The sequence below is a fragment of the Falco cherrug genome, chromosome 1 (assembly GCF_023634085.1).
Source record: "Falco cherrug isolate bFalChe1 chromosome 1, bFalChe1.pri, whole genome shotgun sequence".
NCBI classification, from domain to species: domain Eukaryota; kingdom Metazoa; phylum Chordata; class Aves; order Falconiformes; family Falconidae; genus Falco; species Falco cherrug.
The window spans coordinates 49,703,698-49,775,786 of NC_073697.1; the positions used below are offsets into that span (position 1 = coordinate 49,703,698).

General features: G+C 42.0%; 2 protein-coding genes across 2 annotated transcripts in view; both read right to left on the minus strand.

Moving 5' to 3' along the window:
- Nucleotides 1-9,634: 9,634 nt before the first annotated feature.
- CPZ (carboxypeptidase Z) lies at nucleotides 9,635-53,022 on the minus strand. Its single transcript, XM_005433148.4, has 11 exons — nucleotides 52,735-53,022; nucleotides 40,657-40,680; nucleotides 37,928-38,302; nucleotides 36,924-37,136; nucleotides 34,602-34,798; nucleotides 33,476-33,637; nucleotides 25,619-25,777; nucleotides 21,508-21,643; nucleotides 20,298-20,437; nucleotides 17,508-17,607; nucleotides 9,635-15,726 (listed from the first exon to the last, which is right to left on the minus strand). The coding sequence occupies exons 1-11, from the start codon at nucleotides 52,820-52,822 to the stop codon at nucleotides 15,371-15,373; spliced, it is 1,950 nt and encodes a 649-aa protein (XP_005433205.1). The 5' UTR covers nucleotides 52,823-53,022; the 3' UTR covers nucleotides 9,635-15,370.
- A 16,121-nt stretch (nucleotides 53,023-69,143) lies between these two features.
- Nucleotides 69,144-72,089, minus strand: part of GPR78 (G protein-coupled receptor 78) — a 7,549-nt gene continuing 4,603 nt past the window's right edge. The window contains exon 3 of the mRNA XM_005433147.3: nucleotides 69,144-71,380. Within this exon, the coding sequence (XP_005433204.1) occupies nucleotides 71,143-71,380 (238 nt within the window). The 3' untranslated portion in view covers nucleotides 69,144-71,142. The remainder of the gene's footprint in view (nucleotides 71,381-72,089) is intronic.

The following is a 72,089-nucleotide window of genomic DNA, read 5'->3' on the forward strand; positions in this document are numbered from 1 at the left end:
TGTAAATTTACTTCTACTGAGGAAATAGTTATGGTAAAAGCCCTATTTCTTTTTGACACCATAAAACTTACATGAAAGCAAAGCCTTAGGAAAGTTCTAAATGCACAAAATGAGGCAGGGACTGGGGTAGAGCTTCCTTCTTAGGTGTCAAAGCCAACAAACTTTTAGACAAACAGCAGCAAGAAGCCAGACTTCCTCAGTTCCAATGCTCATCAACCACCTCAAGCTACTTACCAGACATGAAAGAAAAAAGAGAGGCCAAGAAGTCAGCGGAGGGAGTTACAAAATACTTGGTAGCATACAGCCTAAATTCTTTAACGACATTTTTAGTAAATGTTCTTGCTGCCAAATGCAGTTTGCTTCACCATCAGATCTGTCTCCATTAATAATGTGTAATTCCACTTCAAAACTATTCCTGTAAAGCACTTTCTTAATAGCAGACATCAGCTTTGTGCATTGCCACAGAAGTTAGTAGAACTTGCTTTTTGTGAATGTATGGAGTTCTTTATCTGAACATTTGCAATTTAAAACATCGCTAAGAACTATGAGAAGTCCCCACAGAAATCCATCCCAAGAGAGGCTAAAGTCAAATCACTCAGATGCATTTCTGTAGTCCTGACCTGGGAAGGACATTGCCCAATCTAGTCTATGATGCAAAAATACTTGAAACAAGGACAAATTTCTCATTAACCTCCTCTTCCCCCACTAAGCTCACATTCTTCACATCCACTTCATAATTTTTCATGGAACCAGAAGAAAACCACGTATTTCCCCCATATGTTTCTGCTCAAACTCTAGTTGTGTTTGCAGAGAGGTTAACTTTCCAAATAAGAAGGGGCAAGAGTATAAGGTCCACATTTGTATAAGAAATAAGAAGGGACAAGAGTATAAGAAATCAGATGCTTGCAGGAGTAGAAGGTCTGAAAAAAATGGAAAGATTTTCAAGAATGCACTTTTCACGAGATTTCTAGGAGATCTGTCAACTGCTCCCCCAATAAAGTGAAATATTTTTGCATATCTTAATTATGTGTCATTTTATATCTGTTTTCTGCTAAATTTCTGTGAAGTTTTGGAAATTAATATCTGAGAGGAAAAAAAAAACTAAAAAAAAGAGTGAGGAAAACAATAGACAAAAGGATTTGTTTCACCCACTCATTAACATCCCAGAAATGGTCTGTGAACCACATTTATTATCACTGTAGACTAATGCTAAATATTAGATATGTTAAATTAGAGTTTAAATATCATAGAATAAAACTTGGCTCCTACTGGGCATTTCAGAAGAATTTCTGTTTAAACATCAGATATTTATCTCTCTCTCTTTTTGCATCTCATTTATCTGCTAAACACTAAAACCATTAATTATGTGGTTATCATAGCATCATTATGTAAAAGGAACAAAGATGAGCACTAAACTCAATCATGTATAAAGTAAACAAACCACAACCAGGCAGATGGCACATTTGGGACCTGACTCTGCCCTGTGAAGTCATTTACTGTTTTAAAACTGAAAGAACAATGTCTGCACGGTCTTTGTCACTGGTTTAGCAAAATAATTTTAAAACTATCTTTTTGCTCAAACTGGTGCAACACTGCTTGCAATGGCCATGCTTCACAGGCTCTGTACATAAATTTATGGAGCATGGCTTTCAGATCTAAACTGATCTAACATTCAGGTAACTACTTTACCTTTAATATGTTTCCTCCCAATTCCCACCTGAAACTCTGAGGGATAAGGAAGCGCATTGCACTCATTTAATATTTCATTAATTGCATTTTAAGTCCACGGTATAACCACGCACTTCTACTGGGAGGACAAAAGGAAACGCTGTATTAAGGCAATATTGATGCGTTTAAGCAGCATAAAATGTAGAAAAGGTCAAGGTGGGGCAAAGCTGGTGCAAGCAAATACATCCCTGGCAGTTAACTGCTGTGATTCAGCTACTGACAACTGCAGGAAGGGAATGGGGAAAAGGCCCTCCAATGCTCACTAAAACGTGCCAGTTGTCTGTTCTTTGGAGTCATCAGACTGCCTCGAGTCGTGTTTTGCCCCCTAGGCAATCATCACAATTAATTGGGCATGCAATCTATCATAGACTAATTAAGTGGTTTCTACTGCATTTATCACTGCTTGTAAAGTGAAGGAGCTCATTCTGGCTTTTTATTTGTATCACTGGCAAGGCAGTTTGAAGCACAGGAGTTCATCACTTCTAGATGGGTATTAGGTACCCAGTAACAGAACACCCTTGCACCCAGGAAGGAGTGGCAGCCCACCCCAGTGGTCTGGGGCAGATGTGTTTGCACAGATTACTATTAGGCTGGTTTCCGCAGGAAAAGACCTTGAAACACTGGGGTGTGGATCTGTGCATGTGCCCCTGTATTTGTAATTATCTCTACTCTCCACTGACTTTTGGCCAATTGCAAGCAAAACTTGAGAGACGGAGAAAGATGTCAAAACAAAGAAATCCAGCTAAGGCTTCCACTGAAAATGTGACTTTACAGTGAGTTTAGCCCTGCCTGGATGTGTGGGATTTTCTTGGGAACTCTGCCTTGAGACACAAATTAATAAGACACCAGACAACCTTGGTTCTTGTGCTCATAGAGTTATGTGTACTTACCACTGCTCCTCTCTGCTGTTATAACATTCTGCTGCCACCAGAATATTTTCTTTGCTCATGCTGATCTAGGAGTCATTTTGCAGTCATTAAAGCAGCTGGCAATTTCAAAGGAAATCTCCTTTGAATCAGACTCCATATTTACAGCTATGTCACTTTTAAAGACAAGACAGATCAGTGGTACCTATATAGCCATGGTGTGGTACGGTTGCTTCTGAAAGGTGTTTTTTCACCAGAAAGCTTTTGAGCAGAAGCTGTGCTGACTTATTCCCACTTACATTGCTAGTTAAGCCAAGAACATTCACATTTGGCTGCCCTTGCTGGTGCAACACATCCTACAACACTGAGCCAGTGTAGACATCCCAGTCTCCCCACCATTGTCTAAGGAAATAAGACCTGAGCCAACTCATTGGCCCACCACTCCAAGGTCAATGTTGATGTAGCCAGTCACACACTTGAAAAGCTCCATGGAAGTGTGCATATTTTTTATTATTCCAGGGTTTAGCTTTGTGGAGTTGTCCACAGAGGATTGAATTATATAAGGTGTTGAAGGATGGAAGAATTTGGATCTAAATGATAAGAAGAAAAAAATGTTCAGCATTATTTCTGTAATTGGCATAAGAAATCAATTTATTCTCCAGCAAGATAAGGCAGTTTAGCTACTTTATTCGATTATTAGGGCATGTTAGCAAATACTTCTTTGTCCTCATAATGACTGCTCCCTTTTGCCCCAAAGGGTTGTGTGGTCTCTTCTTTTAGTCTGCACACTGCAAGGTTGACTTTACACACAGAAAATCAAGATCACAAAGGCATTCCTCAACAAAGAGACATTTCCCATTTGGTCCTCAGCTCCTCATTGTATTTCCCATCCACTTAACCACAAGGCTTATTTTTATAAACCAAACTGCCAGGAGCATGCTGCACCACCCTTTTGCATTTTTAACATGGATTAAATAGAAGGAAACCATCTTGTGTTACGCCAGTTTCAAATCTCTGCATTTACGTCCCTGTTCAAATATATTCTCAGTCATCTTTAAGGGTGGAGGATGCATTTAATGGTATAGCTCTGTTGCACACTATGTTCAGTGGTAATAAGTTACCTAAGTTACATTTAAGCCAAGTGCATGTGGGCACTGGAAATTGTCTAACCATAGCTGCATTGAGCTCTTCAAAGGTTTTTCCTCCCTCACTTTTTGACATGCCGCAAGTATCTTCCTTTTGCAGCAGAACAGGAGCTGAATGGATACTAGCAGCAGCAGGAGGAAAGCAGAAGAGTCCTTGATCTATACTCCACCTCGAGATATGTCCTTAAAGAAATATAAAACTTAAAGGTATCACACAGGCTAGTGTAGCCTGAAAAACTTTCTCACAGTCTAGGGGCCAACATGCAGTATCTGCTCCATGTCCACTCTTTGCCAAAATCCAATAGTCAATTCCTACAAAGAAAGCTTTCAAACTTACATTTGATGAGGGGCCAGTGGCCAGTTCCCACCAGAGGGATTTCTGCCTCACAGTTTCTGAAAGTTGTTCCTAATCTCGACAGTGGGGCTTAGATTTACTTAGGCAGTAAACTGCAACATCAGCTTAATAAAGCTAAGAGCATTAAAATGTCTGCAAACTATGGAAATCACTGCCTCAGAGTAGAATTGAAGCAAGGTACTTGGCAAGAGTTTAACATAATGGTTGACATTAAATAGCTCACAAAGTCATCCACGACTATATGATATGTTAAGGGGCTATTTTACAGGAGATACTGGGTTTTATACGTCAGAACTTTATGCCCTTATATAAGCTCACAGGTTAAGATTTCCACCACTATCCATTACTGCATTTCTTCCCGTAATGAGGAATTTCTGAGAAATCCCTGAGAAGACAGGTCCGAATGTAGTGTATCATGTTGCTGTTGTTTCCCATCAATGAAGCAGGCAGCGGCTGAATGAGAGGAGGGTGGAGGGAAAAGAAGCAGGGAAAGCACTGTGCAGCAGTGTGAACCTGCCTGGGAACATATATACTGCAGGGGTGGTGCTCCTGGACAGCTAAAGATGTGGCAGCTATAACGAAGACATCGGGCTATCAAAGGCTCTGCCTTCTCTAGCTGGGTTTTAAATGCAAGATGACACAGCCACTGAAGTTTTTTGGATAAACAACATGAGCACTGACTGGACCAAGCCTTTCAGGGGAGGTAGTCAGAGGAAAAGCCAATTTGTGAATCCCAGCAGAGACTGAAATAGGAACTGTACCCCTCAGCATGCCAAGACTGATGCTTTTGAGCAAGCTGACAAGTAGACATTTAATGTTAATGTTAGAAGTAATCTAATCTGCATACTTTTGGTACACAAATTACAGTAGCTGAGCAAGGACTCTGAGATTCTAAAATTCGGACTTGTCCAATTCCTATGCCTCAAAGGAAATAGCCAGAAATGGGTTTTCATATGTCTTCTAAACAAACAGGACAAATGTTTTCTTAGTGATTTCAAATGACTGCAGTGATTTATTTGCTAGAGACAGACTGGTCTGCATTCAATTTTTTAAGTAAGTTTCTTCTTTCTCCATTCCTTTCTTAACATTAGTGAAAAAATAGAAAGTTTGTAAAAAAAAATAAATTGATTTCCTGGTTACCTATTGGAGGGAAGAAGTATTGCCTTGAGCATTGTGTTAGCCACACAACAGTGTTGTTTTACTGCCATGTCTCTTTGTTTTGTTTGCTCCCTGGCAGCCCTAACCGCTAAACCTTTCTGCTGCTTTAACCTGCTCAGATCTCACGTTTGATTTCACTAGTAATTCTGTTACTGAAGGCTTGGATCTTGTGAATTCCCTAAGTTTGGTATTTTACATTAATAAAACCAGCAGAACTATCTAAATCAATTTTACTGTGTTAAATTTTGGCAGAAAGCTCACATATTTGTATTTTGGCCACATCAATACTTCATTCAATTTAGCTAATAAAAAATTAATGACGAAAAATACCTTAGGTTTAGCGACCCAGCTGCTTTTGAAGGCTTTATTATTTGCCTTGAAACAAAGCATATTTATCAAGTCTTCACAAATCAGAACCAATTTAAATAAAGGCAATATTAATTTTTTATTCCTAATGGATCAAATGTATTTTTGATAGCAATACAAAATAGTAAGTAATATGTTATGTATATATTACACAAAAATACGCCTCCTTATATGTGTGCGTGCACTTGTGTGTGTATATGTACGTGTATGTGTGCATGTGTATAAATTAAGAGACGTTCCAAATGAACGTTCTAATTTTTGGAGTTGTGGTTTGTGACATTTTCAATTTAATAAATATAAAATCCCTTTTCCAGTCTAGCTTTTCATTTAGAGGATTGTCCATGTGGGTAAGGAAAAGAGTAGAACATGTTGTGGGTTAATAGAGGCTTGTGGCATTTCTTAAAGCCCAAGGAGAACTAGCATCATGGGCACAGGGCTGCAGGGACATCTGGGGTGTGCCAGCCCCACCTGGCAGCGCAGCATGAGGCCGTCCCAGAGCTGAGCCCCTGGCAAGAGGGGTTTTTTTTTTGTTCAGTTGAGCACAGACACAACCATCTTGCTTTATTTGGTTCTCCCCAAAGTGCTGGTAACGTACCCCCTCAATTTAAGCATATTTGCTTGGGGAGTGTGGCTGAGGCTGTGTTCAGAGGCACTTTGCAGTGTTGGAACTGTGAACCAAATGCAGCCACACCACATAACGTTTGCCTGCATAACTCAGGCCATGCCTAAACTTGCTTATGTCCAGAAAAAAAACCTCCTTTAAAGGCAAAGGCTCCTTGGCCATGGCTTATCCCACCTGTCTGGGAAGGATTAGCCACCAGCCTCAGGGATCACTGCATGGAGGTGACAACTGGTGTGATCCAGACCAGCATTTCCTGCATTCCTCTCTACTGATCTGACTGTCTCAGCAGTGCATATGACTTCCACTTAGTCCAGCAAGAGTTTTCCTATGGATGCAGTCATATCAATCACAGAAATTTATTTTTAGTTCTTCTCTTAGGGAAGCAGCTCTGCTAGCCCTTGGGTTGGTTTCTTCATCCCCCAGGGGTGGTAGCTGTGCCAGCTGAAGTGCTCACCACCCTTCTGCCCTGTTCATACCACCCTGCCACCCAAAAATTCACCATGCCTCTGGTCTACTGATCACCTGCCCTGGCTTCATATGGTCAAAAAGAGGTAGCCTGGTTAACAATTCTGTGCCAACTTGATTCTTGTAAGAAAGGCTGATTAGAAGGGATGATAAACCCAGCCTTACTCATGTCTGATAATACTTACCTTTAGGTGGATTTACTTCATACTAGTTCCTGTGCAGACCAGTTTCTTAATTTCTCCTTGAAGTTTGTAGTATATTTATGATTAGACCAGGTATCACTTTCACTGGACTGTACAGGAGATAAATTCTCCAAGGCTGAATAGCATACATACCATCCAGTCCTCCAATACACAACTGTTGTTTTTAGAAGTCACCTTCTCCCTGGATTATATTCATGTGTAAAAATGTATTGCTTATATTCCTTTCTTTGTACATGTACATGATCTATCTCCCAGAGATTTACACCTTCTATAGGGTAAAGGCAGATTGATTTTTTAGTAGGTTTATGGACTATTTTATAACTACATTTGTGACTGACATTAAGGTTGACTGAGACATCCAAGGTATGACTTAACAATGTTCATTTGAATACTGGTTTATATGGTTCAAATATATATTTAGCTGAAATATTATTACAGACATAAAATTCTACTTAATGTCAGTGTGAGATAACAGTACATTGCTTTCTACAATATATTGCTGCATATTGTCTGATTTTTATCTATGAAACTTTATTTTCTGATGACAAATGTTATCTTTATTCCTGTTAAAGATGAATAAAGCAGTGAACCCTGAAGCAATTTTTTATTAATCTAACTTAGATGGGTTTCACCAGTCTACTTATTGCTGATCATGTATTATTGCTATCAGCTGCATTGGCTGTTACATGTGTAGCTTTAATAGGAATTCTCATCTTAAAATGGATCACTGCTATTGCACCTAAACTAATACCACTGTGCAGCTGAGTAGAGCAAGCTATAGGATGTACCTGAATGAGGAATAAGCACAGGGCTGTTTCAGCTAGCCTACTAGTTGTTGATAGTCAAGCAAATGTTAATGGAAATACATGGTAGAAGAGCTGCCATTGCTTTCCATGTGGTTGAAGAAGCCAGGAAGCCAAGAGAACCTGGTCCTCATTCTATCATCACCTCCATGCACAGTGTTAAACAATCCCTTAGCTTTTTCAGCCTGTTTGCTGAAAGTACTGCCAGCAACTCCTTAGGAGACACCTCAGGGCTGCTTTTGTAGCTTCACAAGCAAACTTTGTCCTCCTCATTACAACATCTTTTATTTAAGGCCCTGATGTGTAGGGGAATTCAAAACCCATGTTAAATACCTGCTCACAATACAGAGGGCATGTCCCTTAGTGCAAAATTCACGGGGACATGCAGGCACGGTGTAGTGGGTTAACCCTTGCTGGCTGCCAAATGCTCATCATGCTGCTCTCTCACTCTGCCTTCTCAGCAAGGCAGGGAAAGAAAAATAAGATTAAAAAGTTTGTGGGGGAAGAAAAGGGCACCAGTTACTGTCATAGGCAAAATGGACTTGACTTGGGAAGGTTAATTTAATTTGTTGCCAATTAAAACCAGGGTAGGATAGTGGGAAAGAAAATCTAACCTAAAAACACTTTCCCCCACCCTCCTTCCCAGGCTCAGCTTCACTCCTGACTCTTCTACATTTTTCCTCCAAGCAGCGCAGGGGGACAGGGAATAGGGGGTTATGGTCAGTCCATAGCACTTCATCTCTGGTGTTCCTCTCCTCCTGCTATTCCTTTCCTCCAGCTTGGGGTCCCTCCCATGGGATACAGTCATTCAAAAACTGCTCCCCCATGGGGTACAGCTCATTAGGAACAGACTGCTCCAGTGTGGGTCACCCATGGGCCACAGGTCCTGCCAGGAGCCTGCTCCTGCATGGGCTCTCCACTGTGTTACAGCTTCCTTCAGAACATGTCCACCTGCTTTAACGGAGAATGCTCCATGGGTGGCAGGTGGGTCCCTGCTCCCCGCGGGCTCCATGGGCTGAGGGCACAGCCGGCCTCGCCGCGGCCTTCACCGCGGGCTAGGGGGGAACCTCTGCTCCGGCGCCTGGAGCCCCTCCGGCCCCGCCTGCACCCACCGGGTGTCTGCGGGGCTGCTGCTCGCACACCTGCTCACTCCTCTCACTCACAGCTGCTGTGCATTTTTTCCCCTTTCTAATATCTTATCACAGACCCACCACCAGCATTGTTTGTTTGCAAGCAATCAGGAATTACATGAAAATTAGCAAATATAGCTGCAGATGAGAAGCAGGAGCAGGAGCACTCCCCTGCGGTGCTGAGCAACCCCTCTTCGAAGACAACAGTGTAAAGGAAGCCCCTGGGTGTGGGGCAGCCACTGCCTTGCATGGGTACACAGTGCAGAGCCTGGCTTATCTGCTTGGGCTCAGCATCAGAAGGAAGAAAGAGGCAAAACTTAATTTGGGATGTCCACACAACACAGTGTGAAAGGATCATGATGGTTGCCCTGCTACAGCGCGGGCAGTGCTGTGCGTGCCAAGAGGCAAAGCTCAAACAGCCAAGCCTTCAAAGTTAGGCAGACATTTTGAGCCTTTACTTATTGAATTTCTGGGCCAAAAGTTATAAATATATTCTTAAAGTTTCTTCTAATTTACCCCTTAAAATATTCAAGGTTTACTTTCTAATTATTGCAACGCTGCTGGTATTTTTATACATGTAGCTGTAGGATAAATGGCGGTACTCAGCATATATTGCATAGCATGTATTACATTGAATAGTCTGAGACTGCTCGGTGAATTTTTAACAAGAAATTATCAGGTTTTGCATTATGGCAGGAGAAAAAACTTTCCTTAAAACAGTAAAACAAACCAAATACTGCAATTTAACATTTTAATCTGATTATTCAAAATAACAGTTATTAATTAGGTGGAAAAGAACAAGCCTGTTTTTCAAACACTACATGACAGTTCCTAAAAGGTAAAAAGCAGATATTAGAAAGATTTTCCTCAAAATGTAATGGGGTGCAATCTATAAAATTAAGTTTCTATCCTGCAGGAAACTGATATTTCAGAATTGTGCTTCTGTTTGAATCATGAAAAGCTAAATATCCTGACTTCATAAAAAAAGAATTCTCTACTGCCTTTTTCTTGCCCATGTCATTGAATCACTATTTTTTTAAATTAAAAAAAAAAACCACCTAAAAATGCTTAATCAGATCCAGCATAGAACAATGCCAATATTCATTTCATGAAAATAAAGAATATGTACCTTGTGGCAGAAAGAAAACTGCAAGAGATGCATGTACATTGTATTACTGAGTATACAAAAACGTTTAAATTCCATTTTGAAAGAAGGAAAGTAAAAACAATATCAGCATCCACTATCACTATGCTTTTAACTCTACAGTTAGATGATATAACCCTTTAGAGAAATATTTAAGTTCTAAATCTCTTTTCCCAACATGTAAAATAAACCTTGCTAACAAAGATTAGTTACAGATGATTTTTGTTTTTATTCTTGCCTCTTTTCAAAGTTGGGACCTGTATACTGAAGTTATAGATGCACTTAAAGATATGTATATATAAATTTATAGAAATATTTTAAAATTGCTGCATCCCTTTCCGTAATCCAATTCTACACAGACACTGCAGTAGCAATCACCTGCCTAGAATTCCTGTATTTGTAAAAGTATTTATTTGCCTGCTCAGTGGTATGACAGCACCTTGCCAGCTGGCCTTATGTGCTATTAACATCCCCAAACAGGGTGGGAAAGTCATGTTATGCTTCCAAGCTCTGCCCATAAAGGCCATCTGGTTCAGTTCCAGTATTACAATGAGATGCTTCCTGATGGTGTGCTGCAGAGGAATTCAGCTCCTTCCCTTATATCACCATGGGCACAACACCACTAGTGTTTTTGTACCAGCGTGAAACTGGTGGCCCCTGGGAGCCAGGAGGAGCTGCCAAACTGGGGGGAAATCCCCTATTCATCACATACTCATTTAAGCAGCTTGGAGCCAGAAACAACACAGCCACCAAAAAGCCCCTACAAGAGAAGCCCTTCTTCCAGTGTCCCCCTGCCTGTGATGGGAGGCTGGAAGCAGCACACCTCTCCTCGCAGAGGTCTAGGTGTCCATAAGGAAGCTGATGTGAAGCCCTTTGGCAGCACGACTTGAGAGTACAGGATGTCAGAGAAGACAAATGTCAAATGGGATCTCTCCTCCGATATGCTGCAAAGACAAAGACAGCAGGGGAAGTATACTACAGCCGCCCATCCACTCCTTTTACATTGCGGGAGCTTCAAAAGATAGATCTTACGCTGTGAAGGAAGGCAGTGTGGGAGTACCTCTGACAGGAGCTTTGTAAAAAGGGGTATCAGCTTCAGCTGACATTTCCATCCAAGCCACCTGAATGGCTCCGTTCCCTGTTGTTCCTTGTCTCCTGGAGGCTGAATCTTCAGTGCTTCTCTGCTGCGGGGCAGATGCCCACCCATCACAGAGATCTCCTAGTCTGTCTGCAGGCATCACTGTGGAGACATAGTCTTGTCTCACTTCAACGGCTGCTTTTGTAAGTGCTAAAGACATCTCTGACTTGTTTTTGAATTGTAGTGCAATACTAGAGGGATGGACACAAAGAAATGGCACTGGCTTGACAAACTCTGCTCGGCAGCTGGTTCGCAGAACTTCAAACAAGACTGCAATATTGTTTTGGAGTGCTTCCCTTGAGCTGCTAAACTAGGGCATGAAAGGAAGAACTGTATAAACACTATGAAAAATGATAGCAGGAAGGGCTTCCATTAGTCAGTGATTTTGACACTTAAAGTTTTGTTTTCAGGCAGTTAGCTTAAGACATCTTTCTCTTCTTTTCTATCTTTAGGAAAATAAAGATGCTCCTTCCTATATGTGGGTGGCCCAAGACTGGTACATCATTTTGTTACAGGAGATGAAGATGTCAACAGCTGCGAACTTTTCTGTCTTTGTCTATTACTGTTCTTTTTGCTCTAAAATGTTTTTATGAATGGAACAAGCAGAATCAAATCTTCTTTGATATAATTCATGCACACAGCTTGTGATTTGTCTCCTGATATTTTCTGTATGTGTTCTTGAATTTTTTCTGCCATATGAATGAAAGAATTAGCATGTATGACTTAAGCAGACCTTTCTCTTTGCTCTTTATGCTTGTAATGTTTTTTAGTTAGATTTGCGTGCTTGAACTTGTTGGGAAGATTCATTGCTGGCAGAGCAATGAGGTCTGGACAGTTGGCAGATCAGAACGTTTATTGATGTGATTGCTTTGTGCAGAAAAAGTTTGGCTCCATGGTAGAGAAGATCCCCTCTGAAACAAATGTGGAGACTAGGAAATTAATTATTAAGGAGGATGTTACAAAAACATACATCAATACTGTTCAATATGTGGTTGGAAGGTAATTGAAAAAATTATGTAGACTCTGACTTAAAAGGAGAGGGAGTCTCATGAACACACACTATAATTCCTGACAGCACCGTCTGACTGCTGAACCTGTCATGCTCCAAAGTAGCACTGGAAAAAGGCCAAGCCCAGTCTGTAAGGCATGGTTTAAGCATGATGGAGACTGCCAGGGAACTTTGGTTGGTTTTCACTCTTTTCCTATGTTACTTGTACTTCAGCTTAGGAGGGCATGTCTCACTAAAGCATTTCAATCCCTCTTCCTATTCAAAAAGTATTTAATATGCTTCTAACTATATGTTCTGTTGAACTCTGCACATAAGTATCTTCCAGAGAGGTGCATGAGAGAGCTGATTGCTGTGTTCATTTTCATACATTAATTACAGAGCTGCCTACAGTTGCTTGAACTTCACCACCACTTACAATCCTTCTAACTATATTACAGTTGTAGGATGGGTTGTTTAGTTGGGTTTTTTAAAGCAAAACTATCTATTAAACACACATTTCTTGATTTAAATAAATATTGAAGATTTATGTAACCTAATCCAGGATATAAATTCAAGCCAATACTTTCTCTCCCAGATAAATGGAGAACTGAATCTATATTAATCCCAAATAAAAATGGAAAGATGATGCTAAGTTTGGCTGCATTGTTATTTGGCTGTTTTTGACCAATCCTTCCTTCCTTCCTTTTTCCTTTCGTTCCCTCCCTTTCTTCCCTTCCTTCCCTTTTTTCCCTTTCTTCCTTTTCTTTCTTTCTTACCTCAAGGCACCAATAAAGATGTCCTAAATCTAATTTAAACCAAAATGGATTTTTGAGAGCCACCCAGGGAGTTCTGGCAGTCTTTCCCACTTCCAAGGACCTGAAAACAGAAGATTTTATCTTGGGGAGGAAAAAAAAAAGTAATTCCAAAAGACTAAGGCATACCTATTCCCAAGACCCTCATAGTTGTTTCAATGCATTTTAATACATCCCATCCATACAGGTGGTTGTGTGTGAATTAGCAGAAGTTTGATCTTAACTTTCTACTGGACACCTCTTTTTGCAGATGTGGTAGAAAGGCACAGGGAGGCTACTCTTGCTCTATCATACTGATTTCACATTAGTGGTATAGTAGTGTAGAATACTAGTTTTTCAAACTCTCTCAAACATAACACAGCTTTACAATTTTCCCTGCAAATCTTTCCCAAGTCTTGAATGCCATCTGCTATTTCAACTTGGGAATCCAGGAAAGAAATGGATTTCCTGTGCAGTCATCCTGTTTTGCATTTCAGTGGGCTTGGTTTTACTGTGATTACTTGCAAAAACTCTAAATAGCCCTGTAAGAATCTAGGAAATACTTACAGAAAACATCTTTCTAAGTGTGCAATACGTTATGTGCATAAAAAGAGTAGCCAATAGCCAGCAACTTGGGATATTGTTCTTTTTTTGTTAGTTTTACCACTGTTTTCACAGGATGGTGGCTTTGAAAATAATGACCACAGAAAACAGTAGTAATACCTATTACTGGAAATAAAGACTGGAGGTGTATCTCTTGCTCACTTTAGCATATTTAGGATTCAGAGTTTCTTTAAGTTGGCAAGCCTGGGCAAGGAACACTTGTCCATGTGCATGCAGTGCATTCACTCCCATATAATTACTTTTTGTTAATACTGTGAAACTGTTTTCTTTCATTTTTACAGTCCTGCAGAGACTCAAACTTATGAATAACAGATTCCTAACTTCAATCAGATTACAAATGGGAATAAGGTCCTTAGGCATGTGTAGCATCTGGTTGCAGAATTAAGATCATTCATCTCTTGGGTCTCCTTAGGTGATTATAGCATGAGAGATGTGCACATGGACTATATAGGATTCATGCAATGTCGATTTCTTTACCTAAGATGAGCAAAAAAGTTTTTGAAATCAAAGGGCAATCCTGAAAGCTAATCCAGCAGCTCCTGCAGTAAGTACATCAGCTCCAAACCATCACCATATTCACACACTGTGGCATTTAAATGAGGAAACACTATTGGTTTATAGAGTTCATTATCCAGTTCAAGCTAAAAGGAAGTGTGGGCCTACGTGTTTGATCAAAATTAAGGATATTTTTTTGAGTCACCCTAAAAAATCATTACATCTGATGTCTGAGAAAGGACAGCATCTTGCAAGAACGCTATTCACCTAGCTTTACCCAACTGTCTTGAAAAGAAGTTTGTGATTTCTTTGGTGTCTATGTTTCATTAACAAGTATGTAGACTCAAAACAGTGTATGGCACTAACAATCTTAGTGTAATATGTCGTATTGTAACCTGAACTCTCAAATTATCTCATGTACTTTTCTATATCATAGGATGTGTGTACTTCCAGCAGTAAGAGTACTTTTCAGTATTTTGCTGAATTAGATGAAAAATCTACTTGCTTAACAGATTACAAACTGTTCAAATTATATTAATATTTAAACAACATAAAATTGGATATTCAAAGTCCTTGGAACAGAATTTGCTTTCCAAGAATTTTTCTTCATTTGATGGGCCTAGTCACGGTGCAAAAGATTTCAAAGGAGGAAGGCTGTAAAGATTTAACACTTTTAATACATATGTCTTCAAAGGATAACTTCTGAAAATTTACTTAGGAAAATGTGTTATTATTGATACTGACCTGCCTATGAGCAGCCCATTCTACTGAACATGTTACTTATTTAGATGCATATTTATTTTCAGATTCCTAATATTTTTCTTTTTCTGTCCAAAATCAATGCTAAATCACATCATGGATTAAAAAATAATAATAATTGTGAGCTGTATTGCAAGAGTTACTGAACTGAACTTAGTATGCTAAAATAATGCAAAAGGAGGAAAGAAAAGAGTTTTCTAAATGTTTCTGAAAGTTGTTTTTAGTATATAGTCATTAATGTGCTAAGACATGTACAAAAATGCATTAAAGGATCAGGAATATTTTCCTGCAGGTACTTAGAATCTAATAAATAATGAATGTGATGATTAACTACATGGGCAGAGCACAGAACATTACCAAGAAAAAAATGCTTAAAACCTGGCCTTTGAATGGATGTGCACCATTGTTTTTAATATATAAAACCACTTGAATATACTCAGTTGTGTATGAAGAGAAAATAAAAGAAGCGCGCTCAAATTAACATTATATTTTCAAATGAAACAGATTTAAATATTGCCAAAAGCAGCGAGGGTGCCTGGAGTTGGGTGGAAGGGCAGCAGAGTGAGGTGAGCAGAGGACCGTAATGCTCTTCAATGCTGCTTGAGCAGCCACAGAGGTTTGTGCAGGTCTAGAGAACTGAAGTAAGACCACCACCAGGGCTTCTCCCCGCCTGGCGGTGATGCACCTCGAGCCTCGGGCTGCCCATGTTGGGCGTGGGGGTCAAAAAGTTCCAGTGGGTCGTATGGATCATACAGGTCTTCCATTGAGCGGCGAAGGAGCTTGTTGGGCCAAGCCTCAACGGGTCGCAATACAAAGTCGACTCGCCCAGCCCGTTTCATCTTGGCAGGAAGGGTGACCCTCTTCATCACCCGGCTGTATCCTGCCGCTTGGGCGCTGATTATGTATGTCCCTGGCGGCAGGAGTCGCCAGTAGTCTCCATCAGCAGCTTAGGGAAGGTAAAGGTACAACCAAACAAAGCTTAGTTTTTAGTTTTGCATCCTTTATAGTTACACCCTCACATACATGTGCATGCACAGGTAGAGCAAGCATTTAGGGGGCAGGTTTTGAAAGGATCTCAGATTTTGATTCAGATTTTGAAAAAAGCTCAGATGCAAACTCTTGAATGACAAAAAGGCTCTGGCTGTGGAAATCTGGGCTTTGGGAGCTAAGAGAGTAGAATTTACATGACATACACGAATGCCAATAACTGCTGTGCCTGTATCAGAGGGAAAGGAAGCTTTCCTTCATGCTAGTTTCCCAAGGGTGCAAGGAATAACTCCAAAGAAATCAAATGAATCCAAAACTATGTGAAATTTAAGAAAGTGAAAGCACAATCCAGGCTGCAATATAGCATGTCTAAGGAGCTAAGAAATCCTTCCTTTTATTATATTACATTATATTACATTCAATTACTTTGCAGACATTATAGCACATAAGACTATGGAGTTGGAGCTGCAGCTGGTATAAATTGCTATTAGTGTAAAATGGGTGTAAATTTCCTCCAGCTGAAGGTTACAGCCTGCAGGCAAAAGCAGGGAGTTTTAAAACAATATTAGTCTTCATTTTATATTTCCTTTATTTTGAATGGTAAGTTTCTTAGCTCAGTTAATGTTGCATTAATGCTATTTTCTGCTGGAATTTCTCAGTCTTTTTTAACACTGACATTAAAAAGACTTATTAATCATATGACATTCTTAACCCCACCTAACTCAAAACAAATACTCCTTTTTCCTTCAATGTAAACACATTTTTTATTTAATTCTTAGTTCTTTAAATGTCCACTGCCAATGGAAAGCCATTGTCTGGGAAGAAGTTTGGAAAAGACCCTAATTCATGCCAGTCTTCCACCAGCCTCAAGAATCTTCATCATCTGCACCATTGTATCCCCTTTAATATAAGTTTTTTGAAAGCTGGAAAGCATCTATTACATTATAAACCATTCTGGCTTTCTCAGTTGATTCAACAATCATCGTTAGAGCAAAATGTTACCATTCACGTCTTCTTTTTTGCACTCCTATGGCCTACCTTGTTCTCACTGAAATCAATAATAAAATAAAAGCACTGATTTCAGTGGGAGCCTAAAAGCTCAGAACTTTATGACTGTGAAAATTAACAGTTGCAAATGCCTCAGTACGTGTTTACCGGCTGGTGACAGGTATAAAATGGACATAATTAAATGTTCTAGTTTTTTGTGTTTGATATAACTATTGTCCAAAAAAGCATATATTTATGCCTTTCTACATGAACAAAAAAAGTTGCAGGCCCTTTTTCAATCACTGAAGTTATTCCAATTGTTAAAGTTAGTGTGGATCCTATTCTAATGTCTACACTTCATGCTCACAAAACTTCAACTAATTTATTCTACCAGGGCTCTGCACCTCTGCATGCTGAGCTAAAGCCCCTGCACAGGGCTGTTGCTGTATTCCCCCAAACATGAAACATAAAGGTGGATTTCTGAATCTCTATGAAGGCACATTGGTTTTGAGGGACAGCAAACAATTCCAGGTGGAAGTTTTAATGCCAAGGACCATGTTATCTCAGAGACACGACAGACTCAACAGCCAGTTTGACATGTGTTCTCTCATGTTATTCTAGAAACAAACCTACATCTGAGTCTCCAGCTCTCCATTAAGGTGCCATTTCTATCAAACACAACAAGACATCTGCAGGTTAAGCTCTTAGTGCTTTCACTCTGCCCCAGGAAACAGCTCAAACTAAAAATATTACCTGTGGTGACATCATGCTGGATGCCCCTGACTGAAATACGAGCATTTTTTATTGGGTTGCCAAACTTATCAGACACAATTCCTTTTATTCCCCGATGAACCTGGCAAAGCAAGCAAAGTTAGATGGAAGTCATTTATTACAGTACCACCTTCTCATCTTCTGCAAGAAAACCCCTGTAGAGAGGAAACAGCTGTCAAGAGGTTCAACCCATTATAGAGGCTCTTGGGTGCTATTGCCTGTTCACATGACATCCTCTATTTTGGGAGCTCCAAGAGGGCTGAGGGAAATGTATTTTGGGCCAGGTATGTGGCTCTGTATTGAGAGACCCTTCTCTGCATAGATCACTAGCACCTCATGATTGGAGCACAGTATTTAAAGACAGTTTCTAAATGTCTGCCCTACACCCAGAAGCACAAAGAAATGAAAAGTTAAGGCTTAAAAACCCCAATCTGATGCCCTACACACAACAAGAAGGCATTGCTTTAGCTACTTTGGACTCATCATCGCTCTGCTGCCTACACTTCACTACATGTCAGAATGTCATGGTAGCGGTGTGTATAATAACCCTTTTCCCTTCTCTACAAGCACAGAACTGAGGTGCTTGAGCTGATGAGAAATGTGCTTGCTGACAAGCTAAAGAGCAATGTGAATTCTGTCATACAAAGAGGTGCACAAACAGCTCACTCTATTTGAAGTTCAATAAAACAGAACAAAAGAGGAAAAAATCTAAGTATTTAAACATTAAACCTCTTCAGGTTCTTTTTATTGCAATCTTCCAAAATGAAAACATTTTCTATTGGAAACTCTATATGACCTTTTTAAATGAAAAGTAATTCCATTTTGATTTTTCTCTTGAACTGCTATGATCAACTTGAGCTGTTCTTTACTTCACTTCCACCCTTCTTTCTTTCTTTTCCTGTCATTTTCCCCTCCCCATTATGCTTTGTCACAAAAGAAGGATAAAAAAAAGAACAAATCATCAAAGCAAGGGAAAAAGATATTTGCTTTTCTGTTGGAATATAGAAATGTTTAAAAAAGAAATATTTAACAATAAACAAATAAACATTAAAATATTCAACAGTAATTCTTAATACAAAGCTGGAAAAAAATTCTAGTCTAGTGACAGCAGTTTTTATTTAAGGTGAGCTTTTTTTGTCACTGCTTTTCTTAAACAGCAGTTCTGTACTGAGGGGAGCTATTCACTGGAAGGTTTAGGAACAACTCAGGATAAGGGCTTGAAGACTGTCCCTTAAAAACTGTTATGATGAAGCACTGCAATTTGTTTTTCAGCATGGACTTGAGGATTTATCATATGGATAGCGGGTAAATCTGGTCAGAAGAGTCATCTCAGACCCAAATTTAATTTACAGTATAGACATACTCAAAGTAGTATGACCTCATCCAACTTCAATAATAATTTTGCAATTATAACATGATGGAATAAAAATGAAAAAATTGAAGTTTCTTTAACAATGTTGATTCGTTTTGATTTAGTAAATATACTATTTTTCATATTGCCTCAAGTCTGTGCCATGTAAGTTTGGGAGAGTGCTTTGGTATCACTTCTGACGAGGAGAAGAGATCAGCATTTATGGAAATGAATTCTACTTCTGCATGTTAAGCCAAGTAGGTTTGTAAACACACCAAACAGCCTGGTATATATCAGAATAAGAAAAGTTTGAATTGGTTATGGCAGACTTAATCCTTATCAGGAGTAATTCAGTCATCCTTATCTAAAAAGTTGTTTGCTTACTGTCCTGCGTTTACTCAAAAAGCTTTTCCGGCATAGACTTCTACAGTATCTCACACTATAAAAATCTTTACATCTTGAAGACTTCAATTGCAATATATATGGATTTAACCCAGCTCCATTTGGATTCACTAAAACTCATTTTCATCAGACAGCTGTAAAAAGAAATGAGTTTGGTGGTCTGTACTGTAGACTTTATTGAATGATAATACTTACCACAAGGAGCAAGAGGTTGCTTAGAAGGGCCATAAAAACACTCCTAACAATTTTAAATTACTGCGTACTCTATCAAAATAAAGCATGACAGAAAGCTAATCTACTAATGGCTGAGAGAAAGATGAGCAACTTCTGTTTCTGTGTTCACTTACTTATTGTCAGTGAGGTATTTGTTTTTGCTGAGCTTAAACTTATTATTAAAAATGACTTTTAAATGGCATGTTTTAATGCTTACAGATATTGTTGCTTTAGAAGACCAGGGTTCAGATCTTTTTTAGCTACTTTCACGAAGAAATCAAGCTGAAAAGTGTGGAAATGGCATTTCTAGCAAGATACTTCGAACCTCCCCATTTTAGCTGAACCTAAATCTCCTGTTGCTGAGGAGTAGGGTTTGGGCCAAAGACATGGAATATGGAAAGGGAAAAGTTCCAGGAAGCTCTCTGAAAAGTAGATCTTGTTGATCTATTCTTCAAGAGAAAGACTGGTTCATATTTTTCTGAATATGTGGGTTTTGTCTAGCATTACATTTTGGAGAGCTGATTTGTAATGTTGCACAACCTATTTAAAGACAATTCCCTTTTTCACTGTTTTCAAGGCCTTTAGAGTCCTCAAACTCCATCCTTTCTGTATGCAAACTTATATATGCAAACTATTATTTGTGTTTCCTGCTGGACACACTGAGGCACCAGGGCCCCTGGAGGACTATGATGATCGATTCAGTGCTATCTCGATAACTAACCAGGGAAACAGTAAAGAAATTAATTTTGACAAAGAATGGAGAAGAAAAGCCATAAGCACAAAGGTCTGTGAAAGCAGAGCCGTACCATTTCCATGTAATTGAGAAGGGCATCTCTGTTTTCATGCCAGATTGTAAACAGTTCTTCCTCTAAAGGAAACTTCTCACATCCTACCTCCACGGTGACTTCAAAGCAATTTGTGTGAAGGTAATTAAAATCTGCCATACCTATAGGTTTAAAAAGAAAAAAAAGAGATCATGAACAAGCCATGTAACCCTTAACTGGAGCTTTGCTGTCACAGTCAGCTGAATGCAGTCCCTGTGGGTGTGTATTAATGTACCGTAAAGAATGTGCATGGCCAATACATAAGAAGTATTCAACAAATTCAGAATTCTACAGCTCATTTCAACTACAAGTTAATTAATGACAATGACACTTCTTTCAGGCAAAAAATCATAATTTTAAATTATTATTCACCTGATCAAGAAGTAGCAATAGAAATATAAGGATTGGTTAATCATGGTAATTACATAATCGGCTGTATCAGAGGTGATTGCCAAGGGTCACCTCTAAAGAGATGACATTTTGCCATTATAATGTTCAAAACTGTTTCTGTACAAAAGGCATTGGATATAGTTTCCAGAAGAATGTAGGCCAAAGACATTTAAACCTAATTCTCACTCATGCCTCAAAGCTTTCCAAACGCCTAGTTTCAACATAATTATTTGGGGATCCAGCTGACTCCTATTTGAAAACACAACTGAAGCACCGCTGAAAATTTATGAACACTAATATTTCATCCATGCCAGTATTTCAGGAATCCTGACTAAAACTAAATACTATTACTGGGGAAATCAAATTAGCAACCTAAGCACAAATGAATGGGATGTTTGTCTCTGTAGCAGTTTCCCTGGAAAAGAGTTTATTTAAACAGACTGAAAAAGCAGCGCTTGCGTAGTCTGCAAGATGGATTCAAACTCATGCCACTAAGGAATGAGAGCATAGCACTGGCATTTATTTCTACATTTCAGATTTGAAAACTAGAACGGTATATGCAATAACAAATGTGACCCTTGTATAAATTGTTAACTTTCCTCAGGGAAATACATTCCATGGTATATGAACATAAATGTTACCAACATACATTTTACTACTTAAATCCCTTACAAGTTACGTTTTGCAGGGGTCTGACCTAAAGCAAGCTGGAATGAATAAAACTATTTCTTTCAAACCCTTGTGTCTCATAAAGGTCATATAGAGGTTTTACCTCACTTGATATGATGGTAAAGTGGTTTACCTCCAGTGAAGCTGTACCACTCAGCACCATTTATAATACCTCCGCGTCTTACAAAATTTCCACCGCAACGAAGTTCGGATCGGTCTGAGATGACTGGGTGTGCATCTGCATAGGCTTTAGCCAGCATTTTAAACATCTGTAACAAAAGAGTTTGGAATATATTTGCTTTTACAAATTGCAAACACTGTCATTGCTACTAGCAACTATTGCTGTTGCAAGCCCAGACAATGAGCCACCCTGTGTCCTTGAGGCTGATGGAGGGGGTGAACTTCCATGCAAGGATATTCTGCCAGGAAGTTTTCACTTGTCTTCTTCTCCAAGGTCCTTCTCTGCAATCCAATACATTTAGCCAAGACAACATTAAATACCAGTGGGTTTTGTGATACTTGGCTTCAACCTATCACCTAGGGCAGGAGTCGAGGGCTTGTTTGGTTGTACTTCAAGTCCCAGATTTTAAAGCTGAAATTAGCTCTCCCCGTTATGTTTTAGGTCTTGCTGTTTTTACCCTTTCAAAAATACCTACACCAGCTTCAGCCCAACCACGCTGGATGCTGCTGTTTAAAATAGACAGTATCAATTTGCTTTGTACTTATCACTCACACAGGACAACCTGCCAGTTTGATCTCAATGACAGTTGCTTCTTTGTGGGGCAGAAATAATTTCTAAAAAAGCAAAGGATAGGATGTGGTGATGGAGGATGTCACCACTGATTTCCTAAGAGTGTTGATACTGATGAAGAGCAGAGGAGTCATCACCCAGAAAGGAAAAGTGACAGGTACATGTAGTGAAGACAGAAGAAACAGCAGTGATCTGCAGAAACCATTTATTTGAATCAGGTTCCTGCCATTTTTCTCCAATGTTTATTCCAACTTTGTACAGAAATCCCCCCCCCTCCTTTTCATTTTTTGAACCTCATCTACAAAAGCTATAATTGCAGATTTCAACATTGAAATTACAGCAATTATCAGAAGTTACTAGATCCTACTACTCATCATCATGAGTGCCATTGTATATTGCTTGACACTGTGTGCAAGAAGTTGGGTGGGTAAAATCCTATTTTTAGAAGTGATCCTAGAACTTTATCCTTGATGTTGTCATCAAGGATAAAGGTGAAAATAACCAAGCACACAACTTTGATCTAATATTTATAAATGTTTCTAATAATCACAAAACTGAGCCAATTAAGGGATTTCCACTGTAAGTGTAAATTTACCAAAATAATTTTGATGACCACAGTCTAAAAATCCTGACTTAATATAGAATGCTTTTGCATCTCCCTTGAGCTTCTGTGTGTCTAAGTACGGCTCAGTCCAGAAAATTAAGGGCTGAGTACGACAAAGTTCTGCTGGAAAGAAATGGATGTTAATTAAATTCATTAAGAACTCTTACTGCCAATAATTTGTGGACAGGCCCAATATCTTGAATTTCTACAGGAATCTGGGTCCCAGTTCCGAGTTTTCTGTGGAAGATCTTTGCTAAAAGTTTAGAAGGTGCCTATGTGACTTAGGAGTATATTCCTCAACTTTCCCAGACACCTGCAGATGTTTTATTTCCAGTGAGAAATCTTTCTTCTCTTGTTTCACACCAACTGGCATAAGGCTTTGCCTGGCCACTAATGCAAGTGAACGAAGATGGATGGTAGAGAGGAGGAGAAATCCAAAATCAAGTTAACTTGATGTAAAAAAAAATGTTAAACTTTTTAAAAAACCAAGTTAAAATGGTCTCAAATAGCAATATATTTACTATTACTTAGCAGCTAACGTATGACTAGTCATGGACCTCAGAAAACCAGACATTTAGGTGTAACACAGTGGAACAAAAAGGGAAAAAAAATCACAGAGGCATCCTTGTGACTTCAGAATCGTAATGTTTCATTTGGCAAAATGAGGTCACCGCTGTTACCTTGGCCAGCACCCTCACCCTACCGACTGTCATAGGCTGGATTTTATAGGGGGAAGGAAAGGAGTGTTTCTCTTCACCAAAGGGAGGGAACTTGGTGTGCACCTTTCTGCTCTGGTGAGCACATGCATCAATGCAGCCTTCTGTGTAACACAAAACAAGATCCTGCTAAAAACATACACCTCTACAAAAGCCAAAAAATGGGAAATTTCTGGATTGGGTGGCCTGAACGAGGTGCAAGAATGTGAGTGTAAGGACATGGTCCAGCTTTGAGACACTTTGGTCTCAGTAGGTACCAGCCCAGGCTGTCATGCTGGCTAAAGAGGCTTGAAATCTGCAGTGTCTTGGAGCAGGTGCCAGGAAGATCCTCATGCTACTGCACATACACCATGAGGGGACACAGGGAGGTGGCAGCACCTACATGCGTTTTCAAACAGGGCAACCTGGTTTGAATATACTTTGTAGAATTTGACTTTTTAATTTCTGACCATTACCTGCACCACAGTATTTCACCCTGGGCTGCAGCCTCATTTCCCCTTGCACGGCAAATTCAACAGGTCAGGGATCAGAACAAGGGCTATGGCTAACGTATGGCAGCTAGGTCCTGACATAATGTCAAGGTGCTATATTTCAGGATGCAGGTTCCCCAGCAGCAGCAGTTGCAGATGACATTACTAAAATGCAGGTCACTTCACAGGTACAGGTTTTATAACTTTCGGAAAAAAATTTAAAGTGATAATGTTAGTGGTGTTAAGGTTTCTGTGTTGACTCATTTGAAACACTGGTTTTAATTGAGGATACCTCCAGTCCTGCCCTATATGTTTTAAACTTCGAAGTTTATAGTTAACTTCCCAGGGTTTGCAGCCACTGACTATGCAGCAGTCACTGGTGTGAGGTCCTCTTACACTGTTGCAAACCAGGAATGCCATTTGGGTTTGCCCAACTATGCACTGCATTGGGATGGAGCTCTTTGTCCAAGTGACTGCATTCTTTCACTGAAAACACACATACTGTCCCTGACTGAAGATGATGGAGAGACTCCTGTCCTTCCATCCCGCAGGTGGACTGCTTGACAAGGCACACATGGCCACATTCCTCCACCACCTATGTGTAAATCAGGATACCCCTAGCCTAAGTGATGGAATATAAGTGCACAGGTTTATGATTTCCCCTAGTCTTCACCAAGAGCTTCTGTAGCTTTCATTACCACCCAGCAGGTATTTGTTACATGAGCTTTTTACTGTGCCTGGTTTATTTCACTGCTAAATCATTGTCATACAGACATAGTCAGTAGGTATCATACAGCTCAGAAGAAATGAATTGTTACAGAAAATGTTTAATAGTCATAAATATTTAAATATTTAATATGTGCTGGTGAGAACTGTTACTTTAGAAGAAGTCATCCCAGAGATATGCTCAAACAACAGATGCTTCAAGTCAAAGATCAACTTCTGAGTATTTTCAAATGTTTGTTATATAAAGAACTATCTTAACAGGACAGGGACATTTTTATCATATGCTAGAAGGCTGAAAAAATAGCTGTTCTCCTAGTGGGCATGTCGGCAATGAATACTAGATTGAGGAAGCCAAAGGGAAACAGGGAAGATGGCAAAAAATTTCACAGAAGATTTACAGTGAGTCCCAATTGGGGAACTTTCCAGGGATGAGGGGTAAACCATTCCTGTTCATCTGACCTGGAATAAATGTTACAAGGCTGCCACCATATGGCAGTCAGCCTTTTTTTTTTTTTTTTTTTTCCTAAAGAAGTCAACAGAAAATAATACTGCTGGTCAGGCTTGTTCCATTTCTTCTGGAAATCAGTAGTAAAAATGTCACAGCCTACAACCATTAAATAGTAAAAGCTTGTCTTTTCCTCACCTGTGCCTTGTGAAATCATGTTTGGCCTCACAAATATATGGGTAAATATTTACAGATCAGGCTGATAGTGTGTAAATGACCCTATATTTTAAGCCAAGTTAAATAAGTGTATAAATAATACTATATATATATATATATATATATATACACAGACATATGCATTTATATATATAAACGTGTGATTTATTACATATTTAATACATACATGCATACATATACACACATATATACAATCTAAATAAATCAGGGTTTTTTACTTGTTTAAACAAAATACTTGCATAGTTCCACATGTGGAAACCGTACTGATATGCTCACCCTGCAAAAACTATATTACCTTCTCATCAGGTGTAGGGGAGAACATTTTTTCTTCCATAGGATGCCTTGAATAGTCATAAGGATAGGTCACAACCAGCTCACCCCCATGGAGGCTGGCAGAGAGCACGAACGGGATAGACCTCAACCACTTCATGACTGCTTTTGTCTCAGGAGCCACCTGAAATCCAGGAGAAAATGAAAAGCTGTAAACAGTCATGCAGCTCCGAAGGGATTTGATCCTGGGCAGGATGAAGCTCAGTGGAGAAGAGAGTGTGTCAGAAAAAAGAATGCTGAAGCTCTTTGGCTCTTCCATCCCAAAGGTTAGTGGAGGAAGAGTGTCAGTTTGCTCCAGGGAACAAATGAGACACACTGTTCACTATGGAAAAACTGAAAGAAAAAAACAAACAACAACTTTGACAGAAGAATAACTTTATTACAGTGACATTTCAGCAGTTCAAAGTGATGATGTTAGTATTTTAGGCTTGAAAAATTGTGGCATTTTACCACTACTCACAAACCAAACTCTTTATCTAATTTCATTTCTGAATCAGCAGAATTGACTTTGGATAGATAAGCTGGAATACGGGGATCAATTTGAAATTCTCAGCACTGGCTGGAAATACACTGTCTCATTTGCTATCCTTTGGTCTAGGTTTATATGCAAATAAATGAAAACTAATATATATAAAACACAATGACTGCAGTTTACCTGCACTGAACGGTTGCAGTAAGTCATAGAATTTGCCTTTCTGACAATCAGCGCTCAGTAACAGTGGCCAAAGGAGTAGGCACCGGACTCCCGAGGATGCTCAGGCACCCATCTCCCCCTGCAATGCAGGAGGCTCCTTCATCCCCTTTGCTAAGGAGTAATTTCACGGACCTGTTCAGGAGTTAGTCAATTCTTAGTGGTAAGAGTGTCATCTGGTGGCCGCTCCCTGCAAGCCCAGACGCACGCCAGTGCCCTTGGAGGAGGTGAAGGTCTTTTGCTTGTAGTTTGTGAAGCTTCCAGAGGAAACGTGGGTGAGGGCAGAGGCTGCTAACCTGCGCTTTGCTTTGCATGGGTGCAGATCTACAGTTTTTTAAAAATGAGCCAGATCTGTTATGATGGACTTAGTCCAGCATCTATATAGGGCTGCTAAATTGCATATCACCCTTTGCTTTAATTCCATCAGCCATTAGCAAATCAGCCAGCCAGGATCCCAGAGTGGCTAAGGACTAGTAACACTGAATCAAGTCAGCAATGTGCAGGGAAAAAAAAAAAAACAACCAAACCCACGAAAAATGTCAAACACAAAAACCCCAATCAAACAAAAAAATGAACAAACAAAAACTCTAGAGACCTATACATTAGAGTTGCAATAATAGTAATTCCTGTTTTCTTTGGATCAGTCCCTGTTCTGCTATTGGTAAATCCTAGCTTTGGGGATGAGTGGGTAACACAAACATAGGTATGGAACAGAGAAAAACGCTGTGAAGCAAAGGTGCATCATGGATGTGTTACAGCTCCCAGCAATGAGGTAGAAAGCAAAGTGTCTCAGGAAAAAGCCATGTCTAAATACAGTTTTACCTGGAATGATTTAAGAAGGTATCACCCTGCCCATCCCTGACCTAGGCAGAAGGCTAAAGTTCTTCATATGCCATAGTTATTAACTGAGTCCTCCTAGTTTTCAGGTTTCCTTAAATTGCCATTCTATAGCTGTTGAGCCTCCAGCCACTGCCACTGTGCTATTTGAAAAGGCTGTACCTTGTACTTGGGAAGAAATAGAAACCTGAGTTTCCCACTGCTGTAAGGTGAGTCATTAAATCAGTAGTTTGTGGTGAGCATATAGACACAAGTCAGATCGTGCCACTTGTCCTCAGAAGAAACAGGCTAGGTCCATTTTATATGTCAGCCTAGTGGCAGCCTCCGAATCTTTGTGTCACAAACCATTCAACCTTGGTACTATAAAACGGCAACTTAAGTGTAGGATGAGATGTAACAGGTAAAGTCTGACCAGCCCAGGAACACACAGAATGCACTTTGTGCACCAAAAACCTAACCAAGGTTTTTTGTGTAATTTGGAAAATAGTGCAGATTAGACACAAAGTTTCCAAGAAGGGCATGACCTGAAAATAATTTTTAACAAGGCAGATAAAGGGCACTCCAAAGGGAAAGGACAAATGCTCTGCACTCTCACATACCCACTCACCCAACACAGAGGTGGGAGAAGAAAACAGCCCACCAAGCTTCACGACAAAGAATCTGACAGTGTCCAAAGAATGGTACCAGCAGCAGTCAGTATTTGCTTTTCTGTCTTTGTGCAGTGCCCTGGGATGGTCTGATAAATATCTTTATCCCAAGAGAATTTGGGACTGAATCAGCCACTCTCACCTGAACGCTGAGAGTGCTTTGTTCATCCTTCGAGCCCACCTCTTCTGAAGAGAAGACCCCTGGTGGCTTATAAGGGGCTGCAAGTGGCACTGTCTGCCCCATGAATCCCCGTTTGGGGGTTCACGGGATGGCTGAGGACCTGTCACCAAGCCTGCACCTCCCAAGCCCCATAACACCAGCACTCGCCAGGAGGATGCTGTCCCAAAATTTCAGCAGCTCCCTGCCCCACCTGCAGCTGCCCCAGCTTGTACTGCCCAGCCAGAGAGGGCATCCCTGATGCCAGAATCAGCCCTGCTGTCAAACAGCAGTTTTGGCCTTGATAAGATCTTTATGCTGCTTCTGCAATTCAGTGGGCAAGGGTCAAATGCACAGTTTTATTTAGAGAGCTCCTAAATCCAGTCCTCCCCCCTGATTAGGCAGCTTGCTTACTAGATACCTGCAGAAGCCACAAGACACTGCTGTGTCACAGAGCCGATGTCTTATTGAAGCGAATGTTGTGGAAAATCAGGAGTTTCAATGTCACTATTTTTAACCTAATAGCATTTCAGTGACAACATTACAGTGATTAAGGCTTTGAAATGTGTACATCCTGGTTCAGCTCCACTGGATGATAACAGATGCTATCTGTGTCACACTGGTCTTTGACTATTCATAGACTTTTCCTTTAATGTGGGTTTTGATTTATTTATTTTTTTTACCAGGGCTCTTGCTTTTTAGTCAGAGATCAATTTTAAAGTATCCACCTCACAGGAACAATTTGGGGCACAATCAGAAAACAGCTGAAATATTTTTGCGTAAGTACAGGAACGGTCACAACCCTTGTAAACCTGAGTCTCATTTCTGTCAATTACACTGCAATTAGTCACTGTCTCCATGGCTTTCAAAGACTTCTTTTTATCCTTTTAGAAGCAACCAGACTCATTTTCCTAAAGACTATGCCAGCCTCCACTGGCACAGACTTCTAAATTCTGTTTGAATCAAGCCAATTTGACTTCAGTTCAGATGAAACCTGAGGTCTCTCAGCCTGAGCCCTCAGACCACTTATTACAATAATTCAAAACAGTGGGGAAGAAAATGCACTGTACAGCAAGGGTTACAGGGAGACAGGAGCTCTCCTGAGTTTATGGGATTGGCTGGGATCTCACTTTTCCTTTTTTGATCTTTATATAATGCCCTGCAATAGTCAGATGATTACTTTAATAAGGCAGGTCGTACACATCATTAAGTAAATGAAAGCCGAGGGGCTGGTGTTGAAACATCCAATCTAATGTTTTTGCATGCACAAAGCCAACTACTGTAAAAGCCATGGGTTCATCTGCCTGACAAAATTGAAGCTCATTATGGGATAGCTGATTTGGCTGTCCTATGATACCACTGGCAGAGGAGAGGGATGCGAGGCTTGAGACCACATACTGCCAGGTTTCTGAACCATGTGAAACTGCAGTCAGCAAGGAGATTTTGTGGTGTCATCCAGGTCAGAGGCAAATTGGTTCTCTCATTTGTTCTATAAAGCATATGGATTTGGAGATGCTTGGGGTGTTGCTTAGGTCAGGACCCACTTGGGTGTCAGGAGAGCATCCAGAGGTTCCCTGAGGTTTGGTGCTCTGAGGAATGAATCGTTGGGTCACTGCCTTATTTCGTCTTCGAAAACAAGAAAACACTTGAAGGAGAAGAGATTTATTTATAACCCCAGGTCTGCACCCGCTGAGGCAGAGCTCAGACAGAGGGTGGTTGTGTGCCAATACTTCCTGGTCCCTTGTCTGTGGTGACAGACACCCTGGAGTGACCCTGCAGCTGGGGCAGTGGTGGCCACAGCAGTGGGGATAACTGTGGGACAAATGTTAGGCTGACTCCATCCAGCCCTCTACAAACCACTATGATGTTACACACCCAAGAAAGCCGAATACATTGTTGTAAAAATGACACCTGCAAGTGGCTGCCTACCACTGACCATCCCAAAGACCATCAGAAAGACCATGGCAGAAGCAGGGCTGGGGGAGGGAGTGGGGAGGTTAAAGCCAGAAAATCCAGAGGATTGCAGGCACTCTGGGCTGCATGGCTTGCACCAGGCACTGGCACAAAGAGGGGTTGAAGCCATGTTTGTCCTTCCTCAGTGGTGCCTGAGCCTTCAGCCTTCAACCCTGCACCTCTGGATGGAGAGTAAGAGTGAGCACATGGCTGGGAGGAGATCTCCATCCTTTCCTTTATACCCCAAAGCCTGCTGCACAGCCACTACATACAGTCCGAAAGGTCAAAAGCAGCTTTCCTGGATACCTCCATGGAAAACCAAAGGCATTTTTGATGACTTTTAGGTGTACCAGCAATCCTGTAGCCTGTCTACACATAGCTCAGGGAATGATACAGCCCATGAAAGAGCTCCCAGGAGACTGCCATCCTCACTACTGATTTTGCAAAGGGCCAGGAAAGGAAGGACTCTGCCTGGTAAGTGAGATGTTGCAGACACAATTTGACTCATCAGCTGTATCTTTGTGGACACGCTGGTGGCAGTGCTTGGTGGCTGGGCTATACAGCCTTGGTAAGAACTGAAGTAAGCGTCTGTGAGTTCATGTTCCTAAGACAGGGAACATCTCCCTGTAAGCATTTCCCCAAGGAAAGCACATACATTGATGAGGGTCAAAAAGCCTGACAGGTAACAGACCTGCAGTTGCGTGGAATGACCAGCCTTGACAAAACTGAGAGCAGGACAGCACTTGCTCTCAAATCAGGAACCCAGTGAGAAGCTGTGACCAAGAGAGATGGGCTCTGCAAGAGCATCTGAAATAGCACCTGAGAGGCTACCGGTAAGATAGAAACGTACATGTATGTTTGTAATGACTGTCGCTTTATTATATATTTTTGATTCAGCATGTTCTTCTAAGTAAACATCATGTTACAAAAGCTGGCAGGTTCCTGACTAACTGAATAATCTTGTTTTGCCCTGTGTGAACAGGATGACAGATACTTAACTAAAGTGAGCCATCTTTAGAGAACTGCTGTGAAAGTCCGGGCTTTAGATGATGAGGAAGAGGGTTTCCTAAAATCAGAACAGGGATGGCTCCAAGCCTTAGTCCTACATGGGAAAGCAAACATGCTGGGAGACCAGGTAAGATTGTAGTGCCTCCAGCTGGGAGCTCACACCTGCAGTACTCAGTCCTCTGCACAAACAATGCGGTTTCACGCCAGATAACTGGAAGGCTAGGCCTAATCCCCCTCCCAAGCCTCTTCATATTTGTTCATATACCATTCATTTGTTGAAGAAAAATTTCGGTTTGATATCTATAAATGGTTGTTAGAGGTACTGCTATGAACACTGCTGTACACAAGCGGGGTTGTACAGGGTTTGCATGGAAAGGTCTTGGTAGTGGGGGGCTACCAAGGATGGCTGCTGTGAGGAGCTGCCAGAAGCTCCCCCCATGCCCGATGGAGCCAACACCAGCCGGCTCCAGGATGGACCCGCCGCTGGGCAAGGCCGAGCCCATCAGTGATGGTGGTAGCAGCAGGGGGACCAAGTATTTCAGAAGGGGAAAAAGTTGCTGTGCAACAGCAATGTCACCCAGAGAGAGGAGTGAGCAGGTGTGCGAGCAGCAGCCCCGCAGACACCCGGTGGGTGCAGGCAGGGCCGGAGGGGCTCCAGGCGCCGGAGCAGAGGTTCCCCCCCAGCCCGCGGTGAAGGCCGCGGCGCGGCCGGCTGTGCCCTCAGCCCATGGAGCCCGCGGGGAGCAGGGACCCACCGGCCGCCCAGGGAGGGCCCCAGGCCGGGGCAGGGGGTGCCCAAGGAGGCTGCGCCCCCGGGGGGGGCCAGGCTGGGGCAGGGGCAGCGTGTGGGGACCCTCCCCCTGGGGGGAAGGGGCGGCAGGGGCAGCTGTGAGGGACTGACCCCAGCCCCATTCCCGGTCCCCTGTGCCGCTCGGGGGGAGCAGGGAGAGACATCGGGAGTGAGGCTGAGCCCGGGAACACGAGAAGGGGGGGGGAAGGTGGTTAAAGATTTGGGTTTTATTTTCTCATTATCCTACTCTGATTTTGATAGGTAATGAATTAAACTAATTTCCCCAGGTCGGGTCGGTTTTGCCCCTGTCGGTACTGGCTGAGTGACCCCCCTGCCCTTATCTCGACCCACGGGCCTTTCGTTACATTTCCTCCCCCCTGCCCAGCTGAGGAGGGCCCTGACACAGCCGCTCTGGTGGGCACCTGGCGCCCAGCCACAGTCAACCCACCACAGGGGTGAATCAAAACTATTATCTCTCTAGGCTTTTCTCCTAAAATCTTTTTTTTTTTTTTTGCCTCAGCTGTTTTCATTTAACCTCAGGCTCTGCTCCACACACCCTCAACCCTTCTTTCCCATCTGAGGCTCTGTACTCTACTTGCATTTACCAGCTCACAGTTGTCTGTCGTTATTCAGTCAGAAAATGGAAACTGTTAAGTTTATGACCTTATACTCAGGTAGATATCTAGCAGAATGAGCTGGGATCTGTACGATTATATCCATAAACCAGAAAAAAAACTTCTTGAGCTTAGTTATGTCAAAATCCAAGTGTTTAATACAGCCTGCATTACTGAGCTTCCTGCAGCCTTGCATCTTCAGAGGTACATTATCCTGAGGAAGTGAGGGGCTTCTATTCAGATTTCCCTACTTTGAATTTGGGTACCAAAACACTGGGGCAGCATCAGAGATACCTTTGGGGTTTAGACCTAGCCTCATAATAGATCACCTGCAGCAGAGTAGAGAACTGAAATATGGTTTCTCAAATCTGCTAATACACCAGCTGCTGAAATGACTGTTGCTAGCAATAAAATTTGAATTAGGATAAAGTGAGTTTAAAAGCAGAGCTCCCAGTATCAGAACAACTGATTTGCTTCCTGTGTTTCTTCTTTCAAGGGGAACTAAGTTCCATCATGAGTTGCTAGTGTCGGGCTTCTGGGCTGCCAGTGACACAGGTAGAACTGAGCTTTGCATTCCTGTACATCACATAACATGCAGCTTAGTGATGATGAGTGTGAGGCCCTGCAGTGCTGCCTCCATCCTGCTGCCCGTGACTGGAAGCAGCAGCAACTCTCCCTTCCAGCACCACTGCAGCTTGACAGGCTGTTTCTATTGCTCCAACTGGTTACAGTCATTTATCAACATCCTTTTTGTGGAAGCTGATGCCACACAACTTCACATGAAGCCTTTGTATGTTTTCCAAGGCAGTGCAATGAGAGCCAAATTCATAAAGTCTTTAACTAATGATGAACCATTACACACTTGTGACCCCCTCCTAACAGTCATTATTCTTTATCTAAAATAGCAAAATACAAATTATCCACAAATTTTCCCAATGATCTGTGACACCTGCCTCTTTGGCCAGACCTACACCATCATTTTTCATGCCAATTCTGAGCCTGTCCAGTTTAGTCCTACTTGCAAAATCTGATTACCAGAGAATAACTTCAGAACAAGCAATCTCAGCTTCTTAAATTCCTGAGTTGCTATGTAGTACATGTGATTATAAAATCTGTAATTCATACCTTACCCCACCAGTAGGATTGTGGAATGGGGATGTGGTCAAGGCGGGCCCCACGAATCCCAGCTCTTCTGTAAGCCTCAGATGTCAAATCAGGGAAATTTCTGTTCAGGTCCAAGTTCTGAGCTGTCTGTCGTCCTATGACCCATCCATTGTAACCAGCTCCCTAATTTGTAACACAGAAGCCAGCCTCAGAATAACTTTCTGTTTCAAAATATCACTTTGTGGAAATGATTTAAAATGCCATTTTAATCAAAGAGAAGTTTTAGAATAAGTAAATTGAAAATGTCTATACTGTTAAAGAACCACACTTACTAATCATTTTATATTCCCATGAACACTAACACACTAACCAGCATGCAGGAAGCATTTCATTCACCAGTGATGTGACTCATGAGAGGAACGCAGCAGCTTCTTACTCAGCATGGAGCAGGATGCAGAGTGGGTTAGAGGAGGAGAAAAAGAAAATACAGCTGACATTCCCAGACAGGATCAGGCAGATTGCAATAACGCCAGACTCATACAACTCATACAACAGAGAGAACTCACCGCATGAGCAATGCAGAAAAAGAAAGGTCCTATTTTCATGCTAATGGTGCTATCGGTAAAAGTGAGGAAGAAGAATGTCAGGTAAAATATAATAGAAGTTTTGCTTTCACAAATCTCCTTCAGACACCAGCTGATCTCTGAAAACTGCTATAGATTAGGAAAGGGTGACAGTACAGAAAAAACATTTTATTATACCTGCTCTTCTAAAAGGAGAAGAACATCTATTCCACAGTATTAAACCACATTTCCTTATAAAATAATTTAACAGTCATTACAGTGATTCAGTGGGCATTTTGTTCTAGAACTGATAGCAGAGAGTGCTAAATGTGTGAAAAAGTAACACAGTCATTCCCTCGTCATTGCATGCAGGCAGCAAAAATGACAAACGTGGCTCTGATTTCCTCTTGGCTCTGTCCACATCATCTTTGGAAAGCAACCTACCACCAAAACAGCCTGGGATTCTGGCTGCTGATTATTAATACTCCCTCCCATATGTGACATTCCCCTCCCAGTTTGTCCTTTAGCTTGGGGGTTTTTAGAAACATGAAGCCCTGAACATTTCCTTATAAAAAGTCTTTTACCTCTTCTGCAGCCAGTTCATACCCATCAGGGTTGAGTGAAGGTAGGAGATGAATTCTGGTATTATTAATCAAGGTCTGGATGCGAGGGTTCCCAAGAAGATACTCCGAACACAGATACTGTGCGAGGTATATTAGCAGCTCTTTCCCCACAACTTCATTTCCATGCATATTGCCAATGTACTTAAATTCTGGCTTAACTGCGAAATGTGAAGTAATGAGATGCTTTAATTTGATTATACTTGGATGGCTTCCAAAAGCAGCATAACCCAAATACCTTACTGATGAGTCAGAAAGTTTTATTTACACTAATTTAATGCATATGTTCCTGTAAATAGCACACCAATTCCAGATTAATTTCCCTCCCTTACAAGTCAGTTCAGCATCAATTTAAATAGTGCAAAATAAAGTATGTCCATACTCTCAGGATCCCACACCATAAGAAGCAATCATTGCTCTGATTTTGGGGGACTTATTAATTGTGAACAAAGACTGCTGTGAACAAAAGTGTCAGGCCACGGCAAGGAAGGAATAAAATACATCCCTGGCAATCTCACTTACCTTGGGTGGCTTCAATGCTTTATGTTGTCACAGATCCTAGAAACGACCTGCAGATGTGCAATATATTGTCTCTCTATTTGGAACAGAAATTAGGTCGTGCATAAAAAATGGCTTTCAGGCTAAATAGCCTTGGAATAAGACTATTAGAAACGTAAAACTTCACAATTCCCCACAGTTATTCTCCCAGTTTCCACCCTTTCTTAGAGACTAATGGAAAGTAGAAAAAAGATGCACTTTGGAGACACCCTTTCCTGTCTATCATTTCATCTTCCTCTTCGAACCTGGCCAGCCTCGAGCACTAAATGCTGGAGGAGGGCTGGCACAGACCTATTATGCAGTTTGCTCAAGCAGGCAAAATCTCCACCTCTAGAGCTATTTCCACTTTCTTTTGTGCTGTCCGGAGCAGCACGAAGCAACAGATTTAGAAGGAAATGCTAGGTAATATGTTAAACTACCATCTTTATCATGCCATATCACAGTTTTAATTTAAAAGCCTGATTTGTAGGCTTTGTGTTTTCCTGGCAAATGGAACTATCAGCTTAAAAAGACACCTGCAAGTTCTTTTCTTTACACAAGAAAGGAAGGATAATAGGACAGGAAATAGTAATGTAGGTCTTTGCTCTGTTCAAGACATCTCCTGTGACCTTGAGCATGTTTAAAGGCACCTCAAAATACCTCTACATCATGCAAGGCAGCGCGGCTGAGAGTTAAGCAAAGCTAACACCAGTCTTCACTGTCTTCTCTGTCTCCCATGCAGCATATCACACAGAAGACACAGTAGCTTGACCTGAGATAATAATCTCATTGAAGTATTAAATCAGATGTAGTTCAGTTCTGCTGCACTGCTGAGGCTGTTCTGATGCTGGAACTAGTCTGATGAGAAGCAGCCTGAGGTTCTGGGTATGCAGCAGTGGCCATAGCAGTCCACCTGAGTTAGTCAGGTACTGTATTTGAGCTGGGAGCTGGTAACTGGAAAATAACACCTAATCCTCCCCAGGGAAATGATCTGGATTTTGAAGAATGTACAACATTTAAAAATCTGGCCCTTGCTGTCTCAGTGATGAATCTACAAAATAGAGATCAGCACTGTTCCCCTTTGCAGAACAGTTGTGAGGATTCATATCCTAAAGGTATTCAGGCATTCTGATACCACAAATTCCTGGTATCATTCACCTGTTATACTGACAGGTATTACACTGGCCTGAAACTCTGTTCAGTATTGTTTTCTGTGCTGCATTGCCTATTTTTGATGTCAATGTCCTTCTGTATCCGAGGCCTTCTCACATGTACATATTGTAGGATGTGAAAGACTATGTTTAGTCTAGGGACAGGCATTACTTGTAGGAAGTGTGTAGCACTTGATAAATAAAGCTTTTTATTAGTAATAAATAAAAGGAGACCGAGGAAGTGGTAGATGATGGAGAGGACAGGTCAGTAACAGAAAACTATCCCAACTTCTCTGTACACTGGACACATATAAATAATAGCCATATCACTGCAACCAAACACATGGTCATACATCTAGGAACAAGGAATGTCAACCATGGTCATAAGTGGAGGTCATAAAGGTAGAAAATTGCAATTGGACTATAATTGCTACAGTGAACCATCGGCTATTGCTGTAATTCAGGAACACAAAGGAGGAGAAATGGTTTTGAATCAACGCTTTTTACAGTTTAAGTGATATCCCATTAAAAGGACCTGCTTTCACTTGGATAATCTGGACTTCCCTCAAGCAACTTGATCAACACTGATATAACTCACGCAGTTCATGGTGTCCAGGCTTGGTTGAAAACTCAATCACAAAAAGATCCTTTCCTTCAAAACTGCGACCTATGCTGTAAGTTGTTGCAATATGGGAGCACTTAGAAGCAGTCTTCTTTAATGTGCTCACCATTTGGGAATAAGAATGGTGTTTGAACTGAATAAAAGTTGCTGGCAAATCTGAAGGCAAATCTTCCTCCACATCTACTTCCCCTGCAAAGAAAAATTGTAACAGTGTTTAAAACCATGATGCTCAGAGGATTGTATGAACGCCTGCACTTTTCTGCAAAATAACTTTTTCAGTAGTAGAATTATAGAAAATACAGCTGCAATCAAAATTTAAAACTATGTAGTACATCCTACACTGTTTATTGTGGCATATTTTGTTTGCAAAATCATACTAATGCTTAGGCACAGTGACAAATATTTTTTTGCAGCCTCCAGTTATAATCTGGCCTTTGGAATACTTAGCACATTATAGTCACAAAATGTACAGATCTTTCCCTTTGAATCTGGTGGAGCAAATTCATTTTTTAAGAGGTTCAGTTGTCTTCAGCTATCTGGATCTTCTTCATCCAAACAAAAATCTGTGACAACCATTAATGAGATTATTTTAATGAGGTGTTAAGCTTGTCAAGCAGTCATGAATTTATGATTGCATTACTATTTCAGTTTTTAAATAAAATATTTGAAATATACAGACAGCTATTACACAGAGCAGGGCTTATCTAAACGCACTTTGGCAGTCTAAACATCTAGCTCTGAGCTGCCTGTCTTGATGCTCTTTGTATATGAGAGAGAGAAACAGATGCTTTTTGAGCACAGTTTAATTAAGTGTTTAAAATAGGTGGAACAAGATGAATCACAGCTTACAGGTGTCTAAAAAGATGACAAGCTGAGATGACAAGCAGAGAGGTTTTGTGCCATAGACTTGTCAAGCTGAGTGAGGTGAGACCCTTCCCATCTAGACAAGTAAGCTGCATCAGCAGGGCTTCCTTCCTTACCTCGCAGCTTTGCCAGCGGGTCAAAACATCCCTCTTCTTCCCCAGCAAAAAAGCGGTCACAGTCTAAGAAGTACGGCCAAGCCATGTCTATTGCATCAAAGGCAGGGAGGCAATTTTTTTTCAGATTTTCACAGACATGCCTGCAGGGCTTTATAACTTTGTCCTTTTCGCACTGTGGGGCCAGCACTGAGCAGCCCAAGAGCCTCAGGTCCGGATTGCATTCTCCCTGGAGCAAGTTGTGCAGCACACTGATGAGGATGTACTCAGAGCTGTACTCAATCACTTCTCGAGACTTCTGATCCAGAAAATTAGGATACATCATTTGAGTATAGGCAACATCAGTACAAGAACTTAAAGCAATGTCCACACATTTTGCTATGAAAAGAAGATAAACATATGAAAAATAACTTGCTTCACTGACACTCTGAATAGTTGAAAGACAACATAACAAAGAACACATTAGATGAACTTAGGTTTTTGTTCACAGATAGACTAGAGGCAGTTTGCAATACTCTTAAATGAATTTGATGTCTAAAACCACTTATAGAAAGATAATGGAAAGTATGCTTGGTCTGGAGATTGACTGCAAACAGTTTGATGCAAGTAGATGACATTCAGAATTCAAATGGTATATAACAATTTGATGGAGCATCAGAAGTTACCTGATTAATAAGCATTGTTCCTAAAACAAGATTTATTTTGTTAATTCAATACCTGAACAGCAATGAAAGGACACATCCCTGCTCAGAAAACACTGGAGTATTGGGCCCATATGTGAGTTCATTAACAAATATCTTGGAAACCACCAATATTAATAAAATCTGGTTTCCAAAGGAAAGGCTGTCTCATACTTATAAAATCATAGAATGGTTTGGATTGGCAGGGACCTTCAATATCATCTAGTTCAAACCTCCCTGCCATGGGCAGGGACACCTTCCACTAGACCAAGTTGCTCTAAGCCGCATCCAGCCTGGCCTTGAACACTTCCAGGGATGGGGCATCCACAGCTTCTCTGAGCAACCTCTTCCAGTGTCTCACCAGCCTCAGGGAAGAGTGTCTTCCTTATATTTGATCTAAATCTACCCTCTTTCAGCTTAAAGCCATTCCCCCCTGTCCTATCACTACATGCCCTTGTAGTCCTTCTCCAGTTTTCTTATGTGCCTCCTTTAGGTATGGAAAGGCTGCTGTAAGATCTGCCCAGAGTTCTCCAGGCTGAACAACCTTTCACAGCCTGTATTCATAGGAGAGGTGCTCCAGCCCTCTGATCATCTTTGTGGCCTTCCTCTGGGCTCACTCAAACAGATCCGTGTCTTTTTATGTTGGGGGCCCCAAGGCTGAACGCACTACTACAAGTAGGGTCTCATGAGGGTGGGGTAGAGGGGGAGAATTACCTCCTTTGACCTGCTGGATACACTTCTTTTGCTGCAGCCCAGGATATGGTTGGTTTTCTGGGCTGCAAGCGCATGTTTCTGGGCCATGTTGAGCTTTTCGTCAACCAACACCCCCAAGTACTTCTCCTTGGGGCTGTTCTCAATCCATTCTCCACCCAGCCTGTATTTGTGTTTGGGATTACCCCGACCCATATGTAGGACCTTGCACTTGGCCTTGCTGGACTTCATGAGGTTTGCATGGGCCCACCTCTCAAGCCTGTCAAGGTCCCCCTGGATGGCATGCCTTCCTTCCAGCATGTTGAATGCACCACATGGCTTGGTGTCGTCAGCAGACTCGCTGAGGGTGCACTCAATCCCACTGTCCATGTCACTGACAAAGATGTTGAACAGCACTAGTCCCAGTACAGACCCCTGAGAAATGCCACTCGTCACTGGTCTTCACGTGGACATTGAGCCGTTGTTGACCGTAATTCTTTGAGTGCAACCATACCGATCGGCAACGAGGCCAATGCCTTATCCACTGAGCTGTCCATCTGTCAAATCCATGTCTCCAGCTTAATCTCCAAATAAATCTTATCTGATTTAAATTAACATTACAGTTTGATCTTATTAAACACCAGAGAATCCATAAGAGAGAAAAAAACCTTGAGGTGTGAATTTGCTGGTGTCTAACATAGGAAAAACTCAGATTCTGAATAAAGTGTGGTTTTGATATCATTATCTTCCCTGTCCTTACCTTTTGTTATGGATTCACTGATGAGGTGAGAGATCATACAGATCTCTATTTTCTGTAATGGGGAAGGCATTAGTAAGGTATCTTTCTTCTTTGCTTGGCCCCATAAAATTTATAAGACTTAATATGTCTGAATGCAGCTCCTCTGTGAAGTTTGGTTGAAATTGCCCAAAGAGATCAAAAGTTATTCTGGGACTTGACTCTCAGGCAAGCAGGCCCATAAATGTCCTTACATGTATATTCTCACAAACCTAATACCTTTTAAAAAATGAGGTTAAGAGGTCTTACGAAGGATAAATGTTGGTAATACCTTCAACCCACTCGGAGGTGAAGAGTAGTAATAGATTAATAGAGAGATGTCTTTTCATAAAATTACCAGCTATTACAGTAATGGGCCTATGTTTGAGCCTCCTTCTCTTGCTAATATCTCTGGCTGGCAGCAAATAGCATTGTCACAGCAGCAAAATGCTACCTTGTGTGAGAGATCATCTCTCGAGGAATAAGACCTAGTATAGCATCAACACTAGAAAACTTAATAGGAAATAGTAAAGGAATACTTAAGGTTTCAAGACTCTCCAAGGACAGTGAGCAAAGTCACATCATACCTTTCTGTACGGTTTGGCATTGACCTGCAAATAAAGAGGAAAAAAAAAAAAAAAGCATTATGGCGGTATCTGTGGTACCTTCCTCATGTTAGGAATTGTCCAGTTTGGTAGCCCCACAAAGGCTGCTGCAGCTCTATGTCCTGAGGTCCACAGGGGACACGCATTTATTCCCAACAGTCACATATTACATATATTTACTCAACGAGAAAACACAGTACAGGCAAACCAACCAGCACCAAAAGCATCATCCCATTCCCCTTTCTGGCTAATCAGGATGAAAGACCACTGGTGGAACAGAAGTACAGGTGGATTCCTCCAGTAGCTCAGCTTAGACATACTCAAACCCCAATAGCCAGGCTCAGTTTACCCAGCAGGTGGTACCTGGATCCACTGATCTCCCAGTTGTCTCATGCACTGACACATATGCTGGTCTCACTGGTAGCTGGCCCATACCTAGAGCACGGTATGCTTGGTAGCCAAGCCCCAGGCACCATGGTCTTCCCAATAGCTGGCTTGGACCTCCTGGTTCCTCTAGTAGCCATGTCTGAGACCCTCCTGACTCTTCACTCTCCAGCCCAGGATCACAGCTGCTCAAATACCCAGCTCCCAATCTTTTGTCCTGTCCAGTGTGGTGTTTGCTAGCAACTGCACACACTGACATACAGGCACAAGGCACATGTACTCTGGTCCCTCTGGGTTTTGCACCCCAGACACAGAAACCCCTCTAACCCATGGTCTTACACCAGACCATATGGGGCTCTTGTGGAGCCCCATACACCCCCACCCACACACACACAAAAAAAAAGAGACCCTCACCCTAGCAAACAGTCAGAAATGGAGTTTAAGAAGAAGACAGGACAGACTTCAAGGATCCTGTGCAGGGCATGGCCAGACAAGCATATTGACCAGCCAGTTTTTGATCCAGTTTAAAAAGGGAGGAGGTCTTGATAATATATCTGAAGTGTGGTTGTGTAAGAAACCAGGCTTATCTTTGAAAAAAACATGGAGCTCCCCAGCCCTGACAACCTGACAATATTTCTAGGCATGCTTAAAAACTGTAAGTTAGGTGCCTAGGAAATTTCACTAATGAAAATGTAGGTCTTTAATAATCTGGTTTAGTCCAAAAGTCCATGTGAGTCCTTCTGAACATAACCAAGATGCCTCATGGATCTTCCCCTAACAAATCTGTGTCCCACATAATGGTGTGCCTACCTTCCTTGTAAAGCAATTAAAATTTTGATGGATGTGAAGGGATGTATTTCTCCCCCATCCTACTTCGTTCTATCCCTAGCAACTGCATTTTATAATCCTTTTAATAAAAACTTAAAACTAATTATTTCCCTCCCCAGCTACTCTCATGGGAAAGCTTTTCCAAAAGTTCACTCCTTTAATGGCTAGAAATTGCCTTTTAATTTCCTCCCTAAAAGTATTCGTGGCCAGTTGATATCCGTGCATTGTTGTGCCAGCATTGTCCTTTAGCTTAAATAGCAATCTGCACTTTCTGGTGCATGCCTTCACCGTGTGTTTGCAGAGAGCAATCAGATCCCCTCAGCTTTCTGTTTACTAGGTCAAACAAAGAAGCTCTCTTGGCTTTGAAAGAACATGGTTTGATCACCCAGGAGGGGCCTCTTTTGGTCCTGTAGCCAATGATTCTATATTGCCCTTCTCCGATACTGGCAAGTAAAGAAAAATATTGCTATCAAGGTATCAGAGCTGTTTCACCAGTACCTCATAGCAGCTAAGCCACTATGTGCATGCTTTTTGAACACCAACAGGTCTGCTTTCCTTGTGATGTATTGGGGATCTAGCTATGTTGCTATTTCTTCTAACTCTCGCTGTGGGGACAGGCATCTAGCTTCTTGCTTAGCGAATTGAGTATTTGTCCTCGTAAGAACAAATTCATTATGTTTTCTTTTTCCTACTAAAGAAAGTTTAAAGTTCTATTCCCAGCCTATTTGTTTAAATGAAATCATCTGCACATCTGTTGCTAACGAGTTGATCATTCTTTAGCCAAAATAAAATCATTATAATGAGAAAAAAAAAATAACCCAGGAATTTTATCTTGGAGGGAGACATTTAATTGGAAATTAGTCTGGTTCTGTATTATGGATTGTCATTGATCCACATTACCTGATAAAATAAATGAGGGATCAGAGCTAGCAGAAAGAGTCCATCTCCAACACCAGCAAGTTCTGGTAAGCAGCAAGCTGGAAAAAAAATCATATCCATACAAACTCCTTTCCTGGCTTGGTACATTATGCTGGTAGCAATAAACAATACCTGGTTCATCAACAGTGTCTTCTGTTACAGGATTTCAGTGTTTCCCTTCGCTAGGTACAATCCCCTCAGTTAGTTAGTTATTAAGGTCAAGGTATTTCTAAAAAAGCTTCATCTCAGCCAGATACTGTGTGAAGTTTTACATCTGGGCATAATCAAGGAATAACGTTTTGTACAATACTAGCTGGGAAAGAGAAAGGAGTGATCTCTTCTTAGTAAGAGCTCTAGTAATTAATCCTGTTAATAAAATTGGATGTCACTACCTCCCTGAATCTGGATAGTCTTATATCATAATGCTATCACACCCACAACAACTTGTGAGGCTATCCATGGACAGAAGTCTATAGAGCGAGCCAATTGTTCCATACAGGGAGGAAAACTTTATGTGGATGGGACTGCCTTGAGTCCAGCCACATCCCAATGAGCAGAGTGACACTATCTCTGGTTATCACCAGGGTCATTAGCAATGAATCCCCTTCAGTACCTTGAAGGGTGGATAAGAAATATTTGACTTTTTTTTTTTTTTTCTTCTCAGCAGAAAATGACTGTATTGTAGCTATTATTTTAGACTAGAGGGTTGTGTGTGCTGCGTGCAGTTCTTCATGGGTTCATTTGTGGATGGTCTTTCTACAACTGCTCACATATCCTCAAAGGTAAGAGGCATTTCCCCTCTGCTGACGAGCTACTAACATCCTTTTCGTGTGTCTCTGACATGCACTGCTCAAATAACGAAGCTGAGGCACACACAGTCTCCCCAGACCACTATTACTGTGCAGGAGTGCTAGAGCCATCAGTCAGTTTGATACGTGGCGCAAATTTGTTCTCAACGGTGTCTCAGTATTCTGCTTATTCAGCTGGAGCAAAAAGGTATTCTGGCAACTTGCTGAAACAAGCAGACAAAACCAAAGGGAAAATGTAGCAGGCGCGGTCTGGGCTTGAGGCTGCTGCTTCCCCCTGCTCTGGCTCTCCAAGCAGCAGCAGTTTTGCTGCACTTAGCAGAACCCTCTTTTGGCCCAGCTGGCCAGAAGGAGTCAGGAAGAAATGGATAGCTGATGGAACAGACATGCAAAATTTTGCTAAGTCATATGCTGTAGCTGGGCTCACAAGAGGGCTGGATCATTTTGTGAGCAGGAGTAAATGCTAGCACTGGAGAGGTAAAGGCAGTTCTGGTTTCAGATGGTCTGCTACCTGGCTTTTACATTTTGTTATTTTTACCATACTTACAGGAAGGGGCAATCTATTAAGGGACATGACTATTACTCATTAACAAAGATGCTGACTGAAGAGGATAGATTCATTTTTTAGGTGAGTAACCCAAACCCAGGTAAGCCTTTCCCACGGCAACTGAAGCTGTTCATCTCAGTATGTGATAAGCAGGGATAATTTTTCAACACAGGATAAAGCTTTTCTACTACTTTTGGTGCAGGATGCCCCTCACAAATGCAGTTACCAAGACTCACTCATTGGCTCGCAGCAAAACAAACTCCTTCCTCCTGGGTCCTAAACCTAGTTCTAAGCCTAAACATAGAACTAAGCCTCACATTTTTGCAGCATACTGTACTGTTTTCTCTCTGTCTCTCTCTGCCAAAGACATCTGTGCAATTTCTTCTGCTGTCAGAGGCCAGCTCTGCCCAAACTGTAACACTTCTCCCCACCACAGCCCCGTGCAAACTGCCATATGATCCATACATCAGCCACAGCTCTTCTTGTGAACAAGCAAGAGTGAAACAGCTTGAGCTTTCATGTTATCAGGAGTTAATATACGTAAAAGCAAGAGAGAAAAGGTCTGCTTTTCTTGCTTTATAGTGAGTCTTAAATGTGTATGTGTGCAGATGTGGTGTTTGGACTTTTCCTATGTTTTGTAATGCCAATGCCTGCATATGTTTTGAAGGGTGCGGCTCTACGAGGGCCAAAGATAATTCTCCAGTATGTGTACTTATATAAGTAAGTGTGGATGCACGTAGCTGGGCCAGAGCCTGCCTGCCTGGAGAGCAGGCAGCAGGCAACCCTCTGAGGCCAGATCCCAAGCTGCAGCTGCACTCTCCGTTCCTGGAGCCCTGCACTCACGGGTCTGGGTCTCTGCACACAGAAATAACTGGCAAATCCCTGTCCCCACCCATCATAGCCTGCTTTGTCAAAGCTCTGGCAATGCTAGAAGAGTTCAGCCACTCCCTTTCTCTTTTTCAGAAAAGAAATGACAGGGAGTTTCTCAGGTCTCCAAATTAACTTGGCAGGCTTCAGTTGCTGCTTCTTCTGTGCTTGAAAGAGCCCAGACCTCTTCCATTTTTTGAGAAGAGGCTTCCCTGGGCTCAGAGGAAGACAGTGCCACCTCCTCTCACAGTCCCATCTGTGGACAGGTTGGTACAGAGAGACCTTTTTCTTCCTGACACAGAACAACCTTTTTTATGTTTATTTTTGTACTCTAGCTATTCCACCAAAGCTACAAAAGTCCTTTCAGTAGCACAGCTTCTATTTAAGATCATGGATAAAATAACTTATTGAAGAGGAGAAAAGCCATTTCAAGCTTTCTGAGCGCTCTCTATAATACACGCTTCTGGTTTTAATTTGCAAAGGCAAGCTTGAAAATCTACAATGCAGCACATACATATTTTACTGCCAAGCTTACATTCCCCCCCCCCCCCCCCCCCCCCCCCCCCCCCCCCCCCGATGATTCAGCACTGAAAGAGGCAAGCTGCTGTGATTAACCCTAACCCGGACAATACGGACAATAGAGCTCAACAGCTACTTCCAGTGCCACGACTTGGCTGCTTGCCTTTTTGAGAACAAAGCCAATAGGAGACTTATGTGCTTGAGGATATGGAATAAGCCCAAGGGCCAGTCTTACATTCAAAATATCTAAATCATTCAGTAAGGCTTACACAATCCCATTGTTATGACTGACAGATCGAACAAGATTAGATAATTTATCTTGTACAGACCAGCACACCCCCTGCCAGCTTTCAGGGTTTCTTACAACACAATTTTAAATTGGAAGACATATGTATTCATTTTAGACTGTTTATAGTCAAGACCTCCACTTCTCCAAACAAAACATTTCAGTTTCTGATCAAATTAGTGTTACTCTCCTTGCAGTTCTACACAGTTCATCAAGTCAAGTCTTTGCAACTATAACCTGCCTTGTAACACTAAAGAGACAAAACTTAATATCAGCAGTAATACAAAACACTGCTGGGATGCACCATTCTACAAAACATTGCAACAGCACCTGCAAATGGCAAAGCACAGCCTGCCTCCAGAGCAAGCTCTAGCTACAGCATGAGGACAAGAGCAGGACAAGATCTGTTACAGAATACTGTAATGGATCAGAACCTCCAGGAGGAGTGAAGTAAGGGGACTAGTGGCAAAGGAATGAGGCACCCGGGTAGCTTGGCTAGGGGGAAAATGGTCAAGCAGAAAGTCCAGGAGAGAAGACAGCTACATGTCTAAGGCACACATGCAGGAGCAGAATTGGAGAAGATTCCCCAGCCACAGAGAAGGAATTCCAGGAAAACTGGAGGAGAGAGGAGCGATTGCCAAAAGCAACTCACGTGGTTAACTCCTTTTTCTGGGTACATCAAAGCTTTTGTGAGTAGAGGACTGAATTCCTGTTACTAATCTTCCACTCCAGCAACTGCTGTAACTGCCCCAGGGCAGCAATGTGTTTGCAAGGGGGCAGAAGCAGTACGCAGCAGCCTGACGTGCAGGCAGTGAGACAAGACCTGTTTTAGCCCTGCTCCCTCACATGAAGAAGCCTGAAAGCACCTGAAAGAGATTAATGCCTAATCTGCCTTCACTTTGCAAGCAAGATCACAGCAGGAAGACACAAGCCAGTGTTCATTATTAATCACCCTTCTTTCTAACCCACCTGCTGCCTGGCATTCGGTTGAACACCCATTTTTACTGAATTACTGAATGTATTCCCACAGCAATGACACTGCAGTTGGCTCTTTCAGGACTGTTTCTCTCACAGAACTGGTCTGGGGCCTGCAAGAAGGTGCTGAAGCTTTCCCATGGGTGATGGGTGTTCATGCAACCTGTGGATCACAGGTCAAAATCTGTGCGGGTACACACCAGGACCTGTGACTCAGCAACAGCTCAAAGCCAGCCTCAGTGGTTACCAGTAATTCTCCCTTGTTTCTAATTGTCCAGATGAAACCTGAACAAGGCTGCAGTTGTAGGAACCTGAAAGAACTGATGAAGAGCATTTCTGTCTGCCTGTCTGTCCCCACTGCCTGTCTCTGTGCCTCTAGTGACAGGATCCCTGGTGTCACCCCAGCTGTGTCTCTGGCCAACAGGTGCTGATCCAGGGAGTCCTCCCACCTGAAAATCCTGAACAGAAGCATAATTCCCAAAACAAACACTAAATGTCCTTTCTTTACCTCAGCTGAGATCTTTTCCAAGTTGTGAGGGAAAAATTACGATTTGGGAAAACAAAACACAACAAAGACAATGACAACAAAATGGCCCAGGAGTTGCCAAATTGGCTGAAGACTTGCTGGGCTGCATGTGTGCCTGGGCTGATGCCGAACATGTGTTCGCTGTGCACCAAGATGATCTGGAGACATATAGAGACCATCTCTTAGCGTCTGGTCAGTGAAGAGAAATCAGTTCAGATCTGGGGGATGCTGGTGTTAACACAACAGCTGGGGTGAGAAGGTGGAATAGGTCAGGAAATCTCTATAACTATTGTCTAAAGGATCCATTTTTTTATCAGGATGACTGCAGAAGGGTGAAAAAACTTAATAAACTGGTAATCTGGAACTGTGATGCCTCCATAGCTTTATTTTGTGACCTTATACTCTCTACAGCTCAGTTCTCACGGTCTAAGGATGTAGCACTCTCTAACTGCTTTGGCCAACAGCTTACCACAGAGTCAGAAGCTTTAAGTAAGTTCAACTCTGTTGAATGGCATAGGACAGAGGAGCATGTCTGAAAAACTGAGGTTTTTTCTCTTTGGTGTTACAAGACTTTCAAAACTTTTGCCAAAATATGATCCCATCCTTGTTAAACACAGTCTGTGCAGCCCCCTAGCATAACTGTCTTTTCATTAGTATAGATGTATGAGAACTTATGTAATTAATTTCACATCTGGTTCTTCTGTAGGTAGTTGAGTTTTAGCCAAATATGGTATTTTTATGTTACAAAAGATTGACAGTTAATTCAATGGCCTTAGCTTAAATCCATGGCTTAATCTCATAACGTCTCTTGGATAAGGGTGTCCTGTTATAACCCTGTAAAAACTGACATAGTGCCAAGTAAATCAATGGAGTTACAACAGGATAAACAAAGGGATTGAATTTTCAGTTTTATTTCTGCAATGGGCAGAAAACCCCCAAGTCCTTAAACTCCATTGATCTGTGACAGCTGCGTCCGACTTGAAGGTGATCTTGTCCAAACCAAGATTCAGCAGCCACAAAAGCCCAGCAAAGAGACCAGGGTGTGGCCCACCAGCCTCAAACACCATGTTCACAACATAATGGGTGACTTTCTGCATGGTACCTCCATGCCCAGCCCCCCTCAAACAATGGCACCTGTGGCATTCATCCAACATTTGGTCCAGGCTTGAGGGGGGGATGGCTCTCATGTGGCCTGGGCAGCCCCAATGGGACCACGGTAGCTATCAGCCAGCCAGCACCCCCAACCAGCTACTGAGTGTGTGAAGGGAAAGGCAATATCTAGAAATGTTAGAAGAGGATCAACCATTAGTATTACTAACTCTTGCTAAAAGCCTTGCTGTGCCTTAGGGCAGTGGGGGTTTTGATCAGGTTTTGACTTCTATGTTTTTACACACCCACACCTTAAAAATGTCTGAACAAGTATTCAGAAGAAAACTTTGCCTTCAGATTAAAGTAATACACAACATATTTCAGCAGTAAAAGGATATACCTGTGTATTGTATTTTCAATATAAATTTATTTTCCCCAGATAAGTGGCTGCGTTTGATCCCATTTCCCGTGTTAGAAGTAGCTGAACAAAAGTATTGTTAAAATAGTAATTGTGTAAAAATACTAGAGTCGGTGGAGGGAATCCAGAGGAGCTCTCATGACTCGGTGATGACAACTGAGTTTACGAGAGCTGGAGTTTCTCATCTTGTGGGAGTGCATGGAGCAGACACGAGCTCTGCATTTTTTTGTTTTGACAAGACTTGGGCACATCCATCTTGGGTGCAGCAGGCGAGGTTCCTACAGCCTGGGCTTTCCCACACGAGGCAGCACAGCACTGCGGCTGTGCTCCATGTCCGCGCCTGCCCGTGCCAGCCCCAGTGGGTTGAGGGGCCCAGCTGCAGCACTAGCCCTGGGGGAGAGGAGCAGACCCCAGCCCACCGCCAGCTCACTCAGCGCAGTCACACGCATGAGAGCAGCAGTAACTGCAGAGCTCTGCCTGTGTGTGTGCATGCAGACATGGGTTTCACTGGGAAACAAGCAGAAATGTCCACAGCAGGTGAACCAATATGCTCAGGTCCCACAAAGCTGAGGTCAGCTCGTGGAAGGAAGAGCTCGGCAAAACCCATGGCACACAACAGAGTTGGGGATGGCAGAAAAGGAGAGGGAAAAGGTATGGCGTCTATATGTGAAGCCACTTTTTCTGTCAGTCTGACTTTCCAGAAGACAGTCTTACTCAATGCTATAGCTCAGAGAGGAGCCAGTGCCACCAAACCTGCGCTGGGCTCCGGAAGAAAGACATTACCTGTCTCCTCCCTCCCCAGCTCTCTTTCTTGTACCTCCCCGCTCCCTCCCGTCTCCAGTGGCTAAGCTCGGAGACCCTCAGGATGGGGCAACGCCTGGCTCGGAGCAGAGCGACCCGGGATAACGGGAAACACCCAGGTGCTTGGGAGAGAGGCGGCCTGCAGGTGACGAGTGCCAGCCAGTGCCAAGCCGGGCGCAGCGCGCCAGCTGCTCCCCACCTCCACAGCTCCGGATCAAACCTCGCCCCGCAGCCGTGACACCTGGCAGGCTATGCCGTGAGCCCGAAACATCCTTCGGTGCTTGGGCAGGGAGTCGGGGGTCCTAAAGGCCCTGCCCCCCCTCCTTGCGCCGCAGCCCCGGGCCGGCCGCGCTCGCCGGGAGCCCACACGGTGGCACCACAGACGGCGGCGCCGCTCCCGGCGCATCGCGGCAGCGCCCGGGGCCGGCGCTCCGGTGTTCCCCCCGCCAGCTCACCCTGTCAGCCCCGGGGGTTCGCACACCCACCTGAGCCCTGGCGTACCCCTGCCCCAGAAGTCCCCAAGAAAGCCCTGTCTGAACATGAGTGGTGGGGAAGGGGTTTATCGCTGCTATTTTGCAGCCGCAGTCTGACCCCTGGTAGCACCCCAGTGGTAGACCTGGCCCCAGTTGCAAGGGAAGTCAGCTGCTTTCAGTATTTCAAGGCATGTGACTTCAGCCTGCTTCTACTTTGTTTTTATTTTGGTTGTCAGTGATGGTAAAGTGCTGCCTTTAACTAATTACTGCTGGAATACATCAGTCAGCAGCAAAGACATGCACAACAGATAAAACAGGGACCACCTGTGCTATTAGCTCTGAAAGCTGGCTACCTTTCAGGTGAAAAGTGCTAAGCTGTACTTTTCTCACCCGAACTAGAGGCTGAGGCCAGTAAAACTCACCAGGGTCTGGAAGTGCTGCCTCACAACAGGGCAATGTAGCATCTTATCACTGGGGCTTAGTGTGTGGCTTAGTGGCCCCTGCAGGGATGCAGGACACAGTTGGGGAAAAGGGTTCTGCCCTCTCAGTGCCATGGTTCCCAACTGCTGCTCAGAAAGCTCTTCACACAGTGTGTGATGCCTGTGCCATATTGTGGGGCTGGATGACACTAATCATTTCCTTATTTTTCTAAACAGAAGAGCACAAAGCATTTTTTAAGGATCTTGGTGTTGTAAACCATGTTTCAATTTGGTTTCTTATTAAAAAAAACAACAAAATGAGTCACAGTAGAGCAAATATCACCGAGAAGACCAGGCAGCCTGCAAAAAACAGCTCCAGCCTTGCTGGGAGTCAATGGCACTGGACCCTGCTGCCCTTCTCTCCCGGAGGAGCAGCTCCAGGCTGGTCTCCTTCTGCAGGACATGGCAGGTCTGGCCACTGAGACCCGCCAGGATCTGCCCAAGGGACCCCAAAATAGGGGAGAAATTCCTGTTGCTACAGCTGAAGACATAAGCTACTGCCCTGGATGTTGAGAGGAGACCCCTGCAAGGTCTGTTGGTGAACACTTGCAGCACCGCAACCCCATTTCTTTTCATGTGGCTGACATGACTTTTTCTCCCCTTTAGAAAAGAAAGACCCTTGAGAAATCTGGCAGGTGTCTCAGTGGCAAAGCTGCTACTTTATTCCCCCATCCAACATCCCTCCAGTATGAAATGTGCCCCTTCCTCACATTGCACACCATGCAGCGAGGTTTCCCTACCACTAGCCATCCCTCTAGGGCCACAATTGGCAGTCCAGTCCCACCACATGCAAGGTGTATTTCCATCACCTGCCTTTCCCTGAAGCCCTTCCCTAGAGACAGCACAGTTGCCAACACACACAAAACATTCTGCCACAGCAAAGTTACCCCTCCATGATCCATACATTTGTGGTCGTTGGGATTAATACCCCATGGCAAAACTTTGATCAGCTGAAACTGGAGCAGAAACATACCTCACTCAAGAAAAGTCATGCTGCAAACCCCACAGCCTCTTCCTGTAATTGGCTGCAAATAGTCTACAACACTTCTCTTTGTGCAGCTTTATCCAAAAATAAAATCCCTTTTGGCTGCGGTAGACCTCACTTTGATGTTTGTGGGAACAGTACTCTCAAATTATATGCAGTACACAGCACATGGGCTGAATTGTGTAGTCATTCAATGCCAGTGACAGTCTATGGTTTATATTTAAGCACTGAAATATAGCTGAATTTCCTTGGGTAACATTAAGGTCATTTTCAAGTTAACTTATCTCTTTCTGTATTCCCATAAAATAAGTATTTTTCTGAATCATTTTGAGTTTGAACCCTATGAAAATATTTTTCTTGGAATAGAACTTGTCACTACAATGGCATTCATCTCTCCACTGTCCTCACATAAATGAAATTTGAATTAAGGCCACTTGAGAAAAAACACCAGGTATTTTGAAAATATACTCTTAATATTTTTTGTTAATCAACTGGTTATTGAACCAAAAGCTTTAATTTTACGTGTTCCTAGCTAAACTTTATCCTAAAGGGTAAATCTGCTTTTCCAGCCAATCAACTCATACAAATTCCATATTGCTTATAGCAAGCTAAAACACACCCTACAGCTGTCAGATCCTAATAAATCTTCTCATATGTTGGACTTGAAATAAGTGACCTAAAGCTAAATGTAGGGAGAGGAGTTTTTTCTTAGCAGAAAAGCATACAGAAGGTCGAAAGTTCATCTTCTTGCAATCCGACTACCACATTCCTAGAAGACAAGGCCAGAGATGGGGCAAATCCTCTGCATTCCCCACAACAGCGAGGGGGATCCTACTGACTGGGAAATCCATAAATTGACAGAAAGACGCATCTACACATGGCCTTAAAAGACAGTGATGGGGAAACATTACATCCCTTACATTACAGGCTTGTTTTTCTGTTGCAGAACTACACCACCTCCTGCCTTCCCATCCACACTTCCCAAGCACAACCCCAGTGTCATCACTGGCAGCCTGCAGATTTCCAAAGAGCTGATCCCCTTGTCTCCAGGGGAGAGTGACAGCTCCTGCCTCCTTCGCCTTGAAGCCGGAGCCCTATACTCTGCTCATCTCCAGGGGAAGGAAGGAGAGAAGGGGACTTTTGGGGTGGTTAGCCTTACCTAGGGTTTCTTGGCCAGTTTCACAGCGGGGTGTCGGCTCGGTAGCCCTAAGCAGCCCGCCGAGGAGGAGCAGGAGCCTCAGGACCATGCTGGAGCCCCTTGCGCAGGCCGTGCAGTGATGTGGCACTCGCTGCCTGATGGAGCCGAGCCTCAGCGCGGCTCTGGCTCTCCAAGCTGCAGAGGAAATCAGTGCACTGCAAGGGCATGCCCACGTCTCACAGTATGTGCAGTCCAGGCGTCAGATTTCAGCTAGCATTTGAGCTTGGAAAGCAAAAGGCTTTGAGACAGGGAGGAGGAATGAGCTCCCCCTCCCCTCTGCCTCCGGACAGTCTCACTCTTCCAGCCTGGTTTACAATTTCATAAACAGTTTGAGTGAAGGGGGGTCCCTGCAGGGATGCGCCTGCCTTATCCTGCGCCATGGGTCCGATGCCTTTGGTCTTCATGCAGCAGATTTCCTAAGGGACACGGGAGCTTTGTTAAGGCGTATCTCACTGAAGCCAAGAGCAACTGCCTGGAGAGAGCAGGGGGAAGAGAGACAGAGAAAAGCAAACAATCGAAAGCCACTTTCCTCCCAGAGAATGGTATTTCATAACCCACTTAACTGCAAGTTTAAAACATAACATGACAGCAAAGGAACTCTAAGCTGTAAGCTGTATCCCCTCCAACACAGTGAGAATGGGAACCCATAAAATAGCCAGCAGTATCCCCCTCCATATTCTCCTTCTGAGCATTTTACTTAAGATCCAGTTTACAGAAGCAAACTTGGAGGGGTACCAGTCTTTTCTGTCTAGTCTTTAAAAAAATAACTTCACAAAAATGTAGATAAGATGCCAGAACTACAATACAGGCTTTAACTGGATAGTAAATCTATATTGAGTTTATCTTAAATTGACTTTTAAAGGGTTTTTTTGTTTGCTTGTTTGTTTTGTTTTGTCTTTTTTTTTTCCCGGAGAAATATGCATTGTATGTTTTTATCCCTCTGTAACAGGTATGGTGGAGAAGCTTGCCTTAGGTAGGATGTGAATACCTAATTTCTTACGTACACATCAAAAAAACATCCTGTATCACAGGAAAAGGAATTTTCCTTCAAAAACCTAGACCAAAACAGACCAATCTTTCCAGGCAGTGCATATTCCTTTGAGGACAGATACCCACTTACACATGAGAGCAGAGAATCTGTCCTTGCAGTCAGAGCACACTGGCTCCTGCTGATCACTATCAGAGAGATCAGTAGGGAGTTATGATGCTATATGATAATGTAATCAAATAAACCCCCCTATAGGGAAACACACTAAAGAGGCTGACAGAGCAGGAGAAAACTATATGCATCTCGGAAAGCATTTGATATCATATTTAGAAGAGATTATACTGCTAGATGGATTGGGAAGCTCAGCAATAAAGTACATCCTTGGTTACCAGGCTCTGCAAGGGAGGGCAACTTTTCTTGCCTCCAGGATTTCCTGCTAGATCCGGAGACTGCAGAGTCTGCCCTGGGAGTAAACAATACCAAAACCCATCAGACTTCAAAGAACAAACTTCTAAGGAGAAGCATGCTATTTAGCTGCCTTTTTTCTGCCCTGATCACAGAGCAGCATGTCTGGACCCTTGGGAAAAAAAAAAAAAAAAAAAAGAAGAAGAATCAAAAAAAAGCTAGTACCAACAGAGCTCTGAAAGCGTGGTCTCCAAGGGCAGGAGTACTTCACCTTCTGCCCAGCATCCCGGCAGCCTGAGGTCAGCTCTGAATACCAGTGTGCCACATTGGTACCTGCTGTGCTCAGGTACAGCTGGTGGTGTGTCTGAGCCGCAGGCCTGCTTCGTGCTGGGGGCTGCATTTTGTGTTAAAGGGAAAGAATGTGGCTGCTAACTTCAGTGATATGGCTAAATTCCTCACATCAAAAAAGGCTGCAGAGATTATACTCACCAACAGAATTTGTAATTTTCTGCAGCCCTCAAGAGTACAGAGTGACATCTCACCCACACATCCCAATGCTTTTTGCGGTGAGCTCTGCTGTGGAACTAAGCCTTCAGTAGCTGTAATCCCACCAGTTTTCCCTTTTTCTGTCTTTTTCTTGTTGGCATTTTTTTGTTTCTGCCTGTGATTTCTCACTTAATATCCCATGCTTCAGCCTAGGCACTATATCCTTGTGTCTCCTCCCCTCCACTGCACTTCAAGCCACCAGCTCCAGTTTAGATGCCACATACTTTAGGACCACATATTTCAAACCACCAGCAAACATACATCTACTTTACCAGGATCCCACAAAACATTTCGACACCTGCTTTCACCAACACTATTAGTCCTACTGTGATACTCCACATTCATACAGCACTGTATACTTCATCTTAAATACTAACGAGACAAAGTCCCATCACACTGAGAATACTGATTTTGTGTAATTTGGGAATGTCCATTCATTATTTCTGTGAACTAAATGATTGTGGTACACAATATATAATCTCTTGTTCTCAAGATTATTGTATCCATCCAGTATTATTTGTAGCTTGTCTATGCATTCATTTCCACACACCATCTCCAGTTCAACCAGCCTTTGGGCCATTAAACTGTATTCATCAGAATCAAACAGAGACAGCGTTTTCTTTGCCTTCATAAGGCAGTACAACCTAGTGACTAATGTGGATGAGCTCTGGAACAAAAAGAACATTGTGTCTCATCATCATAGCAATATGCTCAGCCTAATTAGCCTTGCCAAGGGTCACTACTCCTTGGCCTCAGTGTAAGCTTTCCAGGACCAGAGCTACCGCCCTTACATATGGTTGCAGCGTGGTACCCTCACTCCTGCAGGTCACCTTGGCTTTCTTTATGACATTGTCTCGAGCTACAGAGTAGCTTGAAGGGACTGCCATCTCAGATGACAGGAACAGAGCTCTACGCATTCTTTGTGTTTTCAAGGTTATATCCTGTCCCACACCAGAATTGTGTGCACTGGGCTGCCTAGGAGAGCCCTTTAAAGCTCTTGTCTTTCCATTTTGATTTTTCTTGACTTCCTTAAAAGATCGAGAGGAAGTATTGGGCAGGAGGAGAGACAGAGGCCTTCAGCATTGCTGTCGGGGATTACCCACACCCAAGGTTTGCACACCCAGGTTTACCTCAAACATGAAAATGGGAGAATTGGCCTGCCTGAGGGTTAGCTCATTCACTGCAGCCCTGGGCTGTGGCATACTCTGTGGCTCCTATACACACCAATATACTGCAGAGCAAGCTCTGCATGGGTATGCACAATAAGGGAGCATTTGGTTCAGTAACTTACCTGGTGCATACACCCAGAGACTATTCAGTATAACAGAATGAACAAGTAACAAGAAAAGTGATAAATTAAATCCATAGACACTCAAGAATTAACAAGCAGGTGATAGAGACATGAACAGGGACCAAAACATATTGGTCACTTACTGATGAGCTGTTAAAGCAATGATTTGGGCACAGCCTTGAAGCAGGTCAGCCTGAACTTCATCACTGATAAGAAACATTACATGTGATTATCATCAATATTATGAGATATTAGAAGTGACTTCAGGGACCGTGCAACTTATTATGGCTTGCTTAGGGGAAGGAGCAAAGGGAAAGACCAGAGTGGATCAGGGAGGCACAACAGTAGGAAAATCAGAAAGGAGGGGGTTAAAGGGAACAGCTGCATGCAGGCTGCTGGGCAGTATGCTCATCTGACTGAGTCCTGTGCCTGGTCCCTGCGATCTAGTCTATCTTCATATTAAATCCTTTAACTTTTTTTACCCCCTGTGTAATTTCCCTCTCTGACCTAGGTGTGAGTGCTGAAAGGTGAGTGTGCCAGCAACTGGAGAGACCAAGGTGCAAGCTTGCAAGGTCTAAGTATCGGCGACTGGAGAGACCTGGATGTATTTGTATTTCCCAAATGAACATAATCTTATGTCTATGTTTGTGTATGTGTAGTTTTCTAGTAAACTTCAGTCTGGATTAGCAGACAAGTAGGAGAAGACTTGCATCTGGAAAGACTCAAGGTCTGAAAAAGTGGCTGGGTCAGGGGCCCAGGGCACAGACATGGCCTGAGAGCTTGCACTGATATTTGAGGGATCTGAGAATGTGATCATACACGTAAACCCAGAGAGGGGGAGCATATGTGTTTTCACTAGTGAACCTCAATTCTGAACCAGCCAGAGAGGGGAAACAGGACTGGGCATTTTGTATTTGCATTTGTGAGAGTGCTGTGGTAAAGGCAGGGCTCTTCTGGCACCAAACACATGTAACACGTGGGTGTGTGTACCACTGTGGGAGTCCTCACTGCTGGCTGAACCTGCAATTGGGAACAGCAGTAGCTGCACCCGCAGGTCTGGGACAGAGAGATTCCTGGGCATTGGAGCACACTCACGAAGAGGGAATCCCCAGGTCCTGATTACCTGTACCTGGCACCCATAAACATCACATCCCTAACAGGCTCCAATACACCAACTAAACAAACCCCTCAATAGCTGGCATCCAGAAAGCTCCAAATTTCTTTGCTTCTCAGCTTCCACAAACCTTTTACATTCAAGGAGGATGTCTATTTGGTACCAAGAAAAAAATTACAACATAAGTAGGGGAGATGGGGACCTAAGATTATCAGTAAGATAGTTAGCAATAAAGGTAAATTTATCAGTTTGTCACCACCACCTAGCAATATTCCCATGCTTGCATGCCATAAGGCATGAAGAACAGAAAGTCTGGAAGGGTTATTTCATTACTCTTACCTTAAACTGGCTGTTCTTTTCCTCCTTTCGAAGGGGTTTGACCCCAGGCTTTGCAGTGTGTCTTTCTGCGAAGCTTTGTCTGTTCCCCTGCGCATGGTTGCTGCCTCTGGGCTCCCCTGTAGATCTGCACCTTTCTGAGGGGGACAGAAGTTCAGCTACTGCTCCTCTCACCCATGCAATATTGGCAGCCATCCAGCATTTCTACCTTGTTTGGCTGTTTTTCAGCCCATTATTAGTACTTTGTATATATCACTTGTTCTCTCGTATGTTTGTTGTGTGTTGTACCAAATGGGACTAACAAGCAGGTATTGCACAGGTGCATGGCTAAAACCTAAAAGCATTAAAAGCAGCTAGGGAAGGGATGGTCAGGAACAAATGGATTTACCCACCTCTGTCTTTTCATTTCTGGGTTTTAGTAAATCTTGTAGGCTTTCCCGGGAGTTGACATCATATTTAATCCTAAACCAGAACTTTATATATTTACCCCAATTCTAAAAGAATCTTAAAAATGGACAAACAAATCCCAGAGTGATGAGCAGATGTAGCAGCATCAGCTGGGTGCAATCATTTGCATTTGAATCACAACAATAAAGTTAAATAATTTTACTAGCTCTTATTGCTGACTACCTCTTTCTTGATCAGAACTTTCTGTTAGCCTACAGTCCACAGTCCCCTAGCAATCCAGAAATCCTCAGACAGGATAAATACCTAAACTGGTTTATGTCTTTGGCAAGTATTCAAAGTAGGATTAAATACAGTACATTTAACTTGCTTGCATTCTCATGATTCTTACTATTGTCAGGGAAATTTAACAGAGGGACGTATCAGACTCAGACTGGTTTTCATTACCTGGTTCTTTTTGACTTTGCTGATAGGAGGTTGAACAATAAACAGAAGCAGTGCTGCCTAGATAACTTTTCTGAAGGACAAACAGACAGAGAGCAGATCAAAATGCTACTTCATGACTTGTTATTCTCTCCCTCACTAGGTGCTAGGGAAGCTGGCAGAACAGTGTAATGCAGCACATACCATTTGCTCCAGTACAGAGTCAGCAGGCGTAGTTTTAGGACTTTTCGGTAGTTCAATCCAGAAGATACTTTCATTTGCACAGCAGAAAGCAATACCCATCCTGCTTCCCCCCCGCCATTCAGTTTCTGCAGAACAGGGCAGAGAAGAGGAGCTGCTCTCAGAACAGATGGGGAGTGGATTAGTAACTTCCTGCAAAGCAAGAGCGACTTTTAAAAAAACCCAAACACCTCTACCTTTGCAAGACTTTGCCCCCTGTGCCCTGATTGTGCTCCATGTAACAGCAGAGATCTGAGAAAGGTCCCATGAGGGCTTTTCTTTCAGCTTCTAGGTGCTAAATTGAGAAAAACACATTTATTCTCTAAACAAATATTTCTAATTCAAATTAACATGCATATGGATAAGAGAAATAGCTATTTTACTGTAAAGATACACAGACTGTTCTGAGCTCGGCACTTGTTAAAAGGAACAGATATTTTGGGATGTATTTCTGTGCCTTCTGGGACCAGTTACATAGCTTTTAACTTTCTCACTGAGAATTTTTTCAGCAGTTCCTTTTATCTCAACTTTCAATTTGTTCCCCTTATGACCCACAAGATTAAATGAAACAAGCACAAATACTGAGTGCCACAAATTTGATGGACAGGCTGAGAGTAGAGAAAAAGATCACACAAGTAAGAGTTTTCTTGTTTTCCTACACGGTACCCTGAGAGTTTAACCTAGAATGGATCATGGGCTGCAACTTTCTACATGTCTCAGATACTTCAGAAATTCCCTGTAACTTCTGGCAGGTTTTTTTTTTGATCATTATTGACCAAATACCTATTTGTACCGGCTCACTAAGGGAGGGGGAGTAATGTGCTGGTAGATCTCTGCAGAGCAGATCAGTCTAGTCATTACTCAAAAATTAAATTTCTTGCAATGGCTTAAAAATTTGACTTTAATTATTTTCTCTTTATTTTTGATATTTTGGCATGTTTTGCCAATTTCTTTCCTGTTTTCTCTCATACGCCGGAAACAAAAGCAGGCAATGAGTGAGAGGGGGGTGTCCCCCTCCCCATCTGTCCACCTTAATATTAATTGCAGATATTTCTTTCCTCCCTGGTTAAATATAAAAAATGTAAAAAAAAAATAATATTGCAGCTCTTGAAAAATATTGAAATAATTTAAATTCAGTACAAGTACTGCCAGTGATAATTAAATTCCGTTTTCATCTTCTGACTTGTCACAGATTAACTAAGTCAATGACCCACAAAATTAGTTCCTTATACCACTTCCAGGTGATCCACTGAACTGATCCTATCATAATGCAGAGGAAAGCAATTAAAGCAGGAGAAGGTCTTAACATCCCAGAAAGATTCAGCTGAATGCATGCCTTTCTTTTAGCATACCCTTCATGTGATTTCTGTGCTTGCTTGGGCTAATCAGTAAGAAATGAAGCCACTCAAAGTTTCTTTTGATGACAGGAGAAAATGATGTCTAGTTAAAATTCAGCCATGATCAAAGGCACAAGTGATACAAAAAACTGGAAGGGAACCTGGTACCAGATGGTAGAATGGGACCATAAAGGAACAACAGTAATAAATATGACTACATACAGGAGAACATGTGTAAAATGACATGCACCAATCACCAAACTCTGCTATAAGCACACAACATTATTTAAACTTAGTCATTAAAAAGATAGAACTGACATGAGGACCTTGTTATCTTCTCAAAGGCTGCCTCTTATTACTCCCCCACGTAATGCAAAGCAGGATTCCTACTCAGGGGTTACTGGTAATGCATTTTGCAGTTTTAGTTCAAGATGAGACCCAAAGGTGAGTCTGCCTGACTCCCACAAAGCAAAGAAAATAATATAAATAAGTTGGTGAATCACAGAGCTGAATATATAACGGCTACAAGGAAAAATAAGTGTGCTCAAAAAAAGATCTGTGCTTAGAACTGAAGGTCTTTCTTTTCTTCTGATCACAGATGGAGTATTAAAAATTAATGTAAGCTCTACCAGAAAAGAACTTGACAGTCCTATTTTGAGACTCATTTCACTTCATCTCTTCTCCCTGTCTTGCGGAACATTAATGCCAAAACATTCAAAAGAAGTCCTCTAGGGCTTGCTTTGCACATTTGCAGAGGTGCTGGGAAACATTTTGAAAAAGTGACTTTGAGTGCTTTAGTTTGTAGATACCCAACTGGGGAAACACTTAGCAGATCCCGATTCTTTGAAGGCAGATCCTAAGCACTTTTCAGAAAAATCAGGCCCTCCAAGGCTGATGCTTTCCAGAACACAGTGTTAGACAGCAAGGACCAGTAGCCATTTGGAATGATCTTGGCATAAGAGCTCCGAGGATTTCAACCTCACTTCCACAAACAAGCTTCTGAGTCAGATCAAGACCCCAGCCTCACTGAAAGCCAGGAAAAACAGGCTGCTAAACTTGTTAAAACTGGATGTTTTCAAAGGTGTTTAGGCACTTTAAAATTATGTATCAGTATACCGAGGGTCTACGTTCAACTAAATGTCTGCGTTGACATCATTTTTAAGTGTCTTAAGATTTGGTTTCAGATCAAGGTTCCAAGCCTTTAGTGTGGCATAGCCCAAATTGCCCCTAAATAGTGTCTTTTAACAGATAAGGAATTTAAATTCAGTATTTATTTTCTTCTTTCATTCAAAGAATTTACAAGCCACCAGTGGAAGTTACAAAGACCAAACATAAAACAATAGTAAGGTGCATTTCTTTCCAGACAATCTTTGGAAGACATTATCTCTAGCCTGTGGTATTCAGGCAAGCTCCACTTGCCATGCTCACATTGAAGATGTGCTGAATTGCCCACAAAGGACAAAGAGGTGCTGGATAGGGATAGCAAAGATGGAGAGACAAGTCTGGAGGTCAATCTTAGGATCACACAGGATCCCACACAGCCAGCATATTCAGCAGCGGGATACCCAGCCCCACAAAGACATCACAAACATCCTGTTTGCTCTACAAAGAGCAAGCTGACCTCAAAGCTGTTCTCCCAGCTTTATCAAAGTCTGTATGAGCATAACTCATGCCAGACCTATATGCAGCATCTCAGCTCCCCGAGTCATTTATAAGAAAGTCATTAGTTCCTAGATATAGATATCTATTTCAAATGTAGTTTGCAACAATATCTGCAGGGGGGTCACTGGTATGGAGTTGCCTCATGTGACGTGTTTCAGGGTTCAGCAGGAGAGCTAGAGTCCCACATATGTGGGGACTCTACATAGTCCCTGCTATGAGCCACCTTCTGTCACGGTATTGTGCATCCAATGACATCAAAAGCATGAGGGTTTTCATCTCAGGAAAAGCATTAACAAACTGGAAGAGATTTGAAGAGAAGTAACAAATAGGATGGGGGCTTAAGCATTGACTCATCATGAGAAATAGTTTGAGCTGCTGAATATGTTTTTTTTTCTTGGCCAAGTCTGAAAACATAACTGTGGCCAAGTCACAGTTATGAATGGTCAAGAGAACAAGAACAAGGCAGTCAGGGAGAGTAAAAGAAAGGCTATAGTCTCTTAATTACTAGCCACAGGCTAAACTCTGGGAACAATACCAGTCATGGGCTAAACTCTGGGATCAGCTCCATCAGTTATTGCTACTGATATCAAGATGTTACTCTAGTTAAAGATCTGATCCAGAACTGCAAAGTTTTTTTACAGATATGAGAAATGCCTTATCATCCACATATGACACTAATACCTATGGGAGAGTTTTCTTCAGCTTACAAGGACAAGACCCTTAGCAGCTCAAAATCTGCTGTCTGTCATCCTAGCCACGCTAGTAGCTCCTTGAGCTACTGCAACAAGGGATTTGTATTTTTCCAATTTCCCTCAACCATTGATTTTACTGAGTTATCCTCTGCTATTTTACTATGATTAGGGAACAAGAAAGAACCAGTAGCTCATCAAAAAGATTAATTGTATTTGTCAAAATTTTGATTAGTCAGGGCTATCCTTTAAACCACTGCTAAGCAGGACACATTTGGAACACAATTATCCAGAGAAATTCCTGCAGAGGCTGATTTTTTCCATTCTCCTACAGATTACTGTGCTAGACACAGCTCTCAGTAGCTCCTTCTTTCTCCTTGAAGTAAACTACGTTGCACTAGGAGACAAATCCAGCCTCCAGCTTTCCTCTGTGAGGAAGTCAGGATGTCAAGAAACCTTGCTAGCTCAGAGCAAGTCATTTACATACTCCACCTCATGTTGGACCTGTTTAGCTTCAAGTTGCCAAGCAACAGCTACCCTCAAGACTCATCAAATCAATGCAGCAGCAGTAGGGGAAATTGCAAGGCAAAAGGTCCTGGGATCCATTTATCTGTTTTTTTGCAGGTTCGTATCATGTACAATTGAAAGGCAAAAGGTGACTGACACTCTAAGGGCTAAACCTGAGATCATCAGCATTGGAAGAAGAGGCTATGAGCTGCCAGCGCAATACCAGATATTTAGTTATTGCAGAACAAGCCCAGAGAAATGCACTATGCATCCACATTGGGTAGGCTGCATTTCCATCCAATCTTCCCTGCATGAAGCTTATTGGGACAGTAGGTGGAAAGTTTTCTTGAAGCTCCAAAAATAAGAATTATATTTTAATGAGGAATTCATGCTGAACACCTTGATTCAGCCATAAATGGATATCTGGTAATTTTATCTGAAATGGAAAATGTGACAGTAGTCATATTACTGCTCTCTGTCTGCCATTGACTGCAGAAATCGGTAAGCTGTAATTCCAAGGGACAAAACAGATTCAGTAAAATTCTTGGTTTGATTCCTTTGGCTGTTTTCTTTGTTGAGCACAAAAAAAGCAAGGAGCATAGCTTTCTTTCTATTTTATTTAATCTGCATTTTACAATCCTGCTCAGCTGCACAAAATTAAAACCTGAAAAGGCTGTCAGTGAAAAATAATTAAAAACTACAACAAAAAACACCCAAAACCACAAAAACAAAAAAACCCACAGAAAAGCAAAACCAGAGGAAAAAAAAGATATGTTCAGGTAGAGGCTTTAAAAGGTGATGAAGGTGGAGGAAGCATCGGGACTGACTGAGCTTTCAGCAGTTGCAAAGGGAGCACAGGCCAGCAGAGATGCAAAGAACAAATGATGCTGCTCCTGTGCCTACTGAGCTCTAAGCACAGAGATGAAAATAACTGAATAGATGGGAATTTACAAATAATAAGAATAAACAGGATTTTTAAGAAGGAAGGAACAAACCCTGGGTTTGAATCACTTTTCGGGGCCACTGTTAGAGTGCTCCTCTGGGTGTGGAAGAAAGGAGTTTATAAGTGTTAAATTCTGTTGGCTGGAGTGGCTGTGGTTGCTCAGCAAGCCACAGATATCCATCAGGGAGAGGACAGCAATGGTATACACAGAGGGACATGAGAAAGTTTAAGAAAAAACAGGACTCATAAGTGTAAGCAACAAGTGTAAGAAGTGTAAGGACTGGAGTGCATCTTCTTCTACAGCCACACCATCTGCATTTTCAGTCTGCTTAATATCCTTATGTTATCATTTGAAGAAAAACTTAACACCTCTTAGATTACATTTCCATTCAGTGCTGTTAATGTGTTTTGCTAAGGATATACAAGAATCCAAGGAGATATATATATATATGAATTTTAAATGTGACTAATTCAGTGAATAGATGTCTTAACTGAGCTGTTCTTCAGTGGTCTTTTGGAAAGATTTCTGCAAATTCAGACTTGGACTCAACTGATGAAAACTTTCAGGTAAAATCTTGGCTTACTTCCACCTGAAGTCAGTGAAGCCAGGCTCTTACCCCTACCATACGTTCCCCTTCAGTTTTGCCTCTGCCTACTAACAAAACGAGTGGGATGTAACACACAGTTCCGATATAAGCAGCTCTCAGGAGAGGAGCTTCCTCCCCCTTTGTCATGAGTGCCCTCCCTACCCACTAAACTTTGCTGTCATGTACACAGAGTCCACGGTATCTCAAATTCTTGTTTGTACAGAGGGAGAGCAGGACACCTTCCCTACCTAGCTTCCAGCCTGGCCAAGGCAATATTCTCCAAGGAGAAGACAGATCCCAGCCTGAGCTCTCACACCCAGAGAAGACCATTGAAGCTCCATCTAGAAAAGCATAAAAGGGAGCTGTGGCTTCAAAACATGCAGCTGTGTTTTGTGAACAAGGGTTGTCTGCCACTGTTTTTTACATGGTGCTGGTGTGGCAAGCTCCTCAGGATGGAAGGAGGAACACCTTGTTCTTGTTTTCTAAATAGCTTTCTTCCAGAAATTCAGCTCTGCTGTCAACTCTAAGGCATCCCCAGATATCATGAGAAACACATTTTTAAATGCCTCAGAAACTTTAAGCAAAAGATCAACAGATAGATTCAAGATAAAAGTGTTTGCCTCCCATTCCTAGGTATCTCCTAAACCTTGTTTCTCGCATTTTGTTCCTTGCTTGGCTGTGTGGTCTTTCACGTGTCTGTACCTCAGGGCTCCTGAGAAAAGCAGTACTGGTACTTCCCTGGCTTCCAGCAAGGTAGTAAGAATAAAAATATAATGAAGTATTCAGGCTACTGTGTGGGGAGCCCGAAACATATTATAAATGCCTCAAGCATGTTTCATCAGCAACGACAACAATAAGAGTCTGATTAGCTGAAAAGCCAGATTTCAAGCTGAAAGCCTGCTTGAGCTATGCCCCTGTAAGAAGTGCTCAGCAGTCATTTGTGAAAAAAAAGGTCACATATCACCAATCGACATTTTGTTTTACTGTGAATAAGGGCAAATATGAAACAGAATACTTAAAACTCATCTCGCGAAGATGCATACATGAACCCAATCTCCAGTTCCATCCATGGAGCGAGGGCACTGAGCAATTTATTGGGTTTCGATAAAACATTCTGAAAACCTGCGTCAGGGTTGACAGCTGCAAGCCAAGAGAACAGAGTGGCTGGATATGTAAAGGCAGGAATTATAAAACTGAAAAGAAGGTGGTAATGAGTCTGCTACTTAATGTCAGGCTTCACTGAAATACAATTAGAGTACTAAACCTTCAGCTGGGAAAAAAAATATTCGAACAGAGAGTGAGTTAAATAAAGGTACTCTAGGGTTAGGCATGAGGAGCAGAGGTTTTCTGGGAAGCATTTCAAGACGTCAATCCATTTGGTTCAGGAAAGGAAACTTGCAAACTTAAACATATGCTGGGTAATTTGCTGGCTACTAACCTGCATATGCCATGTACAAACAGCAGGATGCAGTGAAATGGTGAAATACACACAACAAATATGTCCCAAAGGGGATGGTTTTGATTTTTCTTTGGAGAGTCTTTATCCCCAACTCATCAACTTGCACACTTGTGATAGTGGAATGGACTCTGGTTAAAAAGGTGGTGCAAGTGGACTGGAATGGCCTGTAGTTTTCAACACTCGAAAATAACTTTAACCATACAGACCCTATGACATCTAACATACATGCTTTACAATTAGTTTCTTTTGCATAGAGAATGTGTGAATAGCCTGGCTGGGAGCAACTCATGGCTCATGCACTGCCCACTTACAGAAAAGAGCAGGAGCACCTAGTTTGCATCATGCACTCATGTCCTGGCAAGGAAAACCTGCTGTTAAAGGGAGAAAAAACAGGGACATGCAGAAATGTGACCGTCCATTTGGCCTGTGTCACGTTCGTAAGCCACAGGGGAAAAGTAGCTCCAGCTCAGAGTAGGAGCTGGTTGCATATACTGAGCCAAGTGACATTTTGCTCTCTGAAGCTTCTGGCAACTGAAAGATATTAATATATTTACAACCTTTCTTAAGGTCATCTCTGCTGTGTCTCCAGCTGAGCCATTAAATATTAATTGGACCTGCTTTCCAAAAATAAAAAGCAGAACCTCTAATTTACTTGTGTAATTAACACTTCCCACAAACCAGGTGTCCTCCTGAACCAGACCAAAGAAGCCATTTGTCTGCAGTTCTGAAATATGCTGTGTGCTTTGGAGACAGACACACAGTTGCTTGTTTATTGTGGGTGCACAAGTGCACATAATTATTTTTGGAAAAAAACCCACCCTTAAATACAGAAGAAAATATGCCCTCCAGGTGATACAGTCAAACCTTCCCACTTGATACAGTTCTTCCCATGCAGTACAGCTTTCTTTGTGTTTGGATTTTGTTTGTTTATTTGTAGTTTTTTAAAGTACTTTAACTAGATGAGTGTGAACATCTTGTCACAGGTTGTTTTATTCAACAAAGCTCAACGCTGCTAAATTTCTCAGTAGGGCCAAATTTTAACCCACAGCTGTAAAGAGCCTGATCACTCTCTGGTCATATAGGAGCACATGCATTGAAGAACTTTGGTTCCTACATGCTTAACCATGTAATAAGCTTAATATTACTATTAGCACTGAACTTTTAAGTTCAGTATCATCATTACTCATGAAAAAAGACAAGGTAAATATGTATTCAGTAATCACTGAGCTGCACAGATTTTTTGCAAAAGTCTATTAGGTGCTGATTTGCTCAGATGAATAAAATGCTCTTTCTTTAGCGAGGCTAAGGAATTTGCAGAGTGAAAATTCACAGAACCCGAGGTCCTCATTGCTCTGTTGCCATCTCAGCTCAAAACCACGTAAGTTTTTGGTTTTACACAAGCCAAGAAAACTGCTTTTGTTTTTGCACTTGGACTGAAGCACATCCACCTTGTCAGGATTTAGCAGGCTGGGACCCAGCTTATATACCTAAAACTTTTGGGAATCTGTAGTCTAAGCACTACTCCACTTCTATTGCCTCAGAAACTCAGTTTGACTGTCGGTCTCAGAGTTTACCTGCAACATAGGTGCTAGGCAAAATTAAAAAAAAAAAGTTTATATTTCCTTTGGAAGTGGCAACTCTCTTTGTGATAAATAAACCCCAGCGCACTCACCTAGGAAATGCCACATGCAGGCTAGCTTCCTTCCTCTGAAACTGCAGATTTAAAACTCCATCCTGGATCTTGCCAGAAAATATTCAAATCATCAGGCTTGGAAATACTTTGATGGAGGCGTGTTAAGAAAAAAAATTGAAGTTGAATGTCTTCTTAATTACATGGACTAATTTAAGGTTTGTTGTGCTGCAGAGTTTGTACTCTGACTGCCATTAGGAGGAGGGATGTCACCCAGGGAAGGTGCAGTTCTCAACTCCAGCCTTTGCAGCCAAAATAAAAGTTTGGAGAAGGAAAGACCATTTTGCTGATTCAGATTGCAACCAGGAGCTGAAAAAGCCACAGCCCAGGACTGCTTCTGGGCACTTCTGCTACCCCCCTGAGGAAATGATGCTTCTTTTACACACTCTTTTAACAACTCGCCATTGTTTTCCCTAAGCAGCCACAGGTGGGTGACAGCTCCTTCTGCTAGGGAAGTTGTAGTGGCAGGTAGCTCATGCTGAACCCCCGTGGTGTTTCCAACTATACAACACACCTGCCAGGTATTTGCCAGTCTCTTGTCTCCTAGCAAAAAACACTCCAGGCCACTGGGCAGAAAATTCCGATAAGGTTTTCTGGAGTGATACCTTTGAGTTGGCAAGAGTGTGTCAATGGCAAGATGCCATTTTGCATATCACACTTCAGCTTTGTTGGAAATCTGATCCAAACTAAACCCTACTGTCAGGACTGTGCATCTAATGTCTGCCTCATTTAAAATGCCAGTAAGAGGGAATCAACAACCTTGTCACCTCTGGTGGATGCTCCCATTGTGTAAGATAAATGTTCTCACCCCCAGTAGAGCACTAAATCCTTTGATCCTTTTTGCAGCATCTCACAAAAAGGGGGCAAAGTGTGGTTCCCCTCCTGTCTCTTCCTATCCCCAAATAACCCAGAGCATGATGAATGAAGCACCAAGCTAACAGGAGTTTTGCCTACATCAGGAAGCTGGAGGAATGAAACCGAGACCTCTCACTAAATGCTTCCTCCATGGTTAGAAAAGTAGAGCAAACCCTTCTCTGGTGGGAAGTGGGTGGTGAGAAGAAGGGAGAAAGAAAAATTTACCTACAGAACTGGCTGTGCATACCGAGCAGAGGAAGATGCCTTTTGGTAATGCTAAACGAGGCAGTTAAACTTCATTGCAAATCCAGGCTGAGGACTACGGCTCTCCTTGCCCTTTCTTAGTTTCTGGTCTACAGCATACTGTAAACATTAGCTTCCTAATTCTCTATGGAAATTTAAAAGATGTTTTGTAACACCCAGCACAGGCTCAAATAATTTTCTTTGTTTTTGTTTTCTCCCTGCCTGAACCTGAGCACCTCTGGAAATGTTCAATGCTTTGTGAGGTTGAGTGGTATTGTAAAGTGTGTGCATGATGACACCCTCAACTGGTATGAATAAGCTTCATTAATTAACTTAATACCAGATGTAGCAGTATATGTTCTGTTTTATAGCTTTAGAATGTGGCTTATAGTTTAATGGCTTTAGTTATTACTGTAATAGCTTTAAAGTTTATTATTTTTTTTTCTCCTCTACTATTTTCTTGGTACTAAGAAAAAAGTCAAAACACTTCTTTATTTCATTTGTGTGTCTTGGAAGTGACAATTTAATACTTTTAACTGTATGTAACATATTCCTTTCTTAAAGCAGCACTATTTTCTTTAGGAAACCAAAGGCAATTAACAATTGTAGGTATCATTAAACTCATGTTTATTCACAGATAAATGCTGTAGACTATCAAAACTTTTTGGCACAAAACTGACAAAAAAATAACTGAGAATTTAGCATCACTCCCACCCCCTACAGAGCTATCTGGTCCTTACGTTGCAGCTGAAATGAAAGACTGAAGCATCAGGTTTTTGTAGTGGCATAGCAGAGGGGGAAGATATGTGGAGGCAGACAGGAAGATAGTAAAACTGCAAAGATTCCACAGACAGCTTTTTTTCGGAAATACTGTATTTACACAAAATTGGAGAGAGTACAAATACTTTACTAAGAAGACAAAACCATTGTAATACATTCAATTTAATAAACACAGGCAGAACTATTGATGCAAAACACAGAGGCCCAAGGTATTTGCATGGGAAAAAAAAGCATCAGAAAGGCCTCAGAGATTAAAAGAAGGAGATAAGAGAACCTTGCATTTGTTATGCAGCATCGCCTTTCCTTGACTTCAATGGAATTGCAATAAGATAGATGCTCTCCTTCCTCATTGTGGATGGTGGAAAAACCCCTCTCGATGTGCTGACTGCTCAACGCTGATTTTACAAAACAGTTATACATATACTTAAATTTCAGCATGGGAATAGAGCTGTTAACTTCAAAGGAAATTATATTTGTGCCTAACCACATGCTTATATGATTAGTTTGGTCAGGAACAACCTTCTCAATGCTTCGTAGGGTCAAGTTCAGTTTTACATTAAAAATAGGTGTTCTTTACTGTCTTCTTTCTTTTTTTTTTGTTTTTTCTTTCTTAAAATATACTTGGGAATTGCTTTAATTTTCCCCTTATGTACTCAATTAGAAAATAGTAGCTTATTGAATGCCATAGAATATTTTGATTCATGTCTTATATAATCAAAGGAATATTGTTCAAAAATAATTCCCATATTTTTCCAAAGCCTGTTTAGATTTAAAAAGAAATAATAAGTGAAAAATACACATAATAATAAAGCAGCTTTGTGTTTCTGGGCGTTTGGCAGCAGGTCTGTTATAATATCTCTTAGACATCTCTTAGTATCAGTTAAATCACCAGATTAATCAATCATTATCGAATAAAAGATTGCACAATATTATTACAATCTACCAAATATAGCCAATGCATGAAATATTGTACACATTATATATCCTTTAAAAAGAATTGATATATTTTAGCCTGTTCTTTGAAAACAGATAGCTTCTGAAGTAATATATCTTAAACACAGTGGTATCTGTCATTTCTACTGTCTAACTGATTTTTTTTTTTCTGAATAAAAGCTTCTTTGAATAGGATTACTAGCTCAGTGATGGAACTACAGTGCTATTTAACTAAATTCCATATATGTCTTTGTTACTGTTGCTGCATTTATTGTAATCACATACCACTGAAGTGCTAAATATTAGTAACTCAGATATGTGGACTTTGGTTATGCTTGATAGAATACTGGCATATCAAATATATGTACCACTTCCTAAAGGCTATGTTACAATCATGATGCCTAGTAGTAAATATTAATAACAACAATCTCAGATTCAAAGTGCTGACTCACTTGAGGCACCAATACAATAAATCAATTAAAAGACTTATTTGTAATGTTCAAAACTAACAGAGCAGATCCTGAGCTGTCAAGTTACATGTACAGCACGGAGGACTCTCAACCTCTCCTTCCATCCTGGGGATTCCTGTGGTCCCAGAAGACACTGGAATATCATGTCTGATGTGGAATGCTCCAAGATATGCCAAGTCTTCAGACAGGAGACATTAAAAGCTCTCCAAGCTTCTCTAAAGCCTCCAAAGGCTCTCTTAAAGCCCCTTAAGCCTACTCCTTTTACTCAGGGAAGAGGCTTTCCCATATATTGTACTTGGCTGCAGACCAGGGAAGAGCCTTTCATGAAAGTCCACAATGAAATGCATCACATTAATGCAGCTTTCGCACCCTGGAGACACTGTCACCACTGTCAGCACGAGAGGGAAAAGGCAGCTTTCCAGCAACAGCAAGCTCCTGTCTCACTTGAAGGGGAATGCTTTTCATGTTAATTTGTTCTGTGCAAGCAGTAATCGTTTTCAGTATCGAGAGAGCTGTTGTACCCCGATGACGGATATAGGTCCCTCTTAAGTATCCTATTGACGATGTTGATCAGAACTTTTTTGTACTGTTGACGTAAAAGTGAGTAAACAAATGGATCTGATGCAGCCTTACTGTAGGTGAGGCACTTGCTTATGATTCCCCAGTAGTAATTTATGGTAACAAAAGGAAGGAGCTCTATCAACCTGTTAAACATTAAAGAGAGATGGAAACACTTGAGTGTTATATTCACACTGAGCCCATGCTCAACTCATGCTTCATGAAATATTAAAGTAAAACTTATTTTCTTACAGCACTCAGTCCCTGCAGGAGAAGGGCCCTGTACTTACTTACTCCTTGGATTCAATAAAGGCAAAAGGAACTTTCCTAGCAAGGCCACTGGGAGACAAGAATCATTCCCTCTATGGAAAGAGAGAGAAAGTGTGTTTTTAATGTTAATGCTCCCATGCATCAGAGATAAGAAAGTGCTGCAGTTTATGGCTCACTTTCTGAGTTTAGAGAGTTGTGCTGGTAAGTAGTCAGAATCTTGGTGACTTAATTGATTACCCCTCTCCCAAGGCAAGCTTGAGATAGGCACAGGTGACTTGGGGCATCCAGGCGCACTCAGATCAGTTACTTAAGTACAACTGTCTAGTGACACTTGAGACATTTGGGTACAACCCCCGTGGCATCAGGCTGCTGCTCCTGGAAGTTGTGGGTCTTCTACAGCCTATGTAGAGGTTTTGTATACTATGCAGCATATCAAATGACACCCGAAACCTGGTCTAGATCACTGAATACACCTCCTCAGGTTCAGAACAGTGAACCTGCATTGCACCACTGCTGTGAATTCTCTCATATGCAAAAAGGATTCATGTTAGATCAGTATAGTACAAACACTGTGGCAGTATCTCA

Coding starts and splice junctions, on each gene's coding strand:
- CPZ (XM_005433148.4), bottom strand. CDS start 52,822: ATGGTCCTGAGGCTCCTGCTCCTCCTCGGCGGGCTGCTTAGGGCTACC. Junction 33,638..34,601: donor ATGAACTGGCTGCAGAAGAG/GTAAAAGACTTT, acceptor GTTACAAATTAG/GGAGCTGGTTACAATGGATG. Junction 21,644..25,618: donor CCCCTACACCTGATGAGAAG/GTAATATAGTTT, acceptor CTTTTGTTACAG/ATGTTTAAAATGCTGGCTAA.